General features: G+C 46.5%; 1 protein-coding gene, 1 long non-coding RNA gene and 2 pseudogenes across 2 annotated transcripts; 2 read left to right on the top strand and 2 right to left on the bottom strand.

Moving 5' to 3' along the window:
- Nucleotides 1-28,819: 28,819 nt before the first annotated feature.
- On the bottom strand, nucleotides 28,820-40,255 carry LOC134756614 (putative uncharacterized protein ENSP00000380674). Its single transcript, XM_063694681.1, has 3 exons — nucleotides 40,135-40,255; nucleotides 29,512-29,635; nucleotides 28,820-28,956 (listed from the first exon to the last, which is right to left on the bottom strand). The coding sequence occupies exons 1-3, from the start codon at nucleotides 40,196-40,198 to the stop codon at nucleotides 28,887-28,889; spliced, it is 258 nt and encodes an 85-aa protein (XP_063550751.1). The 5' UTR covers nucleotides 40,199-40,255; the 3' UTR covers nucleotides 28,820-28,886.
- LOC134756615 (uncharacterized) lies at nucleotides 29,126-52,295 on the top strand. Its single transcript, XR_010129499.1, has 4 exons — nucleotides 29,126-29,235; nucleotides 36,685-36,802; nucleotides 39,338-39,460; nucleotides 50,630-52,295. It is a non-coding gene; the product is annotated as an uncharacterized lncRNA (long non-coding RNA).
- Nucleotides 45,019-46,192, bottom strand: LOC109025845 (large ribosomal subunit protein eL22-like; annotated as a pseudogene).
- Nucleotides 52,296-71,204: 18,909 nt separating the features above from the next.
- The window catches only part of LOC101143305 (single-stranded DNA-binding protein 3-like), a 1,291-nt pseudogene continuing 708 nt past the window's right edge, over nucleotides 71,205-71,787 (top strand).

Here is a 71,787-nt window from a genome sequence, read left to right on the forward strand (position 1 = left end):
ACAGCCAACTCTCCCCTGGGCACCCTGACCCCAAACAGAGCCAACCCTCCTCTGAGACCCTTACCCCTGGCAGGATTAACCACTCCTCTGAGCCCCCTGACCCCGGGAAGGCCTGGCCCCTCCTCTAAGCCCCCTGAACCAGGACAAGGCTGAACCTTCCTCTGAGCTCCCTAAACCAGGACAGGACTAACCTTTCCACTGAGCCCCCTAACCCCTGGCAGGGCTGACCCCTCCTCTGAGTCTTGCTGGAATCCTGTGCCAAGAAGGGCTTAAGTGTGCCAATGAGCCATCCCAGGGCAGTCAGCATTTTACTGTTCTCAGTTCTGAGTATGGTGCACGGGAAAGAACAGGACCTCTGCAAATGATTTTAAAGAATGAATAAAACTGAGTACATATCCAAATGTGGCACAGACTATCAAATATTGAAACTGTGGAAGGAGAGATTGGTGGGGACCAGAGCAGCTGGGTTTAGGAGCTTTGGTGCCAGACAGAGCTGGGCTTGATATCACCTGTGCCATTTGCAAGCTGTGTGATGTGGCTGAGTCCCCAACCACCTGAGCCTCCATAACCTCATCCAAAAAGTACAGGACTGACAAGACAATGACCTCATGCACTGCTGTGCCCATCACAGCATCCAGTGATCGGCCATGGCATGGGGGCCTGTCTGGGGAGGACAGGGCACATGGAGGAAGGAAGGATGGATCTCAGGTGGGCTGACACCTGGGAAAAGGGTAGACAATCTGGGGAACAGGTCAGGGGAAGTGTAGCTGGACCTCTTTCCCTGGGTTACCAACTTCAAATTCCCAGCATGACCATTGCCCTGCCCTGCACCCCCACCCCACAGCCACACATACTCTCTGACTTCAGAATGCCCTATGACTGGTGCAAGTAACTTTTTATAATTTAACTGCAAATGTCTTCAATTAAAAAAAAAACTATTGCATTTGTGTAAGCCAAACTCTAGAGGTACACATTTGTTTGCACCCCAACAAGATTAGCATAGGAGGAGCACTGAGTTGGGAAGATGGGGTACTTTTCCTCACCCTACTCATTGGAAAACCACATGATTGGAACCTCCAGGACACTTGACAGCTTTGCCCAGTTGGCCTCAAGCTCCAGGACTGAAGGGCTGGAGTCAGCTATAGTCCTGTCCCCGTCAGCACCTGACCTGAGCTCAGCCTTGGGAGTGCTGCATTCCAAGGCCTGTCCAAGGAGGGTTCAGCTTGGGTGGGATAGACCCCTTGTGTTCATGACTGGCCTCGCTGAGGTTTCTGTGAAAAGGCGCGAATAGGGGCCCATGAGTTATCACACCCTCATGTTTGTGTACTCCTACTCTTCCCACAGACCACCAAGGTGACATAAGCAGGTCCTTCTCTCTCCTTCCCTATCAAAGTCCTGGGCCTTCAGACCAGCAGCACTGGTCACACCTGGGAGCTGGTCAGGAATGCAAAATCCCTGATCCCACCCAGATCTGGTGAGTCAGCATCTGCACCTCAACAAGATCCCCAGAGATGTGTGGGCACCTTCGGTCTGATGCCATGCCCATTGCCCACAGCTGGCTCCATGTATCTCTTGGCCCCTTCACGCCCAGGAGAGCTATTTTCTGACAACCCACAGCACGACTGCAAGACCTGGTTTCTCCTAGCATGACCATGACCATGACCATGGCACCACCATGAGCATCAAATCCTCCCTGCCCTCACAAGATGGCCTCTTCTCAGTGCCATAGGGAGGGGAAAGAGCTTGATGAGTTGGTTGGATTTGCAGCAACTCAGAGGCAGGGGAAATTGACATCAAAAGATAACAGAGCTGTCAACCACCTAAGAGTTTTTCTTCCAATTCCATTAAAAATGTATTTCATAAAAACAGAGGCCACTTAAATAAATCCATATCAGGGAATGAGAGATTTTGGAGAGACTCACCCATGTTTCCACAGGAAAGGGCTCCATCCAAAGGCAGGTTCAACTCCCAGGAGAAGCACCTTAATGGCATTCAGGAAACATTGCATTTCAGGAAACGGAATCCCAGAAATGTCTGACTTCATGACTGCAGGAAATTGGAGGAATGAGGTCTATTTAAAAGATCAGCCTGTGAGATGGAACTCAGAGAAAAGGTGTCCTAGAAATGATGATGGAAACATGGTGTTAGAGAAGTTAAATTAAAATGGAATCTCCCTCTGGGCTGTTGTCATCACCTGGGAATTCTCAGCGAATCCTCAGGAACCCTAGAATACTGCAGTGCTATAATTATGGTGTGCAATCCACTCGTATCTAGTATGAAGCCTAAATGACAAGTCTATCAAAACAATAATAGCTTAATAGCAACCATTAAGAGATGGGCAATATAAAAATAATTAAATCGAGACAACCAAAAGTAAAAACATGGATAGGAGGGAGTTAAACTGTAGAGGATTTTTTGGTTTTTTTAATTTCCATTTTATGTGATCTAAGTTGTCATCCCTTTAAAATAACTCTTTATATCTATAAAATGTGTTTTATAAGCCTCATGGTAACGGCAAAGCAAAAACATGTAATAGATTACTAAAAAAAAATGAATTAAAACATGCTACCAGAGAAAAATTACTTAGTCACAAAAGGAAGACAGGAAGAAAGGAAGAGAGAAATTACAAAACAACCAGACAACAAGCAGCAAAGTGGCAGTAGTAAATCCTTACTTATCAATGATAGCACTGAATGTAAATGGACTCAGTTCTCTAATTAAGACGCAGACTTCACACTGGAGAGAAGCCTCCAAATGCAAAATTTTTTAAAAGACACAAAATGGCTGAACAAATAAAGAAACAATATCCAACTATATGCTGTATAGAAGGAACCCCCCTCTGCTATAAAGACACACATAGACTGGAAGTGAAGGGATAGAAAAATTTAATCCATAAAATTAGAAACCAGAAAAGAGCAGGAATAGCTACATTTATATCAGATAAAAATAGACTACAAGTCAAAGGCTGTAAGAAGAAACAAAAAAGATCACTATACAATGGTAAAGGGGTCAATTCATCGAGATGATATAATAATTATAAATATCTATGCACCTAACACTAAAGCACCCAATTATATAAACCAAACGCTAATAGATCTAAAGGGAAAGAGAGACTGCAATACAGTAGCAGTAGGGGACTTCAGCCTCCCACTCTCAGTAATGGACAGACATCCAGACAGAAAATCAGCAAAGAAACATCAGAGTTAAACTACACACTAGACCAAGTAAGCCTAACTGACATTCATAGAACATTTTACCCAATTGCTGCAGAATACACATTCTTTTCATCACACATAGAACATTTTCCAGAATGGACCATATTTTAGCCCAGAAAACACATCTATACAAACTCAAAAATCTAGAAATCACATCAAGTATCTTTTTTTTTTTCCTGAGACAGAGTCTTGCTCTGTTGCCCAGGCTGGAATGCAGTGGCATGATCTCAGCTCACTGCAACCTTCACCTCCCGGGTTCAAGCTGTTCTCCTGTGTCAGCCTCCTGAGTAGCTGGGATTACAGATGTGTGCCACCACACCCCGGCCATAGCAAGTATCTTTTTCACCACAGTGGAATAAAACTGGAAATCCATGCCCAGAGGAACCTCGGAAAAGATACAAACACATAAAAATAAACAACATGCTCCTGAATGGCCAATGGGTCAGCAAGGAAATCAAGAGGGAAAGTAAAAAATTTCCAAGGGCCAGGTGCGGTGGCTCACGCCTGTAATCCCAGCACTTTGGGAGGCCAAGGAGGGCAGATCACCTGAGGTCAGGAGTGTGAGACAAGCCTGGCCAACATGGTGAAACCCCGTCTCTACTAAAAATAGAAAAATTAGCTGGGTGTGGTGGCAGGCACCTGTAATCCCAGCTACTCGGGAGGCTGAGGCAGGAGAATCATTTGAACATGGGAGGTGGAGGTTGCAGTGAGCTGAGATCGTGCCATTGCACTCCAGCCTGGGGGACAAGAGTAAGACTTCATCTCAAAAAAAAAAGAAAAATTTCCAGAAAACAAATGACAATGGAAATACACCAAAATCTGTGGGAGACAGCAAAGCTGTACAAAGAGGGAAATGTATAGCAATAAACACCTACATCAAAAATGTAAACAAGCATCAAATAAGCAACCTAATGATGCACCTCAAGAAACTAGAATCACAAAAACAAAACAAACCCAAAATTAGTAGAAGGAAAGAAATAATAAAGATCAGAGCAGAAATAACTGGAAGTGAAACTTTAAAAATTATAAAAGATCAATGAAATAATGTGAAATATCTATGCAAGAAAAACTATAAAACATTGATTAAAGAAATTGAATATGACAGAAAAAAGTGGAAAGATATTCCATGATCAGGGATTGAAAGAATTAATGTTGTTAAAACAACAATATTACCCAAAACAATTTACAGATTCAATGCAATGTCTATCAAAATACCAATGGCATTCTTCACAGAAATAGAGAAAGCAATCCTATATTGGTAATCCTAAAATCTATATGGAACCACAAAAGACCCTGAATAGCCACAGCAATCCTGAGGGGGGAAAAAAAAGGCTGGAGGCATCACATTACCTGACTTCAAATTATACTACAAAGCTATAGTAACCAAATCAGCATGGTAGTGGCATTAAAACAGACACAGAAATCAATGGAATAGAATAGAGAACCATGATATAAATCCACACATTTACAGCCAATTCATTTTTTGATAAAGGCACTAAGAACATATAGTGAGAAAAGAGCAGTCTCTTCAATAAATGGTGCTGGGAAAACTGGATATCCATATGCAGAAGAATGAAACTAGAATCCTATCTCTCACTACATACAAAAATCAAATCAAAATGGATTAAAGGCTTACATCTGAGACCTGAAACTATGAAACTACTAAAAGAAAATTTTGTAGAAATGCTCCAGGACATTGATCTGGAGCTCAAAAACACAGGCAACAAAAACAAAAATGGACAAATGGGATTATATCAAGTTAAAATCCTCTGTACATCAAAGGAAACAATTAACAAAGTGAAGAGACAACCTACAGAATGGGAGAAAATATTTGCAAACTATCCATCTGACAATGGATTAATAACCAGAATATATAAGGTACTCAAACAACAGTAAAAAAAAAAGTAAAAATGGGCAAAAGATCTGAAATAGACATTTCTCAAAAGAAGACATTTGTTTAACGGCCACTACACGTATGAAAAATGCTCGATATCAGTAATCATCAGAGAAATGCAAACCAAAACCACAATGAGACATCATCTCACCCCAGTTAGAATGGCTTATTATCAAAAAGACAAAAAATAACATGCTGGCAAGGTTGTGGAGAAAGGAGAACCCTCGTATGCTGCTGTGGGAGTGTAAATTAGTACAGCCACTGTGGTAAACAGTATGGCAGTTTCTCAAAAAATTAAAAATAGAACTACCATATGATCCAGCAATTCCACTACTGTGTATACATCCAAAAGAAAGGAAATCAATATCTGCACTCCCATGTTTATTGCAGCACAACTCACAATAGCCAAAACATGTAATCAACCTAAATGTCCATCAATAGGTGAATATGTAAAGAAAATGTGATATATAAACACAATGGAATATTATTCAGTCATTAAAAATAATGAAATCCTGTCATTTGCAGCAACATAGATGGAACTGGAGGTCAGTATGTTAAGTGAACTAAGTCAGGCACAGAAAGACAAATATCACATGTTCTCACCCATATGTGGGAGCTAAAAAAAATAAACAGGGAGGGTCTCATGAAGATGAAGTATATTGGTAGTTATCAGAGGCCAGGAATGGTAGAGGGCAGCAGGGATTAAGTGAGGTTGATTAATGGCTGCAAATATATATTTAGATAAATGAAGTGAGACCTGGTGTTCAATAGATCAGTAAGATGACTATACTTAACACTAATCAATTATACATTTCAAAATAACCAGAAGATAATTTGAATGTTCTTAGCATTAAAAAAAGATAAATATTTAAGATGATGAATAGCCCAATTACCCTTATCTGGTTATAGAAATGAATCAAACTATCACATGCACCCCAAAAATATGTACATCTGATGTATCAATAAAAATAAAAAAGTGTCAGGCAGAGAGGGAGAGAATTCTCCCTTACTCCACACTTTCGTTCTATCTGGAACCTCAACTGATTAGACAAGATCCGCCCACATAGGGGAGGCCATCTGCTTTATTCAGTCTATGAATTCAAATTAATCTCATCCAGAATCACCCTCCCAGAATAATGTTTGAGCAAATATCTGGGCACCCCATGGCCTAGTCAAGTTGACATATAAAATTAATCACAGAGACTAAACTATTTTCCAACTCTAGACCCCAGAATCATGACTTATAGATCCAGGAAGTCTCCAGAATGTCTAGCTCCTCATACACAAGTATAATTAGAGGGATCTTAAACTTGGAATTGTATGAAGACCACACAGGGATTTGCTGGACCATCTGAGCCCACATTCTGGAATAAAAACTATGTATCGCATCATGAGTGAAGCAAACTTAAATCAATTCCACTGTAAAGATACCCAGTGCAGACCTGGGGCTGTCTCGGTGAGGGTAGAGTGACTTCAGCAGAGAGCCACAGCACAGCAAAGTCCAACCTCACCACTAACAGCAAGGGCGAGGGCATTGGTAAGCTCCTATAAACCAGGCCTCCATGGCTGGCTGGAGCACAGCCCTCCTGCTACACCTCTTCCTACTCCCACTGTCACCCCTCTTGTGCTCTTAGCTGTGCCTACTGCTGAGTGTGGCATTGTCAGGTAGGAGCTGGCCACATCTAGACATGGAAATACCCTGAGGCAGAGAGGCTGCCCTCTTCCTTGAGACCTTTGCTCAGAGCTAAGGTCTCTTGCTCAAAGCTAAGAACTTTCCCAAAGCCCCAGCAGCCACCCCAGGTCTCCTTGGCCAGAGTTGATTGCAGGCTGGACCCTAACCCAGCCAGATGCAAGAGGCACTGACCAAGCCACCCAGAGTGGGGCTGGGGCTAGGGATGGGGCAAGACCTGCACAGCATGGAGCTAGGTGAGGAAGTGCAGCCCAGCATCAGTGGTACAAACTAATGCCTGAGTTTCTGCTCACACAGTGAGGACAGCAGAGGGGAGGGGAGGCCACAGGACAGGTGCCCAATGCTGCCAGCAAGAATTGGCTCTGACCAGCTAGGATCAGGCTATGGCTTGGGCTCACAAGTCTTCTCCTTCATCAGGAAGATAAGCATTTTTGGTATCAATTGAGATACTTCAGGGAAACTGCTAGTCCATGGTAAGCATCCATGGAGCATGGTTTCAAGATCATTAGTTATGCTGCAGTTTTGAAATGACCAAGAAGGCCTCATTCAAAAAGTGTATGCTGTTGCCCTCATCCCTCCATCATTCCCCTACTTGCTGGCTGAGTCCTGGAAACCCTTTACCAAGGGACAAGGTTTTCCCTAATCTAATAAAGCACGAGGCTGGAAATAGAAATCCCTGCAGTGAGAGCCTGCCGTGGCCACACGCACCCAGAGTAAACCAAGCCGATGACAATAAGGCCAGAGCCAGCCCTCAAGGGCCCAGCCTTCCCCACTAACAGGCCTGCTCATGTCCCAGACATGGTGACATCAGACCCTGGCCTGGACACGGATTTGTAACTGGGGGTTAGGGTGGGCCTAACCAGACACAGGCACAGGAGCACTCCCAGAATCCTAAGGAGGAAGGACAATGTCAGGGGGACTGAGGACCCACCCTGCCCAGCCCTAGGCAGCTGTTTGCGCACTAGGCAACATGGTGGGCCTTGTCCCTGCCCTGGGCCCTCCCTCCCTGAGGCTGAACTTGGTGTGTCCTTGTCCTATTGCACCAGTGTCTGCTCCTATCTGTCCTCGCCCCTTCCCTCTGGGACCCACCAGACACATGTGATGTGGCTACAGTCGCCCCCTCCCCCCCTATACCCGCATTCTCTCCCCAGAGCCTGCCTGTCACCTGCCCCAGCACCAGGGCCTTGTCTCTGGAAAGGTCTCTGCTGGTTCCTGTGGAAGGGCCAGTCCCGGGCCAGGGTCCACGCAATGAGCACTGGACACAGGAGTCTGGGACCAAACCCACCTGCTCCCTGGCAACCCGAATCCTGGGCCCCTCACTCCCACCTAAATCCTCTAAGCCTTGGCTTCTGCTTATGTAAAATGGAGAGTCACAGTCTCTTCCGCCAGGCTCTGGCATGAAGCTTTCTGAAATAGCAATGGCGATGTGCTTTGTTGGTGCTGGGCACTGCACAGCGCTTGCCACACAGCGGCCCTGGGCTGCTCCCTGACTCACCCACATCCTCCCATTGCCATTGCGGCCTCCGCCTGAGAGCTGGGCTTCCCGGTCAGTCTCTCTGGACCCTGGGCCCTAATTCTTCTGCATCCTGGTGACCTGTGGGACCTGCTTCCAGCAGAAAACCACCCACAAAGCCCAGGTGCCACAAGCTGGGACTCCCATCACAGCAGCTGCAGGCCACAGTCGGGGGGAGGGGTGGGCAGTACCCTCTGCAGGCCTGTTCCTCAGGAAAAAGCTGGAGTTGTCATCAGCCCGGTGGGGCAAAGCCAACTTTTCCCCAGGGCTTTGCAGCCAGCGCCTCCTCGTGTCCATTCAGCCATGCCAGCCATGTGCTTCCCCCGGCCCCCGACACTGCCTCCTCGTTGGTTGAACGAATAAACAAGCAAAGATGGTCCTGGTGTTGGCCGGTGGAGTCAAAGCATCAGGGGCACACTCCCTCCACGGCCTTCCCAGGGCAGCGAGGGTGCCTGGATGCCAAGGCAGGGGCCTGGGTGGATCAGAACCCCTCAGGACCTACCCCTCATCCTCCCCCAGAGGCCTAGGGGTGCGGGGTGAGCCCACCCTCTCCTTTCCATGAGAATCAGAGCAGAAACTTGGGATCTTCCAGAGCAAACAAGTGTGAGGTGCAGGAGGACGCCAGGTGTCTGCAGCTGGGCCTGCCCCACCGATGACTAATTTGGTTCCTCCAGGCTGCCACAGGGCTCCCTAATCAGCCCAACACAAAAATCAATACACACTCACCAGATCCATTACAGAGACGTGAGGGGGGGACGTGCTTTCACGCCTGCTTTTTGTAAATCAGCATATAATCTTCTGTCATTTTTCTGATTATAAATCTGTATTCATTGCAGAAAATTAGCAAATAGAGGAAAGGATGAAAAAGAAATAAAAGCTCTCCATAATTTTCCTACCCAGAGAAAACCATGGTGAGCAACTCAGTACATTTCTTTATTTTTTAAGTGAAATTATATGGAATATTCAGTTTTGTAACCTGATTTTTCAGTTAGTCGTTTATAATACCATATTCCTACTTCCTTAAAAATTCTCAAAACCCAGGAATCTTTCTTCCAGTCATTCGCTGCTAGATGTGACGTCGTTTCCCAAGTTGCACCATCATAAACAGCAACACAATGGCAATTCCTACCCCACATCTCTAAAGAGGCCACTGCGGTCATCCCTCCCCACGTACTCCTCCTGGGCATGCAGCCAGGCTGTGTCCCAGCCTCCCTGCAGGTGAGAGTGAGTGACTGAGCTTGGACGGGCCCTGGAAGCCTCCCACACACTCTTCCCCTTGGAAGCCAATGCTTATAATGCCAGAGCCTTCATCAGCATGGGTCCCTGAACGACCCCATGGAAAAGAGCGGCCCTACAGATCTGGTCCGCAGCCCAGGAGAGCCAGGTGACCAAGAAATGAACTTCTGTTTTATTAAGGCACCACCTGTTTGGGTCTACCTATGACTATGCCACTCTCACCAGTCCAGATACATTCCCAGAACATCTTACCAAACTTTGAGTGTGGCCCATAACCCCCAGCCCCTGAGTGTTAAGAGGCCACTGTAACGACCCTCATAGGAGGTGCACAATGGGAGTCTGCAGGGAGAATGCTAACTCAGGGCAAAGACAGCGCGGGCCAGTGCCGCGTGAGCTCACCTTGATGCTGTGAAGCTGTCCTCAAAGAAAGGCACCCTCCTACCTTCCAGCCGCCTTTGGGCTAGGTCATCAGCGCTCTCACCATCTGCAAGAGAAGACAGACATGGAGCAAGTGCACAAAGGCAGGACTTGGGTTTCAAGAGGCAAGCACCCCGCATGGGAGCACCTGGCAGGGGAAAAATCTACCCCCAGGAAGGGCAAAGCTGGAGGGTCTCCCTGAGGAATTGACCTCCACGCTGAAATCTGAAGGATGAGATGACAGAATTAACCTGGTAAAGGGGAGAGAGACTCAGAAGAACTTCCCAGGCAAAAGAAAGAATGGCTGAAAATTTCCCACCAAATAATGGTCTTCTTCCACATTCCCCACCTTAGCAAATCACCCCATCAGGCAACCAGCACCTCCAAACAAAGAGGCAGGAGCAATTCCACACACTCTCCCACCCACCCCAGTCCAAAGTCCATCTCTGCAGCCACCCCCACCCTGGGTGCCTTCACCCATGGCCCCCAGCCCAGACTCTACCCTCAACGGAGGGTCCTTTCATGACCACTCTGGTCACAGCATCCCAGCTTCAATCCCTGCATCCAGTCCCCACTCTTCTGAGGGCAAGACCAAAGCCACCACCTCCATGCGACCTCCTGCTTTCTCCACTATGGAAGGTGTATCCAACCCTCCTTGCTCCAGGGACCAGGTCCAGCCGGGGGAGCTGAGATGCCGAGGCTGCCTGCTTGTCTAGCAGAAAGACAGGTCTGTGCTATTTGGTGTACAAGTGCTCAAGATAGAAGCAAGCCCAGGGTCCATGACACCCAGAGGAGAGTTACCTCCGGGGCTCAGGCTGGAATCAGGGATGGCTTCCTGGAGGAGGTGGCACCTTTCCCAAGTCCCAAGTAGCAAGTGGGAGTTACCTGGGAAGAGGAGGAGGAGAATCGGGAAGACGTGAATGGTAGTCCTGAGGCCCCGGCTTTTTCAGAGAAGGCTAACAGGCCCCTGAGGGTGGGAGTCAGGGAAACACTCTAGCTTTCAAAACCACAACCCCCTGAGTCCCTCAGAGGACCGCCCAGGCCAGATGTTGCTTCCACTGGAAGCTGTCAGAAACTTTGGGTCACCTCAATTTACACCAGGGTCCCCATGTGAGGGCAATGCTTGCGCTGTTTGCCGCTCTCCTGTGCTGTTTGCTGCTAGGCTCAGGGGTCGGCCTTGCTGGGTGTCCGGCGCTCTGGCCCCTGCCCGGATACATGGGTCTTCCTCAGTTTCCCAGGGAATTCTCATTTCACATGAACTCAGTCATATGCAGGCTGCCCATTCCACAGGAGCCTTGCGTTGAGCTGGCCAGGGCGCTGGGCTGCGGAGGAAACAACTCCTCTCCTGCTGTCATTGCCCTGCCAAGTCCTGTTCACCCTTCCTGACAACAGTGATATTTTCACATTTGCATTCCCGGCCACTGGCCTTGTGTTGTCTGTGAGCATGTACTGAATAAATAAATGAGACCCTAGTGTCACACCAGGAGGCCCCAGCCGGCAGGAGAGCCTGGCATTGCAGGGCTTTGCCACGCTGTGCTTCCCTCCCCCGTGCCTGCCCAAGGGGAAGAGCTTGGGCAGCTTCTGCATCTCCCTAAGCATCATCCTCACTCCTGAGACACCAGAGTGGGCCCATAGTTACTGTGGTTACCCAGGCTGGTGAGCGCCCCCGCCTCCACATGCATCTGTCTTCCCAGGGCCATCCCCACGGTGGAGGTTCCTGCAAGGCCTCAGGACCAAAGCCCCGCACTGAGATGGGCCAGTCCAGAGCCCCCTGAGTCCCCTGGACTCCCTGTCTCTGCCCTTCTCCTGTCTGTGCCTGTCGTAGGTCCGAGGGATGCAACAGTGGGCAGAGCCCGCAGGAGGGGCAGGCAGGCTGGAAAGACAGTTGGTAAACAAGGAAGTATATCATCTCCTGTCTGGTGGTGATAAACGAGCAGGGTGGAGAAAGACGGAGGCATCTGTAGATCGGTGCTCTCTGACAAGGTGACATTGAGCCAAGATCGGAGCAGAGAGTGTGAGAGAATGCAGGGGTGGGAAGGGTTGGTGGACACAGAGCAAGGACAAAGGCCTGGGGGACAGCAGGCGTGTGCCCCCGCATGAGTGACTGAGAAGGGACCACAGTGGCTGGAGGTGAGAGGGGCACACTGGGGCAGGAGGCAAAGTGGGGAGGCAGATTTGCGGGGAGGCAGATCCAGGGGGCCAGGGCAGACCTGACGCAAGGGCTTACCCCCACAGACTCTTGGGGCAGAGCGGGAGGCAGAGGAGAGGGTGGACCAGGGGATGCTGGGGGGCAGCTGAGCAGCCAGGGTACAAAATCCATTTGGAAGACAAAGGCCTTTGCCTCTAGGAAAGGGGGCTCCCTCAAAAGGGGTCAGCCAGAGAGAGGAGCCACCATCTGCATGAGGGCATGAGCCATTCCTTGAAATGGCCAGTGGACACTCAGCTTCTCCCCCGCATGTGAGACAGCCTCCCACAAAATCATCACTACCCTTGGTTGCTTGACAAACAAGGCCCAGGTTAACACAAACATGTCTGTTCATCACGTGTGTGCTTTTCCCTGAGCACAGGACATGAATCCACCCCGCCTCCCCGGACAGAGATGGACAGCCGCAAGGATGTTAGCAGGTTAATAATGACAGTCACTTTCCTTCCTCCTAATCACTAGAGCTCATTGCCTCCAGGCAAGTGTGAGAGATGGCAGGACCTGGCCTCTTCGAGACCCCGAAAATGAGTCTTTATCCCCCAAAGAGAAGTGCAAAGCACCACGCTGTGCTTATTATGTGCCCTAAAGTGTGTCTTTCATTTCAGACCCAACAAGCCAGATGGTCACTGGTAATGCTACTTTAACACACATGGAATGCAACCTCAATTTATATCAATTTAAAAAGGTCCTAACTCCTACCGTGTGCAAGAGAGGCAGTTATACAACGCGGTATAATGCAACACAACAGCACAGTACAATGTAGTACAACACAACACAGTGTAACATAATATAATGCAGTGCAGTGCAACATAGCACAACACAGCGAGTACAACATGGTCCAGTGCAACACAGTGCAATGTAATAGCATACAGTGCAGTACCGGAAAACACTATGTAAGCAGGAAGTACACTACAGCACGGCACAGGACAATATACAAGTAATGCAGGACAATACAAGTTATTCATATGGAAAACGAGAAAACAGTCCCCTTCACAGGTTTGTGGCAGAAATGGGATGAAATCACGGGTAAAGCTCCAGCCCCCAGCACGTTCACCACCATGCCCCACCCCAGGTAAGCATGCACAGAGAGCAGTGTGGGCGCCTGAAGAGGGTCAGGGTCAGAGGAGTCCAAGTCAGACCCCGAAGGACACCTGGGAGGCCAGGGAGGAGGCCAGAGGGGCACAGCAGGACCACCCAGCTGCAGCAGCAGCTGCAGGTGTTCAGGTGAGTGGCTCCTACTCCCTCGGTGTCAAGTGGTTGGAACCACCTCCTTGAGCTCTCCAGCAACCCTAGAAGGAACACACAGGTGATCAAGCTGCGATAGCTCAGAGCAGTGGCTCAGTGCCTTGGCCTCATGGCCCCAAGTGAAGCCTGAGTGCAGCCCGGTGCCCTGAGGAAACCTGCCGTGCCCAGCAGCAGCCTCCTCTCTGCTCCTCGGGGAGGGCCAGCTGCGAGCAGCACTCACACCCGGGGCCATCTGGCTCTGCTGAACTCCCAGCTGCTCTCGCATGGGGTCACCCGGCCTGATACCCAGCCACCTCCAGCCCCTGCCTCACCTCTGTGAGATGAAGATGGTGAAGGCCCGGTGCCCACTGAGGGGTGCCAGAGGTGCCCTGGGGGAGCCTCGCAGCCGCCAGATGAAGCTTGACCACCCATCTCCAGAGCTCAGCCTGGCCCTCCGCAACCCCCACCAGGCTCAGCGAGCCCCTCCCCAGGGCTAGCCTTGGCCCCTCGGCCTGCTCACGCTCCACCCCTGCTGTCTGTACTTGTCCAGGGCAGGACCATTTGCCACAGTGGAAAGGATTTTCAGAGGCAAGCCGCCATCCTTCAACAATATTTATGAGGTTGTCACAAGGTGATACAGAAATATTCACAAATGTAAAAAGCCCTGCCTCCTGATACCTATATTTTACAGTAAGCTCTGGATGCAAACGGTTTTGGCTACACAGAAAAATGATTCTGATATGATTATTAAACTCATTAAACAACTTTTTCCACGTTTATCCACAGATGGGGCCTCAAAGTTCCTCCAAAGAAAGGTTCTCTACAATGTTCAAATCCAAGCCCCACTGTCCACCCCCGCCCCATGAGGGTCCTCCCGAAGCCCACCCCACTGTGGGGCTGCAGGACAGGAAGGGCGAGAGATGGCGGAGAAGTGGGAACTCCAGCCCGGGCCAGCCAGAGCCCGAGATGCTGAGCTTCAGATTCTTGCCCTCAGGGCAACGTGGCCCAGGAGGCGCATGGAGTGTGGCCAGGAGAAGGGACACCATGCCAAAAAGCAGGCTACAGCCTTCCCGGGGTCCACAGTGTTCCCAGGTGCTTTTAGCTGTGGACTCCTTTTCCAAATGAAGTCTGAAAAGGAAACACCCCATATCAAACATGTGAAAGCAGCACGGGCCTGGATGACGTGGGCGTGGAAGGCTCAGAGCCCCGACTGCCCTCCTGCCAGTCTGGGGACCCCTAAGGCACAGCCTGCAAGTTCCGCACAGAAAATCCTTCTCCGGCTCCTGAGACCAGGCCCACAGGCATTGTCTGAGGCTCTGTGAATTGTGCAGCAGGGTAAGGCCTTTCCAGGAGTGACAGGCGAGACCCCTGAGGGGTGTTGGAGGTGGCACAGTCCACAGGGCCCCACCGGACCAACTGCTCAGCACCTCAGCTTTCACTCCTTGGATACCATAGCAGGTCTGGACCCACTGGGCCTTGGGACCCCCCATGGGGGTGACGTCTTTCCAGCTCAGAGGCACCCCAAGCCCCCCTGTGCCACTGAGGCCTACCAGCACCACAGGGACAAACTGGGAGTCCTATGCCTTGACCAAAGGGGTATGATCTAAGGATTACAAAGGCAAAAATGCCCTCTCCCGTCACCATGTCATAATCTCTGGATCCAGCGTAGCTTCTTTCTGTCCCTAATGTTCATCATCACAACTCATCGCATGGTGAGCAGGGACAGGTGGCCAGGGACAGAGGAGGCAGTGCTGCCGTGGGATGGGGAGGTCTCAGTCTCGAGGGCTCCTGGCCCCAGGTGACACAGGCACTGCTCAGGAAGGGGGCCTCTCCTGCCCCCTGAAGTCCTCCCCCAGGTCTGATCTCAGTCTCAGTTATCACAGCCAAACACATGCAAACAAACCTCATGCTAAGATGAAGAGAAACAAGAAACCTGGGGAGGCAGGAGCCCGTGGCCTTGCTAGGGCCTGTTTAATGTGCCTCAGGCAAGCAATGGGAAGCCATGGCTGTCCCAGGCCTGGCCCTGTGGAGATGCCCAATGGAGATGCCCCGTCCTGGTGCCACCGCTGAGGTGGGCCCCCTCAATTGCCCGGGAATCCCAGACCACATATACCCTCCTTCCTCTGGTTGGAAGGAAACTCCAACTCCACAGGCCAGGTCCTGGGCTGTGCATGGCATGTGCGGCACCCCCCACTGCACTGACGCTGGGGTCACCTTATGTTCCCTTTGCCCGCATGTGGTGTCTGTCTGTCCATTGAGTGAGAAGCACCCCCCTACAGGGTGCCTTGGATCCAAGGCATGAGTTCAGTCAGGACCCTGTAGCTGAGCACTGGGAGGAAGTGTGGCATGGGCTGGAGCCCTGGCTGGGGTCCTGTACTCACAGGTCCTGAGAGGACTGGGAAGGAAGTCCCGAAGGCCCCACTTGTTGTGCTGGGCTGGGTTCTGCCCCCAGGAAGGTCTGAAGGGCCAGGAAAGAAGGGACTGGGCTTGCTCTGTGGCAGGACCAATCCTAACAAGGAAGGCGGTGGGAGAATCCCTGCAGGAGATGGACCAGTGTCCCCAGGAGCAGAGGGAGTCCCACTGGAAGTGTTCAAGCAGAGGGGTCTCCCACAGTGGGATCTGTCTTCCCTCTGCCAGAGAAGCAACTGGAATCCGAACAGGGTGCCCCTTGTCCAACCTTGCAGTAAGTCGTGGCAACTGGAATCCGAACAGGGTGTCACTTGTCCACACCTTGCAGCAAGTTGTGGTCCCTGGCCATCACCCAGCCCTCCCATTGACAGCACGCAGCATGGCTGGGGTCTGCGGTGGACAGATCTGGCCTCCATGGTACTGCCTGGGCTTCTCATAGCTTCTTATAGCCTCCTGCCCCATCCAGAAAAAGCATAGGGGCCAGTGTGAGGATAACTCGGGGATGTCTGTCATGCCCCATTGCTGTGCCTGGAATACAGGGGAAGCTGAGAAGACATCAATCTTCTTTTCTGACCCCCACCGCAGCCGGGTCATTGAGGATCACTCCCCTTCCCAGGCCCCAGCCTCCCTGCCGGAGCTCCCGCTCTCTGGGCACACCCAGCATTCAGCGTCCCCACAGGAAACAGAATTCATCCTGGTTGGCTTAAGTGAAAGGCTCAAGTGAAAGGCTGACACTGAGGCATGAGTGGACCCTGGGGGGCCAGCCACAGTGGGGGCCTCTTACCACCCTCTTACCACCTTACCTTACCACCTGGGGAGGGTCCAGGCAAGTAGCACCAAGAAACGGAGCCCAGCAGTAAGGGGGCAGGGAAGGAATGCCCATCCTCAACCCCGTGCCTGTGCCTCCCACCAGCCAGACCTAGCAGGAAGCCAATGCGCAAGGGAGCCCCAGGGCGTGTGCAGAGGGTCTCTCCCTAGGGCAGGGCAGGGCAAGGGAGGAGAGAAGCAGGGCAAAGGGGACAGCCCAGCATCCCACAAAGAGCAGCATGGAGGAGGCAGGGACCTCGGCCCTGCAACCAAGACTGCAGGGCAACCTGAATGAGCTTCAAAGCATATTCTTCCCCAGAGCCTGCAGACGCAAACTCAGCCAGCACCCTGATTTCAGCCTGGCGAGACTGAGCAGAGAGCACAGACGCATTACATCATCATCCCTCTCGCCTACAGAGCGGCACACTGACGGGCCGCACTGTTCCAGCCTCTATGTTTGTGGTCAAAGAACAGCACCTTCCTGAGGCCTGAGGCCTAGCAGGCGTGTATGGTTTGCCACATCATTGTTTCAGGTCAGTCCCGCTGATGGAGGGTCACTAACTCCTTCTTACAGGAAGTTAAACTGAAGCAGAGTGGGACAACGACCTACCCCGGGCTCAGTCACCCCAGTCAGGCCAGTCCTATCTGCAGGAAAGGGACAGCACCACAGACAGCAGGGCGCCTTCTCCAAAGGGCACAGTACAGCCCAGGACACATGTAGGGTAGGCCCAGGGTGAGGGCACAGAGGAGGGGCTGACGGATGCGCAGGCTGTGCTGGTGGGAAGGGGGCACAGCTGGGCAGGATGCAGCAGGAGTGCGGAGAGCTGGGCGGCAAGAGCAGGAGCGGAGGCCCCGACACCACAGAGGAGACTTGGCGAGGCAGCACCTGGGGTCTCTCCCAGACAAGGCCGAGTCCACTTGTGTGCCCAGAGTTCAGTGGAGTTTTGTTCAGTTGCTCATCAAATAAAGTGTGATCTATTTCCACGGGGAAGGAATCAAGTAGCAGGTAAGGGCGTTTCCATGCAGTGCCCCTGTTGCCACACGTCCATGTGGCTGTGTGGGTGTGTGGGTGTGTGCCACACAGGAAATCTGAGCATGGGTTTGATCATAGGGGTATATGTGTCTCCGTGTGGGCATGTGTGCACATGGATTCATACATGTGTGTTGTCCATTTCTTCGAGCTCTCCAGCTCACTCCGTGGGCATTTACCCCCTTCTGTGCCGAGGGCAGGCTGCAGCAGGGGACGAGCTGGCCCATGGCTCTGTTCCCGCAGCCAGACCTCCATTCCCCACGGTGCCAAGGCCGGCTGAGGCTACGGCCCCAAACTACCAGAGGCCAGTCACAGGACAGCAGGGCGCATGTGGCGGCTGCACAGGGACACTGGTCATGGGGTGCAAGGCAGAGAGTAAGGTGGGCTCCCTGGTTTTCTCACAGCCATGGTGGGTGGTGCGAGGTGACCCAGGCAGACTAGGGTAGCAGAATCTCAGGCTCCAGCACAAGAGATCAAGTGATGTGAAAACTCTGGAAGCCACAAGCTCTCTGGGAACCACCAAAGACAGTGGAAGTGCAGCAGGCAGGCCCCATACAGAAGCCGCTTGGGGCAGGGGCCTGACACACCAGGCCTATACCTCTCACTGTGAGAGCCGGAACACGTGGCCTGCATGTCTGAGCCCCAGCTGTAAACACAGTCAGGACCAAGGGAGAGGGCACCAGAAGAGCACCCAGCCCAGAGCAGACCCCCGACAGAGGCCACTCCTTCCATTTCCCCTGCTGTCCGGCGAAGGCCTTGACTACCTGTCAGTCCAGACTCCAAGTAGCCTGGAGGCCTCTGGAGGTAGCCCAGGGGTGGGTTCAGGATCTCTCTCCCTTATACTCAACCCAACAAGATTGCATAGCAACTTAGAGGAGTCTGGACAGACGGGAATGGCTGCTTTGGGAGTCAAAACCTGGCATTACATCTGCCATTTGGAAGCCACATAACTTTGAGGAAATTATCCAGTGCCCTGTGCCTCGCTTTCCACGGTGTAAAATGTGGTGCAACAAGCAGGATTTTCCTAAACTGACCCTGGGATTCCCTCCAGTTTGCCTGGACAATGAGCCACATGGGACCAGGCACCCCCTGATCCCAGTGGGAGTGGGTTAGCCAAGCTCAGCTTCTTCCCAGACCACACAGTCTCCAGGGGAGGGGCAGCTGAAGCTCCCAGACAGCTCCTACAAACATTGGGCACCCCAAACCAGACCATGCCGGACGTGTCTGCTTGAGCCCACTGAGAAGACTGCTCTCACACTTGCCCTGAAGGAGGGAAGTCAGCAGAGCAGGGCCACACACAGCGACACAGCAGTTCTCTGGCCTCAGAGTGGGAGCAGACATGGCAAGATAGGCACAATGACAGACTGAACAACCAGGCACAGTTACAGACACACAGGGCAACCAGGTACGGTGACAGACAGCAGGGCAACCAGGCACAGTGACAGACAGCAGGGCAACCAGGCACAGTGACAGACAGGGCAACGAGGCACGGTGACAGACACACAGGGCAACCAGGCACAGTGACAGACAGCAGTGAAACCAGGCACAGTGACAGACAGGGCAACCAGGCACAGTGGCAGACACACAGGGCAACCAGGCACAGTGACAGACAGACAGGGCAACCAGGTACAGTGACAGACAGACAGGGCAACCGGGCACAGTGACAGACAGACAGGGCAACCGGGCACAGTGACAGACACACAGGGCAACCGGGCACAGTGACAGACACACAGGGCAACCGGGCACAGTGACAGACACACAGGGCAACCGGGCACAGTGACAGACACACAGGGCAACCGGGCGCAGTGACGGACACACAGGGCAACCGGGCACAGTGACGGACACACAGGGCAACCGGGCACAGTGACGGACAGACAGGGCAACCGGGCACAGTGACGGACAGACAGGGCAACCGGGCACAGTGACAGACACACAGGGCAACTGGGCACAGTGACAGACAGGGCAACTGGGCACAGTGACAGACAGAACAACCGGACACAGTAACAGACACATGGAGCAACCAGACACGGTGACGGACAGACAGGGCAGCCAGGCACAGTGACAGACACACAGGGCAACCGGGCACAGTGACAGACACACAGGGCAACCGGGCACAGTGACAGACACACAGGGCAACCGGGCACAGTGACAGACACACAGGGCAACCGGGCACAGTGGCAGACACGCAGGGCAACCAGGTACAGTGACAGACAGAACAACCAGGCACAGTGACAGACAGGGCAGGCAGACACAGTGGCAGACAGACAGGGCAGGCAGACACAGTGGCAGACAGACAGGACAACCAGACACAGTGACAGATACACAGGGCAGCCAGGCACAGTGACAAACAGGGCTACCAGGCACAGTGACAGACACACACGGCAGCCAGGCACAGTGACAGACACACAGGACAGCCAGGCACAGTGACAGACACACACGGCAGCCAGGCACAGTGACAGACACACACGGCAGCCAGGCACAGTGACAGACAGGGCAGGCAGACACAGTGGCAGACAGACAGGACAACCAGACACAGTGACAGATACACAGGGCAGCCAGGCACAGTGACAAACAGGGCTACCAGGCACAGTGAGAGACACACACGGTAGCCAGGCACAGTGACAGACACACACGGCAGCCAGGCACAGTGACAGACACACAGGGCAACCAGGCACAGTGACAGACACGGCAGCCAGGCACAGTGACAGACACACAGGGCAACCAGGCACAGTGACAGACACACAGGGCAGCCAGGCACAGTGACAAACAGGGCTACCAGACACAGTGACAGACAGACAGGGCAGCCAGGCACAGTGACAGACACACAGGGCAGCCAGGCACAGTGACAGACAGAGCAGCCAAGCACAGTGACAGACACACAGGGCAGCCAGGCACAGTGACAGACAGGGCAGCCAGGCACAGTGACAGACACACAGGGCAGCCAGACACAATGCAGACAGACAGGGCAACCAGGCATAGTGACAGACAGGGCAACCAGGCACAGTGACAGATACACAGGGCAGCCAGGCACAGTGACAGACAGGGCAGCCAGACACAATGCAGACAGACAGGGCAGCCAGGCACAGTGACAGACACACAGGGCAGCCAGGCACAGTGACAGACAGAGCAGCCAAGCACAGTGACAGACACACAGGGCAGCCAGGCACAGTGACAGACAGGGCAGCCAGGCACAGTGACAGACAGGGCAGCCAGACACAATGCAGACAGACAGGGCAACCAGGCACAGTGACAGACACACAGGGCAACCGGGCATAGTGACAGATACACAGGGCAGCCAGGCACAGTGACAGATACACAGGGCAGCCAGGCACAGTGACAGAACAATCAGGAACAGTGACAGACAGAACAACCAGACACAGTGACAGAGCAACCAGGTACAGTGACAGACAGAACAGGCAGGCACAATGACACACACACAGGGCAGCCAGGCACAGTAACAGATGGCAGGTCTCACCAGCCTGAAACAGAGCTTAGTCATTCTATCAATAAACGCTCATGGAACATCTACCTGTGGCACATTATTCTAGGGCGGTTGGCAGAGCAGGGTATGAAGCAGACAAAAGCTTGTCCCTCACAGAGCTTACATTCTACTAACAGGAGACAGATAATAGATTAATTAGCAGACTAGCATGTTAGAGCATCTTAAGTTTTGGGTGGAAAAGGCAGAGGGGACGTTGGCACAGGGAGAGGTGCATATGTAAACCCCCATCTACCACCAGGCCTCTCTGTGGACTCACGCACTGAAATAACACCTCTGGGAGCCCTGCTATTACCTGGCCTGCACATCTCACTGTCCAGAGCACAGTCTCCCATCATTTCAGAACAAGAAAACTGAGAAGTGTAGGACCTCACCAGATTCTACATTCAGACAAGTGCCAAAGAACACTCTTTCTCATAGGACTCCTCTAATTTGGTAGCACATGGAAGCACTCCGATGTCTCAGCCATTCCCCTTCCTATTTATAAATCAGCATCCTAAATGGTGCTGCCTCAGTGAGCTGGTGACAAATGCGCTTGAAATGCATTCTCCTGCACACCCATAAAGTTGATTTAATATTTCAATTAGTCTTCCCTCTTCCTTTTTGACAATTTATGTGGCTGCTTTTTAAGCAAGTCTTCCTTGGAGCTTAAATGAGCACAAGCGTAAACATCAGTTAATTTATCTGTTTCACTAGACATAATTTCATATCCCTGAAGCACCTCTCCATCCCCTTTATGGGCTGGCAGAAGGGCTCCCCTGGCCAGCACATGGAGTGACAGTCTCTAATTGCATTGCCAGTGAGGGCATCTATCATGTTGTGTCTTGCCCACTTTGAGAGGCCATAAATTCAGATGCCCAAGTAAATAAGGAGCAGGTATTCCCCCCACAGAAGAAGACACTGAGCAAGACAGCCATGGCATGGAGGCTGGAAGAGACCAAAGAGAGTCTTCTGGCAGGAGCAGAGGCAGGCAGCCAACAGCTCTCTCTCTGATGCCATCACCACCCAGCCGGTCTAAAAGGTTCATGTCAGCCTTTAGCACTGAACTAAGCTCAGCTCAGAGACTTGTTTTGTGTTCTGCAGGGAAAGCATCCAAAATCAGCACCTTAACCACTTTCTAGTATCCTGGGGGATACCTTGAGGCAAGGTGTTCATGTAGGTTAATGAGGAGAATTGCATTGCTTATTTCTGGCTTGGTAGGGAAGCATAGGAGGGCGATGCTGGCAGGATAGGGACCTCGATCATCCTGACAGGCCCACTATATTAGGCGATATGAGCTCTTATTCAAACTCTGTAACTGAAGTGCTAGTTGGTCTTGGCCAAGCCATTTTCCCACTATGGCCTAAGTTTCCTCACATGAATAGAATAAACTGATTTCCAGGTCCTATAAGATGGTGGACTTAGCCATGTGCAGTGGCTCATACCTATAATCCCAGCACTTTAGGAGGCCAAGGTGGGAGGAACACTTGAGGTCAGGAGTTCAAGACCAGCCTGGCCAACATAGTAAAATCCCATCTCTACTAAAAACACAAAAAATTAGCCAGGCTTGGTGGCATGTGCCTGTAATCCTAGACACTCAGGAGGATGAGGCAGGAGAATTGCTTGAACCCAGCAGACAGAGGTTGCAATGAGCCAAGATCACACCGCTACACTCCAGCCTGGGCGACAGAGTGAGACTCCATTTCAAAAAACAACAACAAAAAAGATGGTGGACTAAAATGACCCCAAACCTCTTCAAATAGAGACACCAAGAAATACTGAATTAAGTATAACAAATATTACATGCATAGCTAAGCTCATAAGAAATTTTTTAAAATCTTTGGACAGAAACAAAGAAAAAACTAAATTCTACACTCTGAAGTATATAAGCTGCTGCCATGATGCCAATAGTAGAGTGGGAAGGTATTAGTACCAGTTAATTAGAGGGCTAAGTGTTAACATTTACATAGGACCAGGCAACAAGAATTCAAGAACATAAAGATGGCACAATTTTATAAAAGTATATGCAGTTTTGAAATATATTCAAATATAACTTTCTGAAATTAAAAACATAGTTTTTGGATTAAAAATCCAAAAAGATGGGTTTAATAGCAAATTATATATGTTTGAAGAAAGAAACAGTAAACAGGAAGACCTGAAAAACTCAATGAGAATAGAGATCAAGAGATGAAAAATATAAAAGAAAGGTTAAGAAATGTAAGGTAGTGATGTCAATAATATGGTGAAATAGGAGGTCCCAGTCCTCATCCTCCCATACAAGCACCAACTTAACAATGATATACAAAGCAAAATACCTTTATGACAAGCCCATAATTTGAAAAAAAAAAAAAGAGAGAGAGCAGCCACATTGAAATGGGTGACAAGAGCAATTTTATCTCACTAGCATAGCTCAGGGCCTGCAGAAAGTATCTCAGTCCATGACTTCTCCATCAGTGAGAAACAAAAAGTGAGTGGAGTATATATTTATTGTTCCCAGTATTTTGGGGTGCTGCCCAAGGAATCACTTTCTATCCCACCTCACCCAGAGCTCTGGAAGAACTGGCATAATTTAAACACGTGATTGAAGCTAAAAGCAAATGAATGGAGTGGGCAGCTAATTGCAACTAGCATGGCTTTGTAAGACTGGGAGAAAGTGCACAATCCAGAGACTTCTCTACCAGGAAGGAAGGAGAGGAGTGGAGCATACACATTCTTACACAAGGTTCGAGAAGTTCCTGGAATCTGTAGCCAGGCTGATTGGCAGAGTTCTTTCCCTCTCAAAGCCAGTCCACAAAGACTGGGAAAGGTGTCTGTGTCTTCAAATGCACAAAACCAAGACAAAACTACAAGGAACATGAAGAATCAGGGAAATATGACACAACCAAAAGGAAAAAATTAATATCCAGTAACCAACCCTGAAGAAATGGAGATCTATGAATTGTCTAACAAAGAATTCAAAATAATCACCATACAGAATGTCAATGAATTAAGCAAAATCAAGAAAATAATACATGCGCAGATAGCCTGTTCTCTGCTGTGCTGCCTGTTGCACCCTTGCAAGTGAAAGAAACGAAAGAAAGAAAAAAGAGAAAAGAGGAAGGAAGGAAGGAAGGCAGGAAGGAAGGAAGGAAAGAAGGAAGGAAAGAAGGGAGGGAGGGAGGAAAGGAAAGGAAAGGAAAGGAAAGAAAGAAAAGAAAGAAAGAAAAAGAAAGAAAGAAGAAAAGAAAAAAGAAAAGAGGGAGGGAGGGAAGGAGGGAGGGGAGGAAGGAAGGAAGGAAGGAAGGAAGGGAAAACAATGTATGAACAAAATGAAAATTTCCACAAAGAGACAGAGCCATAAAAAAGAACCAAACAGAAATTCTGGAGCTGAAGAATACATTAACTAAACTGAAAATTCAAGAGAATGTTTCAACATCAGCCTTGATCACAGACGAATAAAGAGAAAAAGAATGAAAAAGTTAAGAAAGCCTAAGGAAATTAAGGGACACCTTCAAGTGAACTAATGTATACATTATGGAAGTCCCAGAAGTGGAGAGAGAGACCCAGAAGTGGAGAGAGAGAAATGGGCAGAAAACTTGTTTAAAGAAATAATGGCTGACAGCCAGGCACAGTGGCTCATGCCCGTAATCCCAGCACTTTGGGAGGCCAAGGCCGGTGGATCACTTAAGGTCAGTAATTCAAGACCAGCCTGGCCAACATGGTGAAACTCCATCTCTACTAAAAATACAAAAATTAGCTGGGCATGGTGGCAGGCTCCTGGAATCCCAGCTACTCGGGAGGCTGAGGTAAGAAAATGGCTTGAATGTGGGAGGCGGAGGCTGCAATAAGCCAAGATCATGCCACTGTGCTCTAGCCTGGGCAACAGAGTGAGACTCCATCAAAAAAAAAAAGAAAAGAGAGATGAAAGAAAAGAAAGAAAGAAAAAAGAAAGAAAGAAAGAAAGAAGGAAAGAAAGGAAGGAAGGAAGGAAGGAAGGAAGGAAGGAAGGAAGGAAGGAAGGAAGGAAAGAAGGAAGGAAGGAAGGAAGGAAGGAAGGAAGGAAGGAAGGAAAGAAGGAAGGAAGGAAGGAAGGAAGGAAGGAAGGAAGGAAGGAAGGAAAGAGAGAGAAAGAAAGGAAAGAAAGAGAAAGGTTGAAAACTCCTCAAAAGAGAAATGGACCTCCAGATTCATGAATCCCAAAGGATCCAAAATAGGAAGAACCCAAAGAAATCTGAGATAAATTTATAATCAAATTTTCAAAATTCAAAGACAAAGAGAATTTTGAAAGCAGTAAGGAAAAAGCAACTCATCATATACAAGGGAACCTTTAGGAGCCTATCAGTGGGTCTCTCAGCACAAACCTAGCAGGTCAGAAAGAAGTAAGGTAATATATTTAAAACATTGAAAGAAAAATGGTGCCCACTGAAAATATTATATCCAGAAAACTTATCTTTCAAAAATGAACAGGAGATACTCACTGGCAAACAAAAGCTGAAGGAATCCATCACCACTAGATCTGCCTTACAAGAAATGCTTAAAGAAACTCTTCAAGTTGAAAAAAAAAAGAATGCTAAACAGCAACATAAAGCAAATAAAAGCATAAAACTCCCTGGAAAAAGCAAATACATAGACAAATACAGAATGTTGTAATACTATAAAGGTGGTATAAAAATCACATTTAATTCCAGTACAAAAATTAGACAAAACTATTAGGAGTAACTATAACTACAAAAAGTGTGAGTAGAGACAATATAAATGTATAAATTACGACATCAAAAACAAAGTATGGGGTGGGGAGAAGTAAACATACAGGGTTTTTAATGCAAGCAAAATTGAGTTGTTATCAGCTTAAAATAGACTGTTATAACTATGTTTTATACAAGCCTCATGATAATCATAAAAGAAATACCTATCGAAGATACACAATAGAAAAGAGAAAGGGTTTCTAAGTCTTTATAGCTGGGACATCATGATACCTACTTCAACAGGACTTTCAAAGAGTTAAATTAGGCTTTTTAATAATCATCATAATGACTGTCATGAGATGGCATCTCATTGTGGTTTTGATTTACATTTTTCTAATGATCAGTAAAGTCTAGCTTTCTTTTCAAAAAAAAAAAAAAGAAAAGAGAAAGGAATCAAAACATATCACTACAAAAAACCAATGAAACACAAAGGCAACAACAGAGAAAAAAAGAAACAGAAGAACCACACAGACTAAAAAATGTTTAACAAAATGTCAATAGTAAGTCCTTCCCTAGGAATAATTATTTTAAATATAAGTGCACTAAATATAAGTGCATACAAATGCTAAATAAAACAGAGTGGGGATGGACATACTTATAGCAGACAAAATACACTCTAAGCCTAAAACTATCACAAGAGACAAAGAAAGACATTTTAAAATGATAGAAGGATAAATTCATCAGGAAGATATAACAATCATAAATATATGCACCTGACATCAGCACATTTAAATATGTAAAGCAAACATTGACAGAAATGAAAAGAAAAATAAACATAAATACAATGATGGTAGAAAAACTTTAATATTCCCCTGTCAATAATGGATAGAAGACATCCAGACAGAAAATCAATAAGTAAACAGTGCACCTGAACAAAGCTATAGACTTAGAGAACCTAACAAACATTTACAGAATATTCCACTCAACAGCAGCAGAGTACATGTTCTTCTCAAGCACACATGGAACATTCTCCAATATTCATAATAGCCAAAAAGTCCAAACGACCGAAGTGTCCATCAATTGACGAATAAATGAATAAAATGTGGGCCAGGTGCGGTGGCTCACGCCTGTAATTCCAGCACTTTGGGAGGACGAGGCGGGTGGATCAAGAAGCCAGGAGTTCGAGATCAGCCTGACCAACATGGTGAAACCCTGTCTCTACCAAAAATACAAAATGTAGCCAGGCGTGGTGGTGCACACCTATAATTCTAGCTACTCGGGAGGCTGAGGCAGGATAATCACCTGAACCCAGGAGGCAGAGGTTGCAATGAGCCGAGATCATGACACTGCACTCCAGCATGGGTGACAGAGTGAGATTCTGTCTAAAAAAAAAAATAGAATGTTGTATATTCATACAATGAAACATTATTCATCCATAAGAAGGAATGAAGTACTGATACATGCTAGAATACAGATGGCCCTTGAAAACATTATGCTCAGAGGAAAAAGCCAGATACAGCTAGGCTACGTATTGTTTGATTCTATTTACTGTGGTACCCCCTTACCTTCAGGAGATAGATTTCAACACCACTAGTGGATGCCTGAAACTACAATAGTATCTACTTCTATGATACTATGTTTTTTCCTATGCGTGCATACCTATGAAATTTAATTTATAAATTAGGCACCATAAGAGATTAGTAACAATAGCTAAGGATAAAATAGAAAAATTAGAACAATATGCCAGCTTCTGTGAAGGGAGAGTTACGTGAAAAACAACCACCATATGCCAGAAACACTGCTCTTGCACTTTGGGTCTTGATTAAGTGAATGAAGTGTTGCTGGAACACAAGCACTGTGATACTGTGGCCGTTAACCTGGTAACGGAGAAGGCTGCTAAATGACTAACAGGCAGGAAGTGTAGACAGCGTGGACCATGCTGGACAAAGGGAGCGTTCATGTCCGGGGTGAACATGTCCGGTGGGATGGCGAGAGATTTCATCACGCCACTTAGAATGATGTGCAATTGAAAACTCATATATTGTTTATTTCTGGAGTTTAGTCTTTTAGGACTGTGGTTGACTTCAGGTAACTGAAACCATGGAAGGTGAAACCACAGATGAAGCAGGACTACTGTATTTAAAATGTCCAGAGGAGGCAAGTTCATGGAGACAGAGATCAGTGGTTTCCAGGGGGGGTGGGGGCAGCAGGAATGGGATGTGACTGCTTGATAGGTACAGAGTTTCTTTCTGGAACTGGTGGTGATGACTGCACAACTTCTGAATGTACTGGATGCCACTGCATTTGTACAATTTATTTATTTTATTATCATTATTTTTTTAAGACAAGGTCTCACTCTGTCACCCAGGCTGGAGTGCAGTGGCACAATCATGGCTCACCGCAGCCTTGGTCTCCGGGACTCAGGTGATCCTCTCACCCCAGCCTCCTGAGTAGCTGGGACTACAGGCATGCACCACCATGCCACCATGCCAGGCTAATTTTTGTATTTTTTGTAGGGATGGGGTTTCACCATGATGTCCAGGCTGGTCTCAAACTCCTGGGCTCAAGTGATCCTCCTACCTTGGCCTCCCAAAATGCTAGGATTATAGGCGTAAGCCACTACCCCCAGCCTTACACAATTTAAAATGGTTAGAATGATGAATTTTACATTGAATTTCACTTCATAGGAAATTTTTTTAAAAACAACAACAAACCTCTTTAATGGACACATAAATTCCCTGGGGGTCTGATTGCAATGCAGATTTGGATTAAGGAGTCCAGGTGGGTCCTGAGACCCTGATCCCCTTGCTTCTCACCTATGGCCACATTTTGAGACGCAAGGCCACTCGAAGGGCCCCCACCTCTGTGAATCAACCCCTGCTCCATCTGCCCCTATAAATAAGGGACTGCTAAAGCACAGATGGCGGGAGTGGGCGTGTCCCCAGGTCTGAGCCTCGAGGGGGTGGCCGGCCTCCCCCAGGCATGGAAGTGGAGGGAGAGGGGGCTGTAAACGGGTTACTCTGTCAGCAGACACAGAGGAGACCAAAAACAGTAGCTTTTATTTCACACGAAGCTGAGGAAGAAGGCGAGAGGACAGCGCTGGCTCTCAGAGGGTGCTGCCTGGCAGGTGCACCACCTCCAGCTGCTGGGCTCCAGCTCCGGGGCTCAGAAGCCATCTGAAAGAAAGCAGCGGCCTCCACTGAGCAAGCTGGGGTGCTGCAGGGTACCCGCCCCCGTGGTGCTCAGCAGTGCCTTCCCTCCCCTTCCCAGCCCCCGGGAACTCCTGCGCCAGGGACACAGGGATCAAGGAGAGAACAGAGTGCAACCCCATCCCTGCCTGATCAGTGGGGGTGCCCGTCTTCCCTGCGACAGTTTTGGGGTGGAACAGGAGTGGCTCCTCAGGGGGAAGTGAAAGGAACTGAAGAGCTCCAGTCGTGAGAAGGCCAATGAAGCAGGTAGCTTCTCTGCGCCGGGGTTGTGCTGAGATGTCATCTAGGGCCGGCTCTTCCAGAACCTCATTTGACACTGGGAGGCAGCGACAGGGTGTGGGGGCGGGGTGGTAGGGGAGGAGAGCAGGGATGATGCGGTCCCGATTCCGTCCCCAGGGGGCGCTGGGACCCTCCCTGCTATCCAGGCTACACCTGTGCGGTGTAGCAGCCATCCCCGTCTCGCCTGCACAGCGCCAGATGACAGCAGCCCAGAGGCTGTCCTCTGCCACCTGCACTGCTCACCTTTTCCGAGGAGGTCGGGGACGGGGCTGAAGGGTCCCCCGGGCAGGTTCCAGGCCAGCTCCTCTAGGAGGCCCAGCAGGCCTTTCACCTGTGTCCCCAGGTGATCCACGGTCTTCTCTACCATCTAGAGTGAGAAGGTGGGTAACGTCCAGGACAGGAGTGGTGCCACGTTCTGCTTCATTAGCCAGGTCCTAAGGAGCAGCTGGCGGTCCAGTGGGGTGCAGTGGGAAAGGACTGGGAGCTGCGGGACCTGGGTTTTCCTCACTCAGGCTCTGCCCCTACCTGCCTCAATCTCCCCAGATGACAATATCCTATGGGGCTCGCTCTCTAAGGCTCCTTCCTTTTTGGCACTCAGTCACAGGTTTGGATAAAGCGCGTGTGGATTACCTTCTCCCTTTTGGACTTTGCAGCCTGGAGCTCACATTCCTTTTGTTATTCTGCTCCCTGGTGGTGTCTCTGCCAAATGACAGGTCTGGGATTTTGAAATTTACTCAGGGTTCTTAATGGTTTTTCCCTGTGTATGCCATGGACCCCATTGGCAGTGTGGTGAAGCCTACAGACCTCTTCTCAGAATAAAGCCTTAAATGCAAAAAATAAAACATATAGAATTACCAAGAGCACCAATTGCTTTAAAATATTATTCAAGTATTAGGCCGGGCGTGATGGCTCACACCTATAATCCCAACACTTTGGGAGGCCGAGGTGGACGGATCACCAGAGGTCAGGAGTTCGAGATCAGCCTGGCCAATGTGGCAAAACCGTCTCTACTAAAAATACAAAAAGAACACGGGCACGGTGATGCACATCTGTAGTCCCAGCTACTCGGGAGGCCAAAGCAAGAGAATCGCTTGAACCGGGAGGTGGAGGTTGCAGTGAGCCGAGATCATGCCATTGCACTCCAGCCTGGGCGACAGAGAGAGACTCTGCCAAAAAAAAAAAAAAAAAAAAAAAAAAAAAAAATCAAATATTTAAAATTAAACTTTTTGGCCCAGCACGATGGCTCACGCCTGTAATCCCAGCACTTTGGGAGGCTGAAGCGGGCAAATCACTTGAGATCAGGAGTTTGAGACAAGCCTGGCCATATGGTGAAACCCCATCTCTACCAAAAATACAAAAAATTAGCCGGGCATGGTGGTGCATGCCTGTAGTCCCAGCTACTCAGGAGGTTGAGGCATGAGAATCACTGGAACCTGGGAGGCGGAGATGGCAGTGAGCCGAGATTGTACCATGCACTTTAGCCTGGGTGACAGAGCAAGACTCCGTCAAAAACAAAATTTAAAAATTTGGATATATGTATTGGCCGGGCACAGTGGCTCATACCTGTAATCCCAGCACTTTGGGAGGCTGAGGTGGGTGGATGGCTTGAGCTTAGGAGTTCGAGACCAGCCTGGGCAACATAGCAAAACCTTGCCTCTACAAAAAAACACAAAAATTAGCCAGGCATGGTGGCACATACGCCTGTAGTCCCAGCTACTTGGGAGGCTGAGGTGGAAGGATTGCTTGAGCCTGGGAGGTGGAAGTTGCAGTGAACCGAGACTGCACCACTGCACTCCAGCCTTGTCGGCAGACAGAGACCCTGCCTCAAAAAAAAAAAAATGTATTTATTAACTCACTAACTCACATGATCTAACATCAGGCATAACAACAACTGAAATTTTGACATAATGAATGATATAAATGTTATGTTGAGATATTCATAACTAGAAGAAGATGAAATTATCTGGATTTCTATTGATGACAAAGTTATAGTACTATTAACACCACAGCTTGCTGTCTGTATTTATGATGAATGGGAATGCTCAATTTCAGTTAAAGGCTTGTGACAATAAAGATGTAAACTTTTCCCCATACAAGTTAGGAATCGTGGCTATATAACAAAACAGTGACTGGATTTCCACCTTCCCATCCAGTAATGATGCTGAAATGTCCTGGTGGGGGTAAGTAAGGCCTTAGGGGAGGCAGGGTCCATTGGGGGCTCGCCAGCCTGGCAGCCTAGATGGGAGGGTGATGTTGGACAAGGTGGCCCCAGGGCAGGATTGGCCTGATGTCCTGACATTCCAAAGCAAGCTTGCATCTGCCCATAAAAACATCATCCTAGAAGGTGGTCCTGAAACCACATGTCCTTCCAAAGCACCCTGTTACCTCCTCTATGACATCTAGATGGCATTGCATAGCCATGTGTCTGTCGCATGCTGTGCTCTGAGCTGAGTCTCCTCAGGGAGCGGTGAAGGGTTCTGCAGCTGTGGGAAAACAAGTCTTGTCACTGTGGGACCCTTAGTTTTCCATAATGCCAGAGACTTCTGTAAACACTGGGCTCAAGTGAGGTCAGTCCTCAAAGCAAACTCAAGAGCAAGCAGAGGATGGCCCAGGTGGGTGTCAGTGTGTGACTGTCAGTTATCTCAATCCCACCAGTCTCTACAGCCACAGTCACCTACAGACCCAGATGGACTTCCTCAAGGAGGTGAAGCCCAGGGAGGAAGGGAAGGCGGGCTTCAGCCAGGAAGAATGGCACCTGCAATGATGGAGAGGCCTGAAAGAGCATGGCTCACTGTGCAAACCCTGCAGGGAGACCGCAGTGGCTGGAGATACAGGGTGGGTGGGAGAGAGACTGGAGAGGGAAGTCCTGGAAATGAAGCCAAGGGGACAGAGCTTTAACCAACAGGCTTTCATAAACCAGTTCTGATGCTTGTTTTTGTTGTTGTTGTTGTTTTGTTTTGTTTTTGATGGAGTCTAGCTCTGTTGCCCAGGCTGGAGTGCAATGGCGCAATCTCAGCTCACTCCAACCTCTGCCTCCCCGGTTCAAGCGATTCTCCTGCCTCAGCCTCCCGAGTAGCTGTAGGAATAGTGAGGAAGAAAATGAGAGGAGGTATTTCAGTAGCAGCATTGACACTGGGAACCCATTAGTAACAGCTGTCATGTGATGAGTGCTTACCATGCACCATGTAGTGTGCTCACTTAACCTCTCCAACAACCTGTTCTTATGCCCAATCTACATGTAGGAAAACTGATGCACAGAAGGGTGAAAATATGTGTCCAGAGTCACTACTCATAAGCAGAGGATCTGCCATTCAACCCGCTCAACTCTTGATTGAGCATTGTTCTCCTTGAGTTAGCTCTTCCAGGCACCATCAACCTTCACAGCAGAAGTCTGAGATCCCTGATTCCAAGCTCGGATTTCAGAGTTGGTAACCCTGAGATGCCTGTGGGGCATCAGGGTTGGCTGGAACCTTGGAGAACACTGACACTCAGGAAGGAGAGTGCTGCCCCAGCAGTCAAGAGAAGCCAAGAGCTTTACGGATTCTACAGGGGACGAAAAGTCAACGTTGGCATAGCCGAAAGCAGCGGGGAGGTCTAGAAAAATAAGGACTGGAAACACAGCATGGGAAAGGCCCTGCTAAATTTCACCCCAGCACTTTTAGGAGTGGAGGAAAAGCAGAGTTTGGATTACCATGACATGAGAAGGGAAGGTGAGGTTGGGAGTGGAAACTTGGATTCTGGAAAATTTCATGAAGCTTGGCTGTGAAGGAAGGGAGATTGGATCGCAAGGTCTAGAGAAGTATTTATGGTTGTCATTTGTTTTTGTTTTTGTTTTAAACACTGGAAAACACAACCATGCTTACAGCCTGAAGGACAGGAGGAAGACAAGAGAACCCAAGGAATGCACTTCCTGAATTGATGGGAGGCCCTGGATCCAGAGCGGGTGGGAACACATCTGGAAGGAAGACGGAGGGAATGAAGCAAAAATGGGCAAAGGTAAACCATCTAACTAGAGGGCCAAAAAGTGGAGTGAGCTCCCACCTGATAGCCTCTATTTACTCGGTGCAGTAAGATGGAGATCACGCAGGGAGGAGAGCTAGATGTTAAAATTTCAAGAATTCTATGAGTAGGTTGCTAAAAACAGACATTAAAATAGTGACCATGGTGTCTGGAAATGGTAGCTCATGCCTGCAATCTTAGGACTTTGGGAGGCCGAGTGGGAGGATCACTTGAGGCCAGGAGTTAGAGACCAGGCTGATCAACATAGTTAGACCCCTATCTCTAAAAAGAAAAAGTTTTTAAGTAAAAAAAGAAAAAAAAATTGTGGCCATGATGAGAACATTTACATCACAGAAATCAACACCCCCCCCCTCCTTTTTTTTTTTTTTTTTGAGAGCCAGTCCATCAGTGTACCACTAGGTAAGGGACTTGAATACAAAGAGGGCTTCAAAAGGGGATGTGCAGAATAAGGGATGCAGTGGAGGAGGACCATGAAGAATGAGCTGGCATCAACAAGGAATCCTGGAAGCACAAGTCCTCCCCCAGCAGTGCTCCACAGTCTGGGTGCAAAGACAGATGGCTGGATGGAGCTGAAACCTAGGAGTCTGCAGGATGGATGTGGTGGAAGCAAGGGGCCAAGGAACTGAGATTTGGCCAGCCAGGGGTTTAGGAGAGGAGCCCTGGAATCCAGCTGGGATAAGGAAAGAAATGAGGCCAATAAGAGGGCCAATAAATTGGGAGAAATGGGGGCTGAAGAGACTGGAGGTCTTAGGAATCACAGGAGGAAAAAGAGGTAAAGAATATTGCAATTTTAGCTTTTAGAGTTAGGGCAGCTTCAGATAGTGACAATATTAAGGCTGTGGCCATGGATGTGGGCATCCAAAGCTCATCTGGGGGAGAGAGTTATGGAACGGATCTCTGTACGTGCAGTGTTTGTAGCTGTAAGGCCTTGGTGTTGGATGGGTTGGCCAAGGGGTCATCTGCAGTTGTCTAGAAGTGGGGCAGGTCTTGAGATAGGATGGAGCTGGTGATGGATGTGTAACTCTGAGAGGCCGAGTGATTTGTCTAAGGTCACACCATCTGCAAATGCCTGGAACTCAGGCACCCTCACCTCCAGGCCTCATCTCAGCAAGATGGGGCCCCCTGCCCTGTGATTTTCTGATTTCAACTCTATCTAGCTCTCAGCTCTTCCACTCAGGGATGAGAACAAGACCAGGAACAAAACGTCCTTCCACTCTGAGCATCTTTTGTGGAGAACAATCTGTTTTTCAAATTCTCCTTTTCATTATTTCCCTCCACTGAACTTAGAAAAGACTCTTCAAAAGATAATGGTGTTATTGCTGAATATGGGGAGGGAGGAGGACATTATAATGGCGCTTTGGTTATTTTTTTAAGGTGAGTCCTTTAAAGACCTATACTGAAATATTTACAGATGAAATGCTATACTGTCTGGGATTTACTTCCAAATAATCCAGGCCTGGGTGAGGATGGGGGAGAGGCATGCATGGATATTTAGAGCAAAGAGGATGGGCTGACAGTTGCTAATTGCTGAAGCTGGGTGATGAGCACACGGGGGCGCATTCAGCAATTCTCTCTACTTTTGTGTGCATGGTTTGAAATGTTCCATAACAAAAGCTGGCTGTCTGGCAGGGTTGTCAGCAGAAAGCAGCAGCCATGGTGGGCTGCAGGCATCCATGTAAAATATTCAGAGAGGCCGCTGGGGACTATGCTCCATCCTGGCCCCACATTCTAAGAAGGCCCTTGAGAGGCAGGAGCAGGTCTAGGGAAGGCTATGGGAAGGGACTCCTTTTTTTTTTTTTTTTTACAGGGTCTCACTCTGTCACCCAGGCTGAAGTGCAGTGGCACGATCATGGCTTACTGCAACCTCTGCTTCCCAGGTTCAAGTAATTCTCCCACCTCAGCCTCCAGAATAGCTGGAACTATAGGCACACATTACTGAGCCTGGCTAAGTTTTGTATTTTTTGTAGAGATGGGGTTTCACTATGTTGCCCAGGCTAAGCTCGAATTCCTGGGCTCAAGTGATCCGCCCGCCTCAGCCTCCCAAACTGCTGGGATTATAGGCGTGAGCCACCGCACCCAGTCTGGGACTCCAAATTTTAACTCAATTGTCTCAGCTGAAACTGGGCTGCTCGGCTTGGAGAGGAAAAGCTCTGAGGAGGCCCGAAGAGCTGTTCTCACCCACAGAGTGGCCGACCTGGGAGAGGGCCTGTCATCATGAGTCTGTGGATACACACACCCCCTGCTGGCTCTGTCCAGAGGCCTTTGGCCAAGCCTTTCCCCGGAGGCTCACCTGCCCTCTCCCAGACCCTAGCCACTCTCCCCTCACACACCTCCCCCAAGCTCAGAGCAGGAGGACGCAATGTGACCCTGCCAGCCAAGTGGGAGTCTGGCTGCTTTGGAAGTCAGGAGCAACCAGAGCCTGCTCCTCTCCACTGGCCTAAAATACCCTGTTCTCTACGTGTCTGTGACAAGGTCTAACTTGGCTCCAAAACCCCTCCAGGGAAAAGACTGGGCTGAGCTCACTCCCCACATGGCTCAGCACTAATCCTTCACATCTGGACACAACTGTGCTCTGTGCACCCTGGAGCAACTGTCCATGAGGTCATCAAGGCCTCCACGGAGTGCATCTGAGAGAGCAAGCTTGGAGCAGGGCCTAACATTGTACTGCCTGCTCCCTCTGCACCAGAGTCCTCACCATGGCGCTGATTTGAACGCATCATGGCAGAAAACATGCTGGAGACCCCTGTTCTCAGCCTGGTTCAGCCACTAATGATTGTGGGATTGTGAGACAGTTCCTTCTCCTCCCTGAGCCTCTGCTGCCTCCTCCATAAAATGGGGGTAGGGTAGGCTTGAGGCCCTGACTCCCCCATGTAGCTCATCCTTAATTCTTCTCTGTCTTTCAGAGGCTGCAGAGAGGCCTCAAAAATTAGCTACAGGGGCTGGGCTCAGTGGTTCACACCTGTAATCCCAGAGCTTTAGGAGGCTGAGGCAGGAGGATCGCTTGAAAAGAAGTTTGAGGCCACCCTGGGCAACATAGTGAGACTCTGTTTCTACAAAAAAAAAAAAAAATTAAAAAATTAGCCAGGATTGGTGGCATATGCTTGTAGTCTCAGGTATTTGGAAAGCTGAGGTGGGAGAATCGCTTGAGCTCAGGAGTTTGAGACTACAGTCAGCTACGATTGCACCACTGCACTCCAGCCTGGGCAACAGAGAAAAACCCTGTCTTGTATTAAAAAAAAAAAAAAAAAATTAGTAGACACGCACATGCACCCACGGGGCTGTCCGTGGCTCAGACAAGGGGAGTGGAAAGGCTGAAGGATTATGATGATTAACCCTGAGCAGCCAAGGCTGTGGCTCCACAGGGCTCTCTTCCTTCCTTTCTTCCCGCTCTCCCAGGCACCGCCAGTTGGGAAATGGACCTCCTTGGATGCTGCATTGTTTTCTCTGGCCCAGCTCCTGCTCGGGGCCTGATGTACACCCTGGATGGTGGCTACAGGTGGGGCACCCTGTGCTGGTGAGTACAGGCTGCTATGGAGCCCAGAAGCCCCAGGGGATGGCTGGGCTGGGCTGGCTGCCCGTTAAAGAGACGTGGCCCCTGGGTCCCATCCTTTGAGGCAGAAGTACCGCTCCATCTACTTCCAGGCCTTATGGGGAGACCTTTTGTATCTGGACCCAAACAGTAAGAAAGTGCCACAACACAGATGATTTCTGCATGCTCGGTGATGAGAAATGTTTTCTCAGTGGCATCTGTGAAAGGTGCTGCTGTATCTTCCGAATTGTCAAAATCACACTCTGCTTTGAAAAGCAACCCTGACCACCTGGGGGTTAATTATATTTGACCACATTCAACACAATGCAATAATAAATTTACCATATCCAATATTTGTATTAAAATGTATGATTCATTCAAAATGATCCATGGGTTTTGATTATTTTTGAAAGCAGCAGAACACTATTCTTCAAGTGTTTCTATAAAAAACTCCAAAATGCGGGCCGGGCGTGGTGGCTCATGGTCTAAAAAGCCATCAGGGATAAAGGTTTCTCTGAGTGCTGCTAAAAGAAACCAAGACTGGGGCCCAGTGTGGTGGCTCATGCCTGTAATCCCAGCACTTTGGGAGGCCAAGGCAGGCTGATCACTTGATGTCAGGAGTTCAAGACGAGCCTGGCCAACATGGCGAAACCCCCTGCCCCCGTGTCTACTAAAAAATGCAAAAATTAGCCAGGCATGGTGGTGCACATCTGTAATCCCAGCACACTGGGAGGCCGAGGCAGGTGGATCACTTGAACCCAGGAGTTCGAGACCAGCCCGGCCAACATGGTGAAACCCTGTCTCTACTAAACATACCAAAATTAGTCAGGTGTGGTGGCATGTGTCTGTAGTCCTAGCTGCTCGGGAGGCTGAGGCAGAAAAATCACTTGAACTCGGGAGGCGGAGTCTGCAGTGAGCTGAGATTGCGCCACTGCATTCTAGCATGGGTGACAGAATGAGACCCTGTCTCAAAAAAAAAAAAAGAAAATATACAATGCCTGGATTTCCTTTAAAATAATCCAGGGAGGGGAGAAAGGGTGGAGACTATAGATAAGATAAAACTGCCCATGAACTGATACTTGTTGAAGCAGGGTTAATAGTACATTATATCATTATTTCATATACTATTATTTTGTATTTTTTGTATCCAAAAGTTTTCATAATCAAAAGTTAAGATATATCATCTAAAATCTGAAAGAATATGCACAAAAATGTAGGAAGTCAATGTGAAATTACACTAACACATGAATACTTTCCTCCTTTTCTTCTTCATTTTTTTTTTAGACGGAGTCTTGCTTTGTCACCCAGGCTGGAGTGTGGTGGCTTGATCTCGGCTCACTGCAAGCTCCGCCTCCCAGGTTCAAGTGATTCTCCTGCCTCAGCCTCCCAAGTAGCTGGGACTACAGGCTTGTGCCACCAGGTCTGGCTAATTTTTTGTATTTTTAGTAGAGACAGGGTTTCACTGTGTTAGCCAGGCTGATCTCCATCTCCTGACCTTGTGATCTGCCCGCCTCGGCCTCCCAAACTCCTTTTCTTCTTTATCTGTAGCAATGAGCATGCATAATCAGAAAGAAAAATAACGTTTAAAAGTGGGTTTAAAGTCTCTGTACAAGTTGTGGCTAAAAGGGGCACCAAAAGTAGCCACTTGTGGGCAGGCTGCTCCCTCCTCCCTCCGGGAGAAACACAGGTACTGCTTTGTGCCCTTAGCTCCTGGAGCCTGGGGCTGAGCTGGGAGGGAGTAAAGGAGAGGGGGGTGGCAGGGTGTGTACTGGGGCCTGTATTCTATGCTGAGCAGAGTCCCAGCCACTCCTTGTGCAGCTTGTGAGGAAGCCATTGGTGGTCATCTTTAACAGGTGGGTAAACTGAGGCTCAGAGAGATCAGTGGAGTCATCTGAGAGAATGTATGTTGATGCATGTTCCCTGCTGGGCACTTCCTCTCTCATCTAATCTCTGAGGCCAGCCCTGTGGGGTGGGTATCATTCTCCCCAATTTATAGAGGAAGAAACAGCACCAGAGAGGGGAAGGGACTCACCCAAGGCAGGGGATCCCGAGGGCTGCTCTGGATCCTTTCCCCAAGTGCTTAATCCCACAGTTCACCGGGCCCTGAAAGGCACTAGGGGCTTCTATCTTAGTACAGGACACTTCTGCCAAGGTCGGGGCAACGACCTGGGGGGGCAGGAGGCCTGGATGCTTTGTGAGGGCTCTGCATTGGCACCATCATGAGATCTGAGCTTTCCCCTCACCTGGGCAACTGGAATGAGCAATAGCCATCCCTGGCTAAGTGGGACTGTGGCTTGTAAACTGTAAAGTCCTGTGCAATGTGCAGGGTGGTGGAATGAGCATCTGTGTACCGCCCCAGACTGCAGTCTAGTAAGTCACTTGACATGAGTCACCCTGTCTGAGCCTCACCTGCGAAGAGGCAACATTAAGCTGAGGGGGGAGGTGGGGGGAGAAAGGGGACAGCGAAAGGCAAGGAACCCAGCTAATGGAGTACCGGGACAGCCTCTCCCTCCCGCACAGCTCTGCATCTCCATCCAGTCCCCCATCTCCACCCAAAACAGCTCAGTTCCCCAGAGAAGCTCCCTGGAAACCGGGAGGCTGACTTCTTCACCAACTGCAGAACCACCTGAGGCCACCTGGCAGGTGAATCGGTGGCCTTTCTCCTGGGCTCGCCTGCCTGGCTCCTTAAGGCTGTGCTGGGCTGGCCTGGGTCACTCACCCTTTGGAGTCTGGCTTCTTAAGCAATGTCCTATAAAGCCAGGCCTGAGCCTCCGCAGGCCCTCTGAGATGGAGCTGGCCTCCAGGGCTGCCCCACCCAGCAGCTGTGACCTCCCACCCCAGATCCTGGCTCCTTCTCTCTTGCCAGCTCTACTCCGGGCATCGAGCTTCCCTCTCTCTCTCCTTTTTGGTATCTCTCAAACCTTTCTCTTTTCTTATCCTCTCTCCCTCCACCCCTTGCCATTTTAGTCACTCTTTCTCTTTCCTTCTTCTCTTTTGTCTCTCAAACTCTTTTTTATTTCTATCTTGGTTCATATCTGTTCAGGGAAAGCCTCTTTCTGTCTCGGCCTCTCCTTTTTTCCTGTTCACTGTTTATTCTTCCCTCTCTCCTTTATCTCTCCGTTGCTCTACTTCTCTGCCTTTTTCTGAGTCTGTTTCCTCTCACCATCTCTCTCTCCATCCCTCCCTCCCTGTATCTGCCTCTCTCTCCATCTCGCTGCTGTGTCCAGCTCTATCTCTTGCTCATTCCTTCCTCACCATCTGCGGATCTCCCCGGCTCCGTGTCCCCTGCCGTGCCCCGCGCCCCGCGCCCCACTCACCGGCCAAAGCGCCCGCGGCACAGAGCAGGGCCAGCCCGGCCAGCGCGCAGAGCAGGGGCCGCATGGTGCCAGCCTGGCTGAAAGCAGCGCGGCGTGTGACCGCAGCCGCCCTTCCCGGATCGCGCCCAGAAGGAAATGCTCTCAGTCCGAGCCAAAATTCCTGGGCGACTCCGGGCTTTCTGGCTGGAGAGAACCCGCCCCCTCCAGAGGCTCCTGCGCACCCCATGGGCAGCGCAGAACCCAGAAACCCCCGGGACCTGAGGCACTGACGTGCCACCCGGGAGCCTCCGGAGGAAAGGGGGCCGCTCCCCCCCCCCCCCGAGTCCCCGCGCCTCCTGGGGGCACGGGAGGAAGGGGAGGGGTTGGGTGAGGTCATGGGCTCAAGGCGACTGAGCCTGGGATCAGGAGTTTGTTATAAGCCCATTTCACAGGCAGGCAGACTGAGACTAGAGAGAAGTGTCTTCCTCAGCATCACTCTCAGCCATGGCACAAGATCTGAACCCTTGTCTCCTGGGAGTGTGGAAGGTTTTCTCTGTCTACCGAGAACGAGAAATTAATTCTAATCACATGGAACAGTGTCTGCCCCTAAGAGGGAGACCCAGACACTCACTGCTCTGGTAAGGGAGTGATAGCAATGTGAAAAGGTACTTTTCAAAAAAAAAAAGGTAAAATCATGACTCTTGTAAAGATATGAAATTAGCATATACTAAAGATTTTATTTAATTCATTATTAATGAAGGGACAAGTAAGATGGTACAAGCAGTCCAAAGTTTAGAACACAGTAGTGGAAACTTCCCCTATGGGACATGCCCATCCAACAAGTGCAACAAGAAATTAAGTTTTAGTGAAAACACCAACGAAAAAAGCTACAGCTCTAACTTCTCTGCTGCAGAGCCCTGAGTGCCTTGCCTGGCTGTAAGAGGAATACTTTCATCACCAAGCCTAGGAGAATGCCTTTGTCCATCGAGGGTCCCCATTGGGGTTAACAGGAGTCCTTGCAGATCAAGGCTGCCTCTGCCTTCTGTGTTCCTGGCTGTGGCTGTGCAGTTGTCCATAACAGTCACCACCCTAACCAGTGATCCAGTTCTCACTCCCTCCTCCAGAGCAAGATAATAGCCTTACATGAAGAAATTCTGATTCTGAGCCCAAGAATCTGAGACAGACTCAGATCTAAATCTTTTTAAAGTCTTCAAGGAGTTTATGATGCCCAGTGAGCTGGCTCAGAAGAAGAATTTATTTCAGGAATGCCAAGAATTTCTCATGCTTGGTGGTAAGACATTCCTTGATAATTTAGCCAGGTGGGAAGTTGTCAAAGAACTGCCAAACCCATAAGGATTCTTGTAGCTTACAGCCAGGGGACGACCTTATATTTTGAATTTAAGATTAAGGGAAAAAAAAACACAAAAAAACATATACAGTACATTCTTGTTGTGGTAGAGCACAAAGTAATTAAGTATACAGAGAAAAACATGAAAGTCTTTTCTGTTACAAATTCCCTGTGTCCAACGATTCAGGACCAGTTCCCTCGGCTTGGTAGGCTCTGCCTGTTCCACATCTATGCATTCCCCGTCTATCTAATGTATATTCAGAGACAAATGTATCTACATGAGATCAAATCATAGATATTTTGGAGATTTGCTTTCATTCATGTTTACCTCAGTCATAACATTAAATCTTGCCTGGGTGCAGTGGCTCACACCTGTAATCCCAGCACTTTGGTAGGCCAAGGTGGGTGGATCACCTGAGGTCAGGAGTTCGAGACCAGCCTGGCCAACATGGTGAAACCCTGTCTCTACTAAAAATACAAAAATTAACCGGGTGTGGTTGTGGGTGCCTGTAGTCCCAGGTTCTTGGGAGGCTGAGGCAGGAGAATAGCTTGAAACCGGGAGGCTAAGGTTGCAGTGAGCCAAGATTGCACCACTGCACTCCAGCCTGGGCAACAGAGCAAGACTTCATATATATATAAAAAAAAAACAAACAAAAAAAAACTTGGAGATCAATCTATGTGAGTACAGATAAATCTAAAATATCTCATGAATAGATGCAAGCAGCATTATTTATCCAAACAGTCCCCTATTGACAGACATCTAGATTGCTTCTTTTTTCTCTCCAATATAAAATAAACTTTAATAAATATAGCTTTGCATATATTTTTATGTACATAGTACATATTCATGTATTTCTGAAACGCTGGGAGAGGAATTATTGGGTCAAAGGGCCTTTTACATTTTGCCAGATAGGCCAAAAACTGTTCCCCAAATTGTCACTAAACCCACAGAAGGGACAGGAGGGACAGGGGTCTTCCCGCGCGGTTCCAAGGTGCACTGGAGTACATGTTTGGTCTACGTAAGAATTGGGCTGCAGGGGGCGCCATTTACATAAAATACTTCTGGATTGGCGCTACCTGAAGTGTAAACCTAGCGGTCACCTACATTCTCCAACACTGGATATTTATCATTTAAAATTTTGACAGCTCGATGATGGAAAATTTACCTTGTTGTTATTTTTATTTACATGCTATTTATTATGAGTGAGGTTAAGCTTTATTTGCTTGATTACTTTTTTCTATTTTCCTCCTTTTCCTTTATATACTCTGATTATTAATGCAATGCCTGTTATATATGTTGGCAATGTCTTCTTCCAGCCTTCCATTATCTTTACGTTTCTTGGTGGTGTCTTTCATTATTCAGGAGTTTTAAATATTAGGTAGCCAAATCTAATATTTTCTTTTCTGGCTTATAGTGTTTACAACTTGCTTATGATTCCTTGAATCAAGGCTGTAAAGATATTTTTCTATGTTTTCTTCAAATTGTTTTCAGGTTTTCTCAAGGTCTAAAGTCTAATCCATCTAGAATTTTTATGTGGTTGCAAGGAAGGAATCAAACTTAAAATTTTCCCTAAATGGATATCTAAATGTCCTAATTCTCTGTATTGCGTGGTCCAAACTTTGCCACTACTTTGAACATAAAGTAGTTTGCTAGCTACTCATTTCCAAGGGGAGTTCTGGGAAAATCTCTGTACATCACGGCTGTCACAAGGTCAAGGAAACAAAAATGCAAAATAGACATAATTTCAATAAATACTGAAACCATATTTGATGAAATTAAACAACCCTCCCTAACTTAAAAACAGTAATAGCAACAAACTTACAATAAAAATAAAAGAAATAATGGGACGTTTCCTTAACAAGATAACTACTTTTTAATTTTTACACTTATAATTTTTCAAATTAAAAAAAATAGAGATGAGGGCTCTTGCTGTGTTGCCCAGGCTGGTCTTGAGCACCTGGGCTCAAGTGATCCTCCTGCCTCGGCTTCCCAAAGTGCTGGGATTACAGGAATGAGCCACCGTGCCCTGCCAACTACTTTTATCTTAAATAGTTCACATGTACATACAAGAAAAAGGAGAAATGTATTCTTTATTAAATCAGGAATGAGGTAAAGATGCCATATTGACCAGGCATGGTGGCTCATGCCTGTAATCCCAGCACTTTGGGAGGCCAAGGTGGGAGGATCACTTGAGCCCAGGAGTTCGAAACCAGTCTTGGCAACACAGCATGACCCCATCTCTACTAAAAATTAAAAAAAAATAATAAACATTAGCCGGGCTTTGTGGCATGTGCCTATTACTGGGGAGGCTGAAGCAAGAAGATCGCTTAAGCCTAGGAGTTTGAGGCTGCAGTGAGCTATGATCATACCACTGCACCCCAGCCTGGGTGACAGAGTGAGACACTGTTCTAAAAAATAAATAAATAATTAAAAAATTAAAAATTAAAAAAATTTAAAAAGATGCGACTATCAACAAGTGTTTGGCTGGGTGCAGTGGTTCATGCCTGTAATCCCAGCACTTTGGGAGGCAGAGGCAGGTGGATCAGTTGAGGTCAGGAGTTCAAGACCAGCCTGGCCAACATGGGGAAACCCTGTCTCCACTAAAAATACAGAAATTAGCTGGGCGTGGTAGCACACGCCTGTAATCCCAGCTACTAGGGAGGCTGAGGCAGGAGAATCACTTGAACCCAGAGGGCGGAGGTTTCAGTGAGCCAAGATCGGGAAACTCCTGGGCAAAATGATAGTATGGAGCCAGTGGACCCAGTTAACAAACCTCCTCCTTCCAATATTCTCTAAAGTGACCAGTGAAATTAAAGATAGGGGAGACTGGCATCAGTGGCAGGAACTAGAGAAATATGCCAACCATATGCCAAGCCTCAAAGCAAGGGGGTAGCCAGCTGGATCTAATAATACCTCTTATTATTTATTATTCTCTTATTTGCTAAACTGCTCTGAACCCGGTATTGTGCTGAGGCTGTATATGCATTATCCTATTTAATCCTTGCATCAGTAAACCTATCAAGTAGATATCCTTATCCCCATTTTAAAAAATAAGATCTATTAAATATATTTGATTCAAGGGTGGAGGGTGGCAGATCCCAGTTTGGAAGCTAGGTAGATCTGGTTCCAAAATTCATGGTCCTCAGCATGATCAGGCCCCTTGACTCTCAAGTCCCAGGAAGGGCACTAAATAGAGAATCTGGAGAAGAGTGGAGGTGAGAAAGGGACAAATGGGATATAGGGGCACAGAGGGGCAAGACCTGTGCAGTTAGGGGAAAACGCTCATAACCACCTGCATGAATGAAGTGTCCTAATGTGCAGACGTTTCTCTTTCACTTAATGCTCCCATGACCCTGGCAGGTAGCCTCATAATCCACGCAGATTGTGACGGTACCTGCCAGGGTCATGGGAGCATGTAGAATGTGAGGCTTGGAGAAGTTAGGAGGTGGCCCAGGGCACACAGGTACTATTTAGGAATTTGGGGATTTGCCTCCCAGGCGCCTGTGTTGCCTCCACAGGCAATGCTACAGGATGTGCACAGGTCCTCCCAGCCTGGCTAGGCCAGGGCACAAGTGGTGGGGAATCTGGCAGGGGCTTGCTCTCCCAACTCATACCCAAAGGCAAAGGGCAAAGGAAACAGGAAATAGGGGCTGGTCATCTCTCTGGGGAGAGAAGTACGGTGAGAGGACAGCCCAATTAAAAGAGCCTCAGTGGTTGGGAGGGTCTGAGCTGTACAAAGCCTCCTTGTCTTCTCCCCCTGGCACAAGAGAGGATTTCCAGAGATACCAGGAAGACCCACAATGGGAGAGTTCTCAGTGAGCACTGGGCAAGGCTAGCCCACTCTCTGCACAGATGGTCAGGGGCTACTAACCCAAGGCACAGAAGTTAAAGCCGGAGAAAGTGAGCCAGTGAAGTGTGAATGTGGATGTCTCTGTTGAGGGAAGGAAAAGGAGGGGGCGACTCGACAGGTTGAGATTTAAGTTTTTTTGAGGTTGGATGCAGTGGCTCACTCCTGTAATCCTAGCACTTTAGGAAGCTGAGGTGGGAAGGTGGCTTGAGTTCAGGAGTTCAAGACCAGCCTGGACAACATAGTAATACCCTGTCTCTACAAAAAAATTTAAAAATTAGCCGGGTGTAGTGGCACACACCTGTAGTCCCAGCTACTCAAGAGGCTGAGGTGGAAGGATGACAAGCTCAAGGCTGCAGCAAACTATGATTACAGCACTGCATGCCAGCCTAGGTGACAGAGTGAGACTCGTCTCAAAAAAAGAAAAAGAAGGTTTTTTGTTTGTTTGTTTGGTTTGCAAGTTTTATTCAAGAACTCATACAGAATATTCCAGATAAATGAAATTTCATCCCCATCTTCCTCCTCTTCCTCAACCTGGTTAATTTGGAAGTAACATAACTCTGTTTGCTGTTAGCAGCTACACAAACCAATCACATAGATGATTCTTCTTCAAAATTTTTTGGTGTGATATTTCAAATATCTTTTGGAAAAAGGCACCTCAGATGTCATGGTGATCTTGCTCTTGCTCCTTTCGGTGGTCACCACCCCTCCACCAGGTTTCCCAGCTTTTCAGTTCACTTTGATCCTCTCTCGGAAAGGCCGTTCAAAATTGGCAGCGTCCATGATTCCATCTTCCACGGGGTGGGTGCAATCAAGAGTGAAGTTCAGAACCTGCTTCTTTTTTTTTGCCCCCATTCACCACAAGCTTTTTCCCAGGCGCCATGGCGGCAGTGGAGGCAGAAAGAGAGCTGTTTCTTTTTAAATTGTTATTAATTTTGTAAAGTTTCAGTAGCTTTGGGGGTACAAGTTATATTTGGTTACATGAATGAATTGTAAAACGGTGAATTCTGAGATTTTAGTGCACGCACCACCCAAGCAGTGTTCATTGTACCCAATATGTAGCTTTTTATCGCACACTCCCCGCCCATCCTCCCCCTTCTGAGTTTCCAGGGTCTATTATATCACTCTGTATGTCTCTGTGTCCTCATAGCTCAGCTCTCACTTATAAGTAAGAACATATGGTATTTGGTTTTCCATTCCTGAGTTACTTCACTTAGAATAATGGTCTCCAACTCCATCCCGGTTGCTTCAAAAGACATTATTTCGTTCCTTTGTGTGGCTGAGTATTAGTCCATGGTGTACATATACCACATTTTATCCACTTATTGGTCAATGGGCACTTAAGGTGGTTCTGTGCCTCGGGAATTATTAACTGTGCTGCAATAAGCCGCCTTTCTTTTTTTTTTTTTTTTTCTTTTTTTAGATGGAGTCTCGCTCTGTCACCCAGGCTGGAGTGCAGTGGCGCAATCTCAGCTCACTGCAAGCTCCACCTCCCGGGTTCATGCCATTCTCCTGCCTCAGCCTCCCGAGTAGCTGGGACTACAGGCGCCCACCACCACACCCGGCTAATTTTTTGTATTTTTATTACAGACGGGGTTTCACTGTGTTAGCCAGGATGGTCTCGATCTCCTGACCTCATGATCCGCCCACCTCAGCCTCCCAAAGTGCTAGATTACAGGCGTAAGACACCGCACCCGGCTCTGCCCCCTTTCTTACTTGTGGCCCTGAATCCTCCCAGGTAGGATAAGCTGTAGGAAGATGGGGAGGTCTGCTTGGTACAGGGAGAAGCCAAGTGTAGTGTGAGGGTAGAGGTTTAATACTAAGAGTTATGGCTGGGCGTGGTGGCTCACACCTGTAATCCCAGCACTTCAGGAGGCCAAGGTGGGCAGATCACCTGAAATCAGGAGTTTGAGACCAGCCTGGCCAACATGGTGAAACCGCATCTCTACTAAAAATAATAATAATAATACAAAAAAATACAAAAATTAGCCATGTGTGGTGGCACACACCTGTAATCCCAGCTACTCAGGAGGCTGAGGCACGAGAATTGCTTAAACCCAGGAAGCGGAGGTTGCAGTGAGCTGAGATTGCACCACTGCACTCCAGCCTGGGTGACAGAGCAAGACTGTCTCAAAATAAATAAATAATAATAATATTGGCCGGGCGCAGTGGCTCATCTTGTAATCCCAGCACTTTGGGAGGCCAAAGTGGGTGGATCACTTCAGGTCAGGAGTTCGAGACCAGCCTGGCCAACATGGTGAAACCCTGTCTCTACCAAAAATATTTTTTAAAGTTAGCCAGATGTGGTAGCATGCACCTGTAATCCCAGCTACTCAGAAGGCCAAGGCAGGACAATTGCTTGAACCCGGGAGGCGGAGATTGCAGTGAGCCGAGATAGTGCCACTGCACTCCAGTCTGGGTGACAGAGCCAGACTCCATCTCAAAAATAATAATAATAATAATATTAACAGTTATAATACTAATAGTTAAAACAGCCAACATTAATGATTTTGACTTCATGTCCAACCTGGTGTGAAGTACTATATAGTCTGTTTTTTTTTTAATTTGTAAAAATTATATTATAGATTTATTTTTTCTGATTAAAATGTGTTTAATTTTTAATTTTTATGGGTATATAGTAGATATATCTATGTATGGGGCAGAAGCGATGTTTTGATGCGGCATACAATGTGTAATAATTACATCAGGGTAAATGGGGTATCTGTCACCTCAAGCATTTACCATTTCTTTGTGCTACAGATATTCCAGCTGTACTATTTTAGCTACTTTTAAATGTACATAGAAAAGGTACAGTAAAAAGAAAAAGAAAAAAACATAAAATGTGCAATAAATTATTGTTGACTGTAATTACCCTGTTTTGCCATCAAATAATAGATCTTATTCATTTTAACTATATGTATTTCAATAGTTTTTGGAACAGGTGGTTTTTGGTTACATAGATAAGTTCTTTTATATATATATATTTCAATAGTTTTTGGAACAGGTGGTTTTTGGTTACATAGATAAGTTCTTTTTTTTTAAATTATACTTTAAGTTCTGGGATACATGTGCAGAATGTACTGGTTTGTTACATAGGTATACACATGCCATGTTGGTTTGCTGTACCCATCAACCTGTCATCTACATTAGGTATTTCTCCTAATGCTGTCCCTCCCCCAGCACCTCACCCCCTGACAGGCCCCAGTGTGTGATGCTCCCCTCCACGTGTCCCTGTGTTCTCATTATTCAACTCCCATTTATGAGTGAGAATATGCAGTGTTTGGTTTTCTGTTCTTGTGTTAGTTTGCTGAGAATTATGGTTTCCAGCTTCATCCATGTCCCTGCAAAGGGTATGAAGTTGTTTTCTTTTCTTTCCTTCTTTTTTTTTTTTTTTTTTTTTGAGACAGGGTCTCACTCTGCCGCCCAGACTGGAGTGCAGTGGCACAATCTTGGCTCACCGCAACCTCCACCTCCCAGGCTCAAGTGATTCTCCTGCTTCAGCCTCCTGAGTAGCTGAGATTACAGGCATGCGCTACTACCACCCAGCTAACTTTTGTATTTTTTGTAGAGACAGAGTTTCACCATGTTGACCAGGCTGGTCTTGAACTCCTGATCTCGAATGATCCACCCACCTTGGCCTCCCAAAGTCCTGGGATTACAGGTGTGAGCCACCGCACCCGGCCAACATGCATGAGCTATTTAGTGGCAATTTCTGAGATTTTGGTGCACCCATCACCTGAGCAGTGTACACTGTATTCAATGTGTTGTATTCTATCCCTCGCCCCCTCCCACACTCCCTTTCCCCAGTCCCCAAGTCCATTATATCATTCCTATGCATTACATCCTCATAGCTTAGCCCCCAATGATAAGTGAGAACATACGATCTTCGGTTTTTCATTCCTGGTTACTTCACTTAGAATAATGTTCTCCACCTCCATCCAGGCTGCTGCTAATGCCATTATTTTATTCCTTTTTACGGCTGAGTAGTATTCAATGGCTACATAGTCTATTTTTCAGTTAATCTTGGCTGCTACCCTATGCAATGGGTTCTGTGATTCTCCCAGAGCTTAGCAATAGCAGTTTTCCAACCAGTGTCTTTTGAATTGATAAATCCACATTTAGAAGGGGAGGAAACTGGCCTAAATTGAGGGCCCAGCAAAAGAGCTCAGCCACTCACAGTGCCTGGTGTCCACGTAGTCGGTTTTGAGATGTTTTAGCAGCAGATTCACATTGCTAAGTGTCAATTCAGTTCACTGTGAAATCCGTGGCTATTTCCCGAAAAAGCATCAAGCTATGAATTCCCTGTGGGTTTGGCGGGTAGAAGTGGGTTGGCATTTCCCTCGAGCTCTTTGACAATTTTCTCTGCAATGCTCTCTAGGGAGATGATCTTATTTTGGCTCCTTGAGGTGAGAGTCAGAGTAAAATATAAACTGTCTGAAGACATTGCTTGGCTGACTGTTCAGAGCATTTCTGAGTTAGTATCTCTTAGTAAGGGAGGCAAAGGAATTGAGTTCAAATCGTGACTTTGTTCTTGCTAGTGGTGTAGCCTCAGGCAGTTCACCTCCTCTCCCTGAGCCTCACCAACAAAGAGGGAGTAATAATAACACCGATGATCACAGAAGAATGTGAATTCTCTTGCTCCCTGCCTCTAACCTGCTTTCCTGGGCCTGTCACTATGTTTTCTTTGCTGGGTGTACTTGCAGGTTATAAGTCTCCTGAGGGCAGAGAGGGTTGTGAGTAATGCCAGCTAGGCCTGCAGAGGCCCCGGAGGAGGATCAAGGTTTCCAGGAGAGATGACTAGTGACCAAGGAAGAGCTGGCAGCTAACTCTGCTTCCTGAAGGTGTAAAGTAAAGGCCCCCCGACAGGGTCTTTAAACATGAGTAGGAGTTTTCTAAGCAGTGCATCCTTCATGCCATGGAGATTAATGGAGGTGTGTGGGCGGCAGGAGAATGGGCAGTAAATCTGGGGGAAATTTCGGTCAGATTATGGGGGGCCTTGAATGCCACTCTCAAAAGAGTAACCCTTCATGCTGTAGGCAGAGGTGCCAGCAGGGTTTTTGGCTGAAGAATTACACAAACCCATCCAATTCCCTCTTTCTTTTTCTTTTTAAGTATTTTTCCTTGGAAATAATTTTGAGTTTACAAAAAGAGTACAGCAAATTCTTGTACAACCTTCATCAGCCTCCCCAAATATTAACATCTCACATAGCTACAGAATTATCAAAGCCAGGAAATGAACATTAATGCAATCCTGTCTGTGAATCTACAGACTTTATTCAGTGTTGCCAGTAGCCCCACTAACGTGCTTTTTCTCCTCCAGAATGCGATCCAGGACTGCACGTGGCATTCCGCTGCCGTGTCTCAGTGGGATCCTTCCATCCAGAACGGCTCCTCCGTCTTTCTCCTCCTCTCATAATTTTGACAGTTTTAAAGCATCCAGGCTATTTTTGTCTTTCATAACCTTGACACTCTTGAAGAGTACTGGCCAATTATTTTGTAGAATGTCCTCCAACTTGAGTTTGTCTAGTGCTTTCTCACAATGAGAATGAGGTTTTGTGTTTTTGGTGAGAACACCACAGAAGCAGGTTATACCCTTCCCCATGCGTTATATCAGGAGGCACATGTGATATTGCTGCATCCCATTACTGGAGACGTTAACTTTGAGAGATGATGTGGCAAAGATTTCTCCATTGTGAAGTCCTATTTTTCCTTCTGAACTTAATGAGTATCTTACGAGGAGCTGTCTTGGAGACTATGTAAATATCTTGTTTATCATCATACTTTCAGCAACCAATTTTGGCATTCATTGGTGATTCTTGTCTGCAATATTCATTACCACTGTGTTTTCCAACAGATGATTTTTCTACTTTCATAATTCCTTCTCCATTTATTAATTGTAATTCAGTGGTAAGGAAGAGCTGTCCCTTCTCTCCCAATTACTTATGCAATTATTTCTGTATAGACTCATGGATATTTAGTTTATTCTACCAGTGATAATCCATGACCAACATCATTTGTATCATTGTTCCAATTGTCCCAGGTATGGCCAATGTAAGCATCTTCAAGTCACCCCTTGTGTTTGTTTGAAATGCCCTTATTCTATTTTGAGCACTTCCTTTCTGACATAAGATGTTCCAGGATTATTTTATAATTTCACTGACCCCACCCTGTACTTAATCATTTCTCCAAAGAACTCTGCTTCCTTTATTGAGGGAATGTATTTAGAATCTAAGATCTGGGTGCTGGATGTCCTCATTGTTACTGAGGTGTCACTGTGTCTAGGACCTCTCAGCAGACAGAGCTAGGGAATATGGGTTACCAACTCTGAAACTATTTTATGGGTATTCTGAGATTGAGCAAATAAGTAAATATATTGTATTTAGTGGGAGGTAGGCATCTCACTGTCAAAGAAAGAACTACAAATAAAAAGGGAAGGGCAAAGTGAAAGCTATCGTGTTAGATTAGAATCGGAGGCATCAGCATGAGCTCCTGATTTTTAATGTATGTACAGATTGACAGATATAGAAATAAATATGACCTGGCAATTCCATTCCTAGGCATATACCTAGCAGAAATCCATGGTCATAAAAAAAACATGGACAAGAATGATCAAGCTGGGCGTGGTGGCTCACGCCTGTAATCCCAACACTTTGGGAGGCTGAGGCAAGCAGATTGCTTGAGTCCAGGAGTTTGAGACCAGCCTGGGCAACACGGTGAAACCCTGTCTCCACTAAAAATACAAAAATTAGCTGGGTGTGGTGGTGCATGCCTGTAGTTCCAGCTACTTGAGAGGCTGAGGTAGGAGGATGGCTTAAGCCTGGGAGTCAGAGACTGAAGGGAGCCAAGATTGTACCACTGCACTCCAACCTGGGGAACAGAGTGAGACCCTGAAGAAAGAAAGAGAGAAAGAGAAAAGAAAGAAGAAAGAAAGGAAGAAAGAAAGAAGAAAGAAAGAAAGAAAGAAAGAAAGAAAGAAAGAAAGAAAGCGGAAGAAAAAAAAAAGAATGATCATAGGATCATAGCTGCACTATTATAATAGTCCTAAGCTGCAAACTACGCAAATTCCCGTTGACATCAGACTAAAGAATGAATGACCGACCACTACATGCAACATTATGGATGAAAATACAATTGCGGAAAGACATTTTCTCAAAAAATGCTGTGTAATACCATTTATATAAAGCACAAACCAGGCAAATTAATCCATGTCACAAGAACTCAGTAGCAATTTTCTGCAAGAGAAACGAGGGGGTTTCTGAGCTGCTGGTAATGTTCTGTCATTTGGTCTGGGTGCTGGTTTCGTGGGTATGTTTAATTCTTAAAATGTATATACATTATTCATCAGTAAAAAGTTTTTTAAAATATTCATCTCCTGTCTCTAAGCTTCATTTTATCTTCATTTCAACTCAGCTACTGCAGGGACCCCATACAATGAATAGAGTAGGACTAACTTCTAAACCTGCTCTGCTTCTCTTCCCTGCCAGACTAGGATTGATATTTTCCCTCCAGGACTGAGACTCCTGTTAAATTTTCTTTTATTCCCCCTTCTTTTCTTTCTTTTATTTTATTTTATTTTATTTTATTTTTTGACGGAGTCTCACTCTGTTGCCCAGGCTGGAGTGTAATGGTGATCTCAGCTCACTGCAGCCTTCATCTCCTGGGTTCAAGCAATTCTCCTGCCTCAGCCTCCCAAGTAGTTGGGACCACAGGTGTGTGCCACCATGCTCAGCTAATTTTTGTATTTTTAGTAGAGACGGGGGTTTCACCATGTTGGCCAGGCTGGTCTCGAACTCCTGACCTAAAATGATCTACCCACCCTGGTCTCCCAAAGTGCTCATGATTAAAGGCGTGAGCCACCGTGCCTGGCTTCCCCCTTTTCACAAGTTTGATTTTTTTCTTTTTCCTGTTCTTTTTGTTTTGTTTCGTTTTTCTTTTTTTCTTCTCTTCCTTCTTTCTTTTTCTTTTTTCCTTCTTTCTTTGTTTCTTTTTTTTTTTTTTTCAGGCCTAGGACTCTTGATCCAGTCCCACCTGCTGGTGTAGGTCAGGAAGAGATTATTTTAGCCCCACCCAACTAGGAAGCTGTGTAGATGTAGGGGAGGAAAGTAACTTGCCAGGGGCTACCCTAGGTAGGAGATGGGGCTATATTCCAGAGTTGTTGAAGGTTAATACCAGCTAATGTTCTTTCAGTTACTGCCTTCCAAATTCACAACAAGGATTAAGGAAGAGAATTAAACTCTAATGCAATAGGCTTCCATCATTTGTAATGAATTAACTTCCATTGTCCTCATTGTTAAAAGATACATTTATTAAAAAGGATAAAAATCATCAGCCTGGAGTGGCTGCTCATGACTATAATAGCAGCATCTTGGGAGACTGAGGTGGGAAGATCGCTTAAGGCCAGGGGTTCAAGACCAGCTTGGGCAATATAGTGCAACCCCCCCTCTACAAAATAATAATAATAATAAGAAGAATAATAATAAGAATAATAATAATAATAATTAGCCAGGCGTGGTGGTTCAAGTGTATAGTTCTAGCTACTCAGGAGGCTGAGTCAGAGAATCACTTGAGCCCAGGAGGTCGAGGCTGCAGTGAGCCAAGCTTGCATCACTGCACTCAAGCCTGGGCAATAGAGCAAGAACCTGTCTCAAAAAAAATAAATAAATAAAATAAAATCATGACTCTCAAACAGCAGATTATAACTGACTCAAAGGAGAAGTCAAAAAAGCTAAATTTGTATGGAGCAAAGGAATGTTGAAACAAATGCACCAACAGAGCTCAAGCCAGCTTCTTCCAGGGTGGCAAAGGGAATTCCACTGAACCTCTACTGGTAGGACTACATGTACAGGTCTAGAGCCAAGATTTATTTTTCATTTCTATCAGTTATCTACATTTTACAAGCTGTAAAATAACTCCCATGGAGTCAAAAGCAGATAATGTGAAAGGGTGGACTATAGGCAATATTTAATTTTCCATTGAAAGGAAATTTTTCCTACACTTTCCCTCTGTTTTGATAAAAAATAACCTCATCTATTTCCGGGTAATTCAACAATAGTAACATATCAAATATACCTGTTTATTTCTGGCACCTCTCTTTTCATACGGAGAAGTAACAAATCTTTTGTGATTTTCAATGGTATTTCTGGGAAAGCTCAGCTATCATTCCTTTTATTTTATTTCACATTTAGGAATTTTGGGAATGCAAAATCCAAAATGGTCAGGAGATTTGAACACTTAATGTAGGATCATAGGTGTCTGAGAAATAATATTTGCCTACCCATTTGTAAGGGACAATACAAGATTTAAAAATAGGCCAGGCAGCCCAGTGCTGTGGCTCACACTTGTAATCCCAGCAGTCTTGGGGGCCAAGGTCATGAGGTCAGGAGTTCAAGACCATCCTGGCCAATATGGTGGAACCCCGTCTCTACTAAAAGTACAAAAATTAGCCGGGCGTGGCACACCTATAGTCCCAGCTACTCAGGAGGCTGAGACAGAAGAATTGCTTGAACCCGGGAGGCAGAGGTTGCAGTGAACCAAGATCATGCCACTGCACTCCAGCCTGGGCAACAGAGGGAGACTCCATCTCAAAAAATAAATTAATTAATTAAATTAAATTAAATAGGTGGGGCACAGTGGCTCACTCCTGTAATCCCAGCACTTTGGGAGGCCGAGGCAGGTGGATCACCTGAGGTCAGGAGTTCAAGACCAGCCTGGCCAACATGGTGAAACCCCGCCGTCTCTACTAAAAATACAAACAATTAGCTGGGCGTGGTGGCGGGCACCTATAATCCCAGCTACTCCGGAGGCTGAGGCAGGAGAATCACTTGAATCCAGGAGGCTGAGGTTGCAGTGAGCAGAGATCATGTCACTGCACTCCAGCCTGAGCAACAAGAGTGAAACTCTGTCTCAAAAAAAAAAAAGAAAAAGAAACCAAACTAAATAAAAATAAAGATAGAAAATAACATGATTGTAAAGAACTTTAGCCCTCTCCTAAATAACAAATGTTGTTTCTTTAAATAACAAGGGCATAATAAAATCAACATGAAAATCAAAAAATTATTCTGGTAAAACACTGAATCTTTGCTATCTAGGTAGATTTACATAGAAAAGAAGAATAACCCTTCATAGTATAGGTGAAGACGGCAAACAGTAAACCAGGGAAACAAGGCCATGAATATTAAACAAATTTTTTAAAGAATTTTAGTAAATTTAATAGTGTTAAAATGCATATGATGTATTTTATATGCATTACATATTATAAAATATTATATATTATATATGTTTTATATGATAAAGTGTATGTTGTTATAAAAGCAAACTTTTATAAGACCTTAAACACATTTCATAGTGTTTAACATATTTCAGACTAAAATATTTTATATATATATAAATACCAGTCTGGCCACCATGGTGAATCCTCATCTCTACTAAAAATACAAAAATTAGCTGGATATGGTGGTGCATGCCTGTAATCCCAGCTACTCAGGGGGCTGAGGCAGGAGAATTGTTTGAACAGGAGAAGTGGAGGTTGCAATGAGCCGAGATCGTGCCACTGCACTCCAGCCTGGGCAAGAGAGCTAGACTCCATCTCAAAAAAAAAAAAAAAAAATTCATGTCAGCATGCTCTTTTGCATTCTACAGTAAACTCACCCTTGACTTTAGGACCAAGCTCAAGGGGCCCATGAGGTCAGAACTAATTTCACAATGCTGCTGAGGTGTATTTATTGTACTTCATTCATTGTTGCTATTTTTAAATGAACCATTAAATAAGCTTTCTTAAAAGTTATGTTTTATAGTGTCCAGGCGTGGTGGCTCATGCCTGTAATCCCAGCACTTTGGGAGGCCCACATGGGTGGATCACTTGAGGTCAGGAGTTCAAGATCAGCCTGGCCAACATGGTGAAACCCCGTCTCTAATAAAAATACAAAAATTAGGCGGGTGTGGTGGCAGGTGCCTGTAGTCCCAGCTACTCAGGAGGCTGAGGCACGAGAAAAGCTTGGACAGGGGAGATCTCTAGTTCAGTGAGCCGAGATCGCACCACTGGACTCCAGCCTCAGTGACAGAGCGAGATGCCGTCTCAAAAAAAAAAAAATTATGTTTTATACGTATGTGCTGAGAGGAATGAAAAAATATTTTTTAGAAATTTATGTTTAAATGTTCAACAGTAAATACTAATAGCTATAATACACAAAAAAAGCTCTTTGGTGTCCTCATTATGTTGGAGGTGTGTAAAGAGGTTTCACCAAACAAACCAACTAAAAACAAACTCCCAAACCCATTGCCCCAAACCTAATCTGAGTATTGCAGCTTTAAGACAAAACCACAGTACTTTATTTTCCTTAAAAAACAGAAGTATACCCAGGGGCAGTGGCTCACGCCTGTATTCCCAACACTCTGGGAGGCCAAAGCGGGTGCATCACCTGGGATCAGAAGTACTGGACCAGCCTGGCCAACATGGTGAAACCCCATCTTTACTAAAAATTAGCCCTGTGTGGTAGTGGGCACCTCTCAGCTACTAGGAAGGCTGAGAGAGGAGAATCGCTTGAACCCACAAGGCAGAGGTTTCAGTGAGCTGAGATGGCGCCACTGCACTCCAGCCTTAGAGACAGAGTGAGACTCTGTCTCAAAAAAACAAAACAAAACAAAACAAAATGGAAACACATACACAGTTTTATTTCTCTGAAACTATTGCTCCAAAGCATAGTGTCAATCACTCACATTAATGATAACTTTTAAGTAAAGCAAATTCCATTTCACAGAGAACATGGGAAGTTGGACACTTATAACTGTGACTGTCACTTAACATATAGCAGACAAGCAAAGCTCATGAATGCACGTGACACAACTCTCTGCAGCCATATGAATCCCTTATAGTATAACTTCTCCAAGTGGCAAAAAGAAACACGTTCATTAACAGATCCAAAGATGTAAGCTCTTCGTAGCATATAAAAAAAGAAGCAAGGGCTGGGCCGGTGGCTCATGCCTGTAATCCCAGCACTTTGGGAGGCAGAAGCGGGTGGATCACTTGAGGTCATGAGTTGGAGACCAGCTAGGGCAACATGGCAAAACCCTGTCTCTGCTAAAAACACAAAAATTAGCCAGGTGTGATGGCACACGCCTGTAATCCCAGCTACTCGGGAGGCTGAGGCAGGAGAATCGCTTGAACCCAGGAGGTGGAGATTGGAGTGAGCTGAGATTGCTCCACTGCACTTTAGCCTGGGCAACAGAGCAAGACTCTGTCTCAAAAAATAAAAATAGGCCAGGTGCTATGGCTCACGCCTGTAATCCCAGCACTTTTGGAGGCCGAGGCAAGTGGATCACCTAAGGTCAGGAGTTCAAGACAAGCCTGGTCAACATGGCCAAACCCTGTCTCTACTAAAAATACAAAATTAGCCTGGCATGGTGGCAGGCACCTATAATCTCAGCTACTCTGGAGGCTGGGGCAGGAGAATCACTTAAACCCGGGAGGTGGAGGTTGCAGTGAGCCGAGATCCTGCCACTGCACTCCAGCCTGGCCAACCAAGAGTGAAACTCCATCTCAAAAAATAATAATAATAATAAGGCTGGGCAAGGTGGCTCATGCCTGTAATCCCAGCTCTTAGGAAGGCAGAGGTGGGAGGATAGCTTCAGCCCAGGAGTTCGAGACCTGACTGGACAATATAGCAAGACTCTGATCTCCACAAAAAGAAAAAAAAAAGTATAAAACATAAAATAAAAATAATAAATAAATAAAAATAAGCAAAAGTTTATACACTTAAATTATGCTTCATAATGCATATTTTAGTCTTTCATTTTTCCTAGAAATTATTTATATACCTAGCAAATATCCATCAATTAAATCAGTACAAGGTTTTAAGTTACCTAAAGATCTTTGAAATCTAAAGTGGACATACCATGAAAGATAACTTTTTTTTTTTTTGAGATGGAGTTTTGCTCTGTTGCCCAGGCTTGGAGTGCAGTGGCACAATCTCGGCTCACTGCAACCTCTGCCTCCCAGGTTCAAGCGATTCTCCTGTCTCAGCCTCCGAAGTAGCTGGCACTACAGGCCCACACCGTCACATCCGGCAAATTTTTATGTTTTTAGCAAAGACGGAATTTCATTATATTGGTCATGCTGGTCTCAAACTCCTGACCTCAGGTGACCCACCCACCTCGCCCTCCCACAGTGCTGGGATTACAGGTGTGAGCGACCTCGCCCAGCCAAAAGATAACTTTTGAAATAAAATTCATCAGTGCAATATATCAATTTTGTTAAACACAGATTGACATTTACATATTTAAACATTACGTAAAAGAAATGCTAGCTTATTTTATCAGTAAATATGTATAAGTTCAGGAAAAAACATATATAAGCAGAATAAAAATGCATGCTTCCATTATACAATAATATGGGCGTACATTTCCAGAGTTCTTGTATTCATACACTGTATAAGAAGATGACAAACAATTTTGCAATGAAAAATCTTGTCCATACATTTTTGGCATGCATCAGAATATATCTGTATTCCTGAGTCAAAGGGTTTGCGCATTTGTGATTTCGATTGATAATGCCAAATTGCCTCACAGAAGTGACTTTAATATACACTCTCATCCTCAGTGTATAGAAATGCTTTCTTCCTCACACAGCTCTAACAAGCATGTCATAAAACTTTTTTTTTATTTTTTTATTTTTTGAGATGGAGTTTCACTCTTGTTGCCCAAGCTGGAGTGCAATGGTGCAATCTCGGCTCACCTCAACCTCCGCCTCCCGGATTCAAGTGATTCTCCTGTCTCAACCTCCCAAGTAGATGGGATTAGAGGCATGCGCCACCACACCTGGCTAATTTTGTATTTTAAGTAGAAATGGGGTTTCTCCATGTTGGTCAGGCTGGTCTCAAACTCCCAAACTCAGATGATCCACCTGCCTTGGCCTCCCAAAGTGCTGGGATTATAGGTGTGAGCCACCACATCCAGCCATAAAACTCTTAAATATGTTCCTCAACATGATAGGTGGAAAATTGTTCTCTTAGTGCAGTATTTTTTTTTTGTTTTTTGTTTGTTCATTAGTTTTTGCTTGTTGTTGTTGTTGGTGTTTTGTTTTAGATGGAGTCTCACTCTGTCACCAGGCGGTAGTGCAGTGGTGCGATCTCGGCTCACTGCAACGTCCAGATCCAGGTTCAAGCGATTGTCCTGCCTTGGCCTCCCAAGTAACTGAGATTATAGGCACCCGCAACCATGCCCAGCTAATTTTTGTGTTTTTAGTAGAAACGAGGTTCCACAATATTGGCCAGGATGGTCTTGATCTCTTGACCTCGTGATCCGCCTGCCTCAGCCTCCCAAAGTATTGGGATTACAGGCATGAGCCGTTGTGCCTGGCAATTTTTTTAATTAAAAAAAATAAAATAAAACATCCAGAACTGTTTGTATTTCCTTTTCTGTGACTAAATGTTTATATCCTTTACTTCTGTTTATTCTTTTTGTGTTGGTAGGCTTCTTCCTATTGAATAGTAGAAGCTCTGTATGTATTAGGGAAGTTCACCTCTGCCTGTGATATGATTGCACATAATTTCTTCTTGCACGTATTTCTCCCAGTTTCATGATTGTTTTCTCAGTTTGCTTACAATAGTTTTAACACAGAACTTTTTTATATTTCCATATTGTAAGATTTGCCAGTATTTCCATTAATACCCCTTTATGACTTTTGTGGAGAACAGAGCTTTGGGCCCCAGCTGAGTGGCAAAGGGCACAGTCCCTCAGTGTGGAAGACCCACTGCAGATGACCTTGATGCCAACAGGCGGCGGGCCAGGGGGATGATGTTGATGACAATCTTCAACTACACTTGAGGATGAAGTGAGACATGGGGTATCACTTCGACAGGGTGAGAATGGATTGGCCCAGAAACCACTCGTTTCTCTTTTCAGCAAACATTCTTTGTGAGGTTGCCACAGTCTTTGCCTATGTTTTACAAATGTGATTGAGAACAGATGAAAGATCTGCCCAAGGTCACACTGGATTCTAAAATCTGTTTCTAACTGTGTCATCCTCCAGAACGTGAATGTGCATCTTGGAGGATGATCCCCAACCAACATGTGATCTGAAAGTACATATTGCCCATAAAAAAAAAAAAAAAAGGCCAGGTGCAGTGGCTCATGCCTGTAATCCCGACACTTTGGGAAGCCAAGATGGGTGGATTACTTGAGGTCAGGAGTTCGAGACCAGCCTGGCCAACATGGTGAAACCCTGTCTATACTAAAAAATACAAGAATTAGCCGGGCATGGTGGCGGGCCCATGTAATCCCAGCTACTCGGGAGGCTGAAGCAGGAGAATCACTTGAACCTGGGAGGCAGAGGTTGAAGTGAGTCAAGATGGCACTATTACACTCCAGCCTGGGTAACAGAGTGAAACTCCGTGTCCAAAAAATACTAATAATAATAGCTTATGTGGGGAATGGGGTTGCTTGTTTCTGACTGAGGTATAAGTTCATTTGTAATGCAGTGTCGAAATGATTGCTTCTCCTACAAGCAGATCTTGAGAAAAAAAAAAAAGAAGAAGAAGAAGAAAGAAACAGTTGTTGAATTCTCAGTGCTGTCTGATCGTGAGTTCCCAGCAGGCCAGATAAGCAGAGAGGACTGCAGAGGGAATTCTGCTGGGTGACAGCCGGGGTAAAGGTTAATATGTAATTGGGGGTCAATGTTAGTGGGGAAACTTGCCTCAAAGGAGCAGAAGTGTGGATTCAGGACCAACAAGAGATGAGTTTCTTGTGACACAGGGGTGAGGTTAGATTAGAATTTTTAGAATATCATAGGCAGAGAGTTTCGTTTTGAATAATTGCCACTCTTGGGAATCTCCAATTTGCTGTAGTTGATGCATAGGCCTTGATTAAAAAATACATATATTCAGAACAGAAAAATGAGGGACTGTCACATGTAAGCGAATACAGTAATGTGATTTAGTTAAAAACAAAACAGAAATCCGAGGCGGGTGGATCAAGAGGTCAGGAGATCGAGACCACGGTGAAACCCTGTCTCTACTAAAAATATGAAAAATTATCCAAGCGCGGTGGCGGGCGCCTGTAGCTACTCAGGAGGCTGAGGCAGGAGAATGGCGTGAACCCGGGAGGTGGAGCTTGCAGTGAGCCGAGATTGCGCCACTGCACACCAGCCTGGGCAACAGAGCGAGACTCCGTCTCAAAAAACAAAAAAACAAAAAAACAGAACATCAAGCACTGGCCTGGAAGTGAGGACTCCAGGCAGACTTTTCCCAACCGTGCCACTTGTTCGTTCTGTGACTTTGGGTAAGTAGCTTGCCGTTTCTGGGTGTTAGTTTTCGCCTTCCGTAAAATAAGGCTGCCGGTGAAGGGCTCAGAGCATTTGCAGCCCAAGCAGCGGAAAGCAGCCCCTTTCTGCTGCAGGCGGTGGGAAAGCGGCCTTGTTGGCAAGCCTGCCGTCCGCATTCCGTGCTCAATTTCCTGCCTCGGAGGGAGATGGGTAGGAGTAGCAATCTGATTTCCAATCTCATCTCTCTCTAGCTGTGAGCTCTCTGGTTAGTGCTGCGCCTGATCTGAGTATCCTCTGTACAATGGGGATAGTACCCACTCCCCTTGCAGTTACCGAAAAGATCAAATGAGACGTGTGTAAATGCTTAGAGCAGTGCTGGGCACATATTACATACTCAGTGCTATTTTTTATTATTGGCTTAATTATTGAAATCAAATATTAACCTCCTTACCTAATGTAGGAATTCTCTCTACAGCGTATCAGACAACTGGCTATTCTCACTCTGCTTGGATGCTTCCAGTGACAGGGGACTCACTACTTCTCCCAGCAAATTGTTTCACTAGTAGATAGTGCTTCTGGAATTTTACGGAATTTTAAAGCTGAGAGGAACGTTATAAATCAAGTGTAACTGCCTCACGAGAAAACCCAAGTTCAAGAGGTGAAATGAGGCCGGGCACGGTGGCTCACGTCTGTAATCTCAGCACTTTGGGAGGCTGAAGCAGGTGTTCGAGACCAGCCTGGGCAACATGGTTAAACCCTGTCTCTACTAAAAATACAAAAGTTAACCAGGCATGGTGGTGCATGCCTGTATTCCCAGCCACTTGGAAGCTGAGGCATGAGAATCACTTGAACCCAGGAGGTGGAGGTTGCTGTGAGCCAAGATTGCATCACTGCACTCCAGCCTGGACAACAGATCGAGACTCCGTCTCAAAAAATAAATAAATAAATAAATAAATAAATAAAATTCTACCTTCAAAATTACTGTCTCCTAATACTTTATAACTACTATTTAGTTTGAAGATGATCTGTTCTCTCTCTGGAAGCTTTTAGAGCTTTCTCTTTGTCATTATTATTATTATCATTATTTTGAGAGAGGGTCTTACTGTATGGCCCGGGCTGGAGTGCAGTGGTGCATGATCACAGCTCACTGAAGCCTTGACCTCCTGGGCTAAAGTGATCCTCCTGCCTCAGCCTCCCCAGTAGCTAGGACTACAGGCAAGTGCCACCATGACTAGCTAATTTTTTTTTTTAATTTTTTCGTAGCGATAGATAGGGTCTCAAAATGTTGTTCAGGCTTGTCTCGAACTCCTGGCCTCAAGTGATCCTCCTGCTTTGGCCTCCCAAAATGTGGGATTACAGGCATAAACCACTTTGCCCAGTCTCCTCATTATTTTTATTTATTATTATTTTTTGCTTATTATTTTTCAATTTTATACTTGTACCTAGGAATTGATTTTTCCTTATCTCTTGTTAGCTCTTTATAAGTCCTTTCAAATAAGGTCATTTTTTTGGAAATGTATCTCCATTATTTCTTCAAGTATTTCCTCCACTCTATTTTTACTTCTTACGCCAGCTGAATTTATTGCTCAGCTGTTCGCACTTTTATGTTTATCATCCACATTTCCAAGCTTTTCTTCTCTATTTCTTATGTTTTAGTCTTATTGTGAGACCGCCATCATCATCTGTTCATATATTCTTTCTTCAACTATATCCATTCTATTTCATTTGTCAAATTTGATTAATTTCCATTTATCAAATTCTTTGTTTTAACTATTTTATTTTTCCTACCTAATATTTTCACTTAGTTTTTTTTATGATATCTTGTTCTTGCTGCATATTGCTAACATTTTCTCTTGTCTCCTATTTAAGGAGCATTATTAGATTTTGGGACCTTCTGCTTCAACATGTGTGATCAGATGATATGTGCTGCTTGTGTAGACTTTTCCTCCTCAACTGTCCAGTTATTTGGCTGTGGGCTCATTTTCCTTTGGGAAAATGTTTGGTCATACGTACTGGGAGGGGCCAAGGCCAGCCTCATCTATGTTGGTCCCGGCCATGTGAGGACTGAGAATCCAGGGATCACAGACCCCTTAGTGAATCCCTGTCTGAGGCCAATCCACTAATCACTCCTTTGGCTGGAGTTTTCACTTTTAAACCCTTAGGAGGAAATAAGATAACCTATAGTCCTGGCAATTTGGTTGGAAGCACGGTGAAGGAACTACCTGAGGGCTGTCTGTGTCTATTTTTGTGAATTCTCTCCCATGCCCCCGCAGAGTTTGTGTTGCTGATATGAGTGGACAATGCTCCGGGCACTGTTAACCCTCTTGCTGAAGGAGTCAGGCTGACGACTATCTCTCTCAAGGCAACTTGAAGGAACAGAGCAGAATGTAAAGGCTGCCCAACCAGTTCTTCATGATGCCCAGGCTACACCCCCACACTAATTTCAGTAGTCTTCAGTCTCAGAGAGGGTAGTGAGAAATTCCCTAATTTCCCTGCTTAGTGTTAGGAATCCATGTGTCTCTCTCCTGTCCTTCCACTATCTGTTTAGGGTTGATTTTGAAGATCTTTGCAGGGATTCTCTACCATGTAGTATCTTATTTATGTATTTATATAGAATGAATGAATGAGGTGGTGTGTTATTGTCTTTTTCTTTTCCTTTTTTTTGAGACAGGGTGTCACTCTGTGGCCCATGCTGGAGAGCAGTGGCATAATCATGGCTCACTGCAGCCTGGACATCTCTGTGCTCAGGTGATCCTCCCACTTCAGCCTCCCCAGTAGCAGGGATCACAGGCATGTGCCACCAGGCCTGGCTAACTTTTTGTAGAGACTGGGTCTGGCCATGTTGCCCCAGGCTGTTCTTGAACTTCTGGGCTCAAGCCATCCTCCTGGCTTCCCGAAGTGCTGGGATTACAGGTGTGAGCCACTGTGCCCGGCCAGTATCTTCATCTTTATAATATTTTATAGTATCTTCAACTATAAAATGGGGATAATGGTCACCTCAAAGAGCAGTTGTGGATTTTGGATATTTTATATCAGTTTCCAGAAAAAAATAAATATTTGAAAAGTATTGAGTTTTTTTTTACTTTCAAAAGACCTAACGCCTAATTTTTCTTCTCCGGGAGGGAGGAGTATGCAGATAGGTCAGTTGGCTAATTCCATCAGCATTTTCAGCCCTGGAACAATGCTCTTTGCGGGATTGTGTTACGGCTCCAAATACTATTGACATTAACTACTAACCTCCCAGGAGCAGTGCCCAGCAGTTTTTCTTGTTGATGGTGTTGGTACATATAGAAACCAACGCTAAGCCTCAGAAATCAAGGCTGAACCATGTGATTTCTAGTTCTAAATTTTCTCTATTTTGCTATTCAAAGTGGTCTATCCATCCATGTGGTCAAGTTTGAGGAGCACAGGCTGCAATGTGGGCAATCACAAACCTTCCAGGAAAACTGTACTCGTGCTTTACATGTTATAGTTTACAAAGTTTCTTTTTTTCTTTGCTTTATTTTCCCTCCCTCCCTTCCTTCCTTCCTTCTTTCCTTCTTCCTTCCTTTCCCTTTCTCTTTCTCTGTCTCTCTCTCTTTCTTTTTTCTTTCTCCTTCTTTCCTTCCCTCCCTCCACCCTCCCGCCTTCCCTCCTCTCTTCTCTTCTCTTCTTTTTCTTTTCTTTCTCTCCCTCCACCTCCAGGGTTCAAGCGATTCTCCTGCCTCAGCCTCCCAAGGAGCTGGGATTACAAGCAGGCACCATCATGCCCGGCTAATTTTTGTATTTTTAGTAGAGACAGGGTTTCACCATGTTGGCCAGGTTGGTCTCAAACTCCTGACCTCAAGTGATCCGCCTGCTCCGGCCTCCCAAAGTGCCATACAAATTTTGGGATCTTTTTTTAATTTCTGAGAAAAAATATCGTTGGAATAATAATAATTATATTATTATTATTATTATTATTATTATTATTATTATTATTTTGAGAGGGAGTTTTGCTCTTGTTGCCCAGGCTGGAGTGCAATGGCACCATCTCGGCTCACCACAACCTCTGCCTCCTGGGTTCAAGCGATTCTCCTGCCTCAGCCTCCTGAGTAGCTGGGATTACAGGCATGGGCCACCACGCTTGGCTAATTTTGTATGTTTAGTAGAGACGGGGTTTCTCCATGTCGGTCAGGCTGGTCCCGAAATCCCGACCTCAGGTGACCCACCTGCCTTGGCCTCCCAAAATGCTGGGATTACAGGCGTGAGCCACTGAGCCCTGCTCTATCATTGGAATTATGATGGGGATGGCATTGAATCTGTAGATTGCTTTGGGTAGTATGGATATTTAAACAACGTTAAATCTTTCAATACATGAACATGGCATGACTTTCCATTTATTTGCATCTTCAGTTCCTTTCATCAATGTTTTAGAGTTTTCAGTGTAGAGATCTTTCACTTCCTTGGTTAAATGTACTCCTAGGTATTTAATTTCTTTTTAACTACTATAAATGGGATTGCTTGCTTGCTTGCTTTTTTTTTTTTTGATAGCTTGTTGTTAGTGTATGAAAATGCTACTGATTTTTGCATTTTGACTGCATCTTGCAACTTTACTGAATTTGTCTATTAGTTCTAACAGGTTTAGGGTGGTATTTCAATTCTTTCAATGATGAAACCAAGGTCTGGAAAGGTGCAAACTTGTCTAAAATCCTGTGGCTAGAGCCAGGTTAAATCCCATCTTCAATCTCAACTAGTAGGGTAATACTTTCTGATTTTTAAGTGTGTCAAATGTATCAACAGTATGCATGGTGATTTTAGGTAATAATTATCCTTTCTTTCCATATATATTAGAAAAAATATAATGAACAAACCAAGTCTGGAATTTCATAGTTATTCTTGTTTAGGAAATATTTTTTAAAAGTGAATTTCTGGCCAGGTGCAGTGGCTCATGCCTGTAATCCCAGCACTTTGGGAGGCTGAGGCCGGCAGATCATTTGTGGTCAGGAGTTTGAGACCAGCCTGGCCAACATGGTGAAAACCCATCTCTACTAAAAATACAAAAATTAGCCGGGCATGGTGGTGGGCACCTGTAATCCCAGCTACTTGGGAGGCTGAAGCAGGAGAATTGCTTGAACCTGGGAGGTGGAGATTGCAGTGAGCCAAGATTGCACCACTGCACTCTAGCCTGGGAAATAGAGTGAGACTCAGTCTCAAAAAAAAAAAAAAAGTGAATTGCTTGAAATCATAAATAATAAATTCAGCTGTATTGTAGACATGATTAAAGTTGTGGAGGTGACCCCATGTGCTTGAGATTTAGGTAACTCTTCCCTACCTTACATTATAGATGCCATTCCTCTCATTTATAACAATGTTAAGATTTCTTCAATATCATTCTGTGCAATGTATTAAAACAAGGAAAAAGTAAGTAAAAGTTCATTCATGAATATTTCCCTGAACAGCATTTTTATTGCTTTCTTACTTTTAAAAATTACTTTTCCATTTCCCACACAAATGTAACTGAACAGTATTCATTGTATACCAGGAGTATTTCCCTTAATCCAACATAATGACTTACTACAGATAGAAATGAGGCAATTGATGTACTTAATCCTTTATAAAAGCTTAGAAGCCATCTTAAAATACTTCGCAGAATTTGCAAATACAGTATTTTGAGTAGGATTTTCAAACGTTTACTGTGGAATCAGAGCACAAATCTCCTCTCCAAGAAGAGAAACGTGAATACTAAAGACTCCTATTGTGCAGTGTGGATGAAAATGGAAACATAATTCACAATTTGTTGTGGACAAGGAGCCTCACAGAGAGAATGTTTCCATGGTCTTCAAGTGTATTACTCAGCTATCCTACTAGCATTTTTTTCACTGTGCTGACAACAAAGGGAAGAAAAAATATTCACAACCCAGGTTGCTAAACTAAGAGCTTTAATTAATGAGACTCCAGAAAGGGCCCTAGCAAGATAAAAATGTGATTGCACTGTGCTCTCTGACCTCAGTTGCAGGTTCTTTGACTTCTCTTTCGTGTTCTCAGACCCTCAGTGTGAAGATATAAGGGCTCTCTGAGATTGCAAGTTGTTTTGCTAAAAAGCCTCTTTACACATCTGGAATATAACCTCTTAAACCTAACCCAGGCTTATGTTAACACCATGGCTTTAAACCATGCTTAGACTGCATGGAATCATAAAGATGTTGAATATAGGAAACGCTGTTAGTTTATAAATTGGGCCTACTATTAAGTTCTGAGGTCATTAGTTTGTTTTGTTTTGTTTTTGTTTTTGTTTTTTTGTGGGTTTTTTGTCCTTTTTTATTTTTCCAAACTATATGTGCTTTGGAAATCTAAGGGGTGGGTACAAAAACAGTTTAGCCTGGTTTTTTTCCATGGTTGCTTCCACCAAGATGCCTCTGGCCTTTTCTCATCCAAAATCAACATAAAGCTGTTTCTCCCATATCACCACCATGACTACCACACAAAGCCAAGATGCCTCCATTTTTAAATTTGTTGCTTCACAGACTTACTACTAAACTCCTGGATGATGGGGGAGGTGGGCAACACGAGGCCCAGAATCATGCCTCTCTGTGTGATACTGGGCAAGTTACTTCACCTCGCTGAGATGTTTATGGGTCTATGAAAGGAATGATCTGCACCATTTGCTCACTAGATCCCCCTTTGCATCTAAGCCATGATAATATCCCAAATAAGATGAAAGGATTTTATACAGGCGTGCCTGCATATTGACGTTTTGATCAATGACACACAGCACATATGACACTGGTTCCATAGAATTAAAACACCACATTTTTACTGTACCTTTTTTATGTTTGGCTATTTTTTTGTTGTTTTGTTTTTTGAGATGGAGTCTCGCTCTGTTGCCCAGGCTGGAGTGAAGTGGCACAATCTCGGCTCACTGCAAGCTCCGCCTTCCGGGTTCAAGCCATTCTCCTGCCTCAGTCTCCTAAGTAGCTGGGATTACAGGTGCCCACCACCATGCCCGGCTGTTTTGTATTTTTAGTAGAGACAGGGCTTCACCATCTTGGCCAGGCTGGTCTTGAGCTCCTGACCTCAGGTGATCAGAAATGACATCAGAAAGTAATTGGGCTAGAAGAACTTTAATTTGGAAGCGAAATACAGAATCCAGGTGAGTGGGCTTACTGGGAAAGGGTCGTGCCACGTTGCTCCCACAATGGAGGGCCTTATGATGGCGATGGTTAGGTTTCTGCTCTCCTGCTGCACCACCATTTCTCCCAAGGCCTTGCTGTAGGTGCAAGAATTGGGCAGATCTCTGATCAGCTTGAGTGTGATCTTGTCAATAACAGCGTCATCTAACCACCTAAAAAGTAGTCAGAGTAAAAAGAATTCTAGCAGCATATGTTAGACAATAGACCAAAAGGAAAATGTGACACACAAATAGTCAAACAAAACTTCCACCTTTTAGCCTTGGTTCTGGAATTCAGAACAGTCACACGATACCAAGTTTGAGTGCGTACCTGTTCAAAGCATGCATGAGCTCTTTGCTCTCCACTGCTAAGCCCAATCTCATCAGCCAAATCCTATGCCCTCCCATCTAGAGAGATAGGTAGGTAGACAGACCAATAGAATCAATAGCAATACCACTTTATTGTTACTACTAGTATAGGGCTATTAGTACTACTTGATTAGTATGACTTTAGCACTCTATTACTTTATCAATTACTTTATCAATATTATTACTTTATCTGTAGTAGTGCTAATTTGAGGTAATTACATACAACCTCTTTACTTCCTCTCCAAGAAGCTCATAAATAAATTCATTGCATGAATTTTTGAGTCCCAGTCATTCTCTCAGTAGTGTGCTAGATGCTATATGTTCAGGGAGTTTGAGGCTCTCATCCAAGGTGTTTCAGTGGCAGCCCTGTTCAGTGTTGTCCCATAGAAACCAGTGCAGTGATCCTGATGAGTTTAGCTTTACATTTGAAAAATTTCATTCAATGCAAATCAAACCAAAGTGACTATGTTTGGCAGACTGACAATCTCTTTTAGCAAATCTATGTAATGTATTTTGAAGGTCTGTTTAGAGTCTGGGCTAATAACTTGCTAGTTATTTCCAGAGATTTCCAATGAATTCTGAAGTCTGTGAAGTGGGGTGATTATAGTACTCTGAAATTGCTTCAAAATCATGAATATTGAATTCTCCTACTTATAATATGACATGTATCATGAATAACTGAGTTACCATAGCATTTGCCTAATCTTTCTAAAAATATGTCAGAACTGGCCTGGCAGAGTGGCTCACACCTGTAATCCCAGCACTTTGGGAGGCCGAGGCGGGTGGATCTTGAGGTCAGGAAATTGAGACCATCCTGGCCAACATGGTGAAACCCCGTCTCTACTAAAAATACAAAAATTAGCTGGGCGTGGTGGCACATGCCTGTAATCCCAGCTACCTGAGAGGCTGAAGCAGGAGAATCGCTTGAACCCAGGAGTCAGAGGTTGTAATCAGCCAAGATCGCACCACTGCTCACCAGCCTGGTGACACAGAGAGACTCCATCTCAAAGAAAAAAAAAGAACCATTTGATAAACCCAAAGTGTATCTACACGTCTCTAAGAGAGCAAAAATTATTGTCAATTAAATATGTAACATTTATTCTAACTGACAGATCTATGTGGTTAAATTATTGATATAGCGTTTTAAAAATTAAGCTGCCATTCTAGCTGCTGTGTGATGGTATCTCATTGTGGTTTTGATTTGCATTTCTCTGATGGCCAGTGATGGTGAGCATTTTTTCATGTGTCTGTTGGCTGCATAAATGTTTTCTTTTGAGAAGTGTCTGTTCATATCCTTTGCCCACTTTTTGTTGGGGTTGTTTGTTTTTTTCTTGTAAATTTGTTTAAGTTATTTGTAGATTCTGGATATTAGCCTTTTGTCAGATGGGTAGATTGCAAAAATGTTCTCCCATTCTGTAGGTTGCCTGTTCACTCTGACGGTAGTTTCTTTTGCTGTGCAGAAGCTCTTTAGTTTAATTAGATCCCATTTGTCTATTTTGGCCTTTGTTGCCATTGCTTGACATAGGAACGCTTTTACACTTTTGGTGGGAGTGTAAACTAGTTCAACCATTGTGGAAGACAGTGTGGCGATTCCTCAAGGATCTAGAACTAGAAATACCATTTGACCCAGCGAATCCATTACTGGGTATATACCCAAAGGATTATAAATCATGCTACTATAAAGACACATGCACACGTATGTTTATTGCGGCACTATTCACAATAGCAAAAACTTGGAACCAACGCAAATATCCATCAGCCATAGACTGGATTAAGAAAATGTGACACATGAGACCAGCGGCGGCAGCGGCGGCAGCGGTGCTGGGGGCGCAGAGGGCCGCGCAGGCGGAACCGGGCGAGCACGCGAGCTAGCGGAGAGCGGGCGGCCTTGCGGGAGGCGGCGGCGGCACCCCAGGCCCAGCCGGCGGGGGAGGAGTTCCAGGGCGATGGGGCCGCGGCCGGGCCTGATGCTTTGACAGCTGGAAAGAGCGCGGAGCCAGCGCCTGGTCGTGAGGGAGGGGAGCGCTGCTAGGAGAGCGCCAGCCAGCGAGAGAGGGAGGGAGCGCCTGGGAGGGGGCCGGGAGCGAGGGACAGCTCGGGAGAGCCGGAGCGGTGGCGGCTGTGGGGAGGCTGGGCGCCCTCTTCCCTGCAAACCATGTTTGCCAAAGGCAAAGGCTCGTTGGTGCCCTGGGACGGGCAGGCTGGGGAAAAGTTAGCTTTATACGTCTACGAATATTTACTGCAGGTAGGAGCACAGAAATCTGCACAGACCTTCTTATCGGAGATTCGCTGGGAAAAAAACATCGCCTTGGGAGAACCGCCTGGGTTTTTGCACTCGTGGTGGTGTGTATTTTGGGACCTTTACTGTGCAGCTCCTAAAAGGAGAGATACTTGTGAACATTCAAGTGAAGCAAAAGCCTTTCATGATTATAGTGGAGCAGCTGCCCTGAGCCCCGTGCTTGGCAACATTCCCCCCAACAATAGGATGCGGGGAGGCCGAGTCCCGCCAGGTTTCTTTCAGGGTCCTCCGGGGTCACTGCCCTCGCCGCACGCACAGCCTCCACCTCACAATCCTAGCAGCATGATGGGACCCCACAGTCAGCCTTTCATGTCACCGCGATACGCAGGCGGCCCCAGGCCTCCCGATCAGAATGGGAAACCAGCCTCCGGGAGGAGTTCCTGGGACACAGCCATTGCTGCCCAATTCCATGGATCCCGCACTACA

This window comes from Gorilla gorilla, chromosome 11 (assembly GCF_029281585.2).
Source record: "Gorilla gorilla gorilla isolate KB3781 chromosome 11, NHGRI_mGorGor1-v2.1_pri, whole genome shotgun sequence".
Lineage (NCBI taxonomy): Eukaryota > Metazoa > Chordata > Mammalia > Primates > Hominidae > Gorilla > Gorilla gorilla.

Excerpts from the sequence above, each read along its gene's own strand:
- LOC134756614 (XM_063694681.1), bottom strand. The coding sequence starts at position 40,198 with ATGCGGCCCCTGCTCTGCGCGCTGGCCGGGCTGGCCCTGCTCTGTGCC. Across the intron at positions 29,636-40,134 it reads TGCCGCGGGCGCTTTGGCCG|ATGGTAGAGAAGACCGTGGA; the intron begins GTGAGTGGGGCG and ends TTCTCACTCTAG. Across the intron at positions 28,957-29,511 it reads CCCCGACCTCCTCGGAAAAG|ATGGCTTCTGAGCCCCGGAG; the intron begins GTGAGCAGTGCA and ends GCTTTCTTTCAG.